Genomic DNA, 69,942 nt, shown 5'->3' with positions numbered 1-69,942 from the left:
TCAGACGTTTAAAGAAGAGAAAAAGTCCGCCATTTTGGAAAATGGCGACCAAAATTATAAAACGACTACATATTAACATAACGAGTAATAATTTAAAATGTAGTATAATTATGTCCAATATAATTTTAGGGATGTATTAGCCTTAAAATACACCATTAAGTCTATAATTATAATTACATTTTTATATTAATATAAATTTTATTAAGTTGAGTCTCTTCATTTTAATAAAATTATTTATTTTATAACATAATCACGGTTTTAATTCTTCGCAAATTTTCACAAATTGAATTTATAGTCGGCCATATGTTGCGCCCAAAAATAACAACCCGTTAACTAGCCTGAGTGAAATTTTAAAAATGATTTCGTGACGAAAAATACGAATGTCGAAAAACGGGTCTAATATGTTACACAATGTGTAGGAATTACTGTCACGGTATTTCTTGCACGAACGAGATTTCGAACTAGATGGCGATATGGACAATTCGGACATCATTTAAAAAGATCTGCTATATACAGGGTGTCCACTAAAATATGGACCAGGGCGAATATCTCTAAAACAGTTTTAGGCACGAATTTGAAATTTTTAGGTCGCATAGAGTGTATAGGGGGAAACCTATTTTGAAAATGTCCATGACCTTGAACCATGTCTTCAAGGTCATCCAAAAACTATCTCGAGAACCGTAAGTGTTAGAAAGTTGGTCCAATTAGAAAAGTGTTCCCCGTCACGTTTTAAGTCTCAATAGCGATTGGATTCGACCAATAGGAAGTGGAGAAAAAATTTACCAAAATCACAAAGGTCATAGAAGGGAAAAGTGCAAGAAAGCGCTAATAACTCCAAAACAAGTCGTGCTATACATAATCGAAATTTGCTAGACAATCTCATCATGGTGGGAGATTTTAATATTCGGAAAATTGTATGACCTTGAACCATGTCTTTAAGGTCATATTAAAATTATTAAAATTCCTATTAGAGAGTTGTTCAAGTTATTAACAACTTTCTAATTCGAAAAATTTCGACTTCCTATTGGTCGAATCCGATCGGGTACACGCTATTGAGGCCTAAAACGTAACGGGGAACATGTTTCTAATTGGAACCAACTTTCTAACACTTACGGTTCTCGATATAGTTTTTGGATGGCCTTGAAGACATGGTTCAAGGTCACCGAAATTTTCAAAGTAGGTTTCCCCCTACACACTCTATGCGACCTAAAAATGTCTAATTCGTACCTAAAACTGTTTAGGAGATATTCGCCCTGGTCCATATTTTAGTGGACACCCTGTATAATGTAAAGTAGTGAGAGCGTATGGTTACAAAAAACACCCGAATTGTTCGGAATTAGCATACAGCTCTGAAAATTGATATACACGTTCCTTGAACTATAATACTCTCGACTACCTAATTTTATTTTTCAAAAAAACCTACTGGAAAAAAGTTTATAAGCAAAAAACCCGCTTGTTGCCGATGACGCGCGCATCTTCGTTTGTTGTGTCTTTCAAATTTATATTCTACGTTGCCCCGCATCTCCGCAACTTTGCAAATAAGAAATGGTTAATCGCGTGTAGCTCGGGTGCAAAGACAATATATACGCTTCTCTTACTAGACAGGCGTTTTCAATGGCCCAACTTGCATACAATAGCAGACGCTGGTCCAAATTTTCCCCGCGCCTCAGCAGTGCAACTAGGGGCGCCTCTAACGGATGGTCAAAAGCCTTCTCCCGTGTTGCGAAAGTGTTAACAGGTTTTTTTGTATGGACACGCCTGTCTAGTAAACGAAGCGTATATATAGTCTTTGCTCGGGTGATAAAGGTGGTAAAGTTGTGTTTTTTTTTACGGTAATACGTAAAACCTTATATGGAACAATTACGCGTCATCAAAGTTGGTCGTGGTCTTGTCTATAGTTGGTGCTTGCTAACTATGGAGCCATTTTTCTCCGGCAGGAAGTGGGTAATCGCTATTGACTACTCGCGAGGCAGTTATGTAGAACCTAGGGTACGAGGTTTATATTATCTTTGGTAAAACTAGTGGGCCCACAGTCCCAAACACACAATATACCTGACACTAACTCGTAAGAGCATATGCTAAGAGTCTCACAAAGAGTTAGAATTATGGGCGAATCGCTTTTCGCAGAATGTCAATAGTTGCCGAGATCACACCGTGGAAGCCTGCGTGGATTCCCTTAAGGACGCCGACTAGACTAGACAGTGATTCCGGAAGAGCCTTTTTTTCTCGCTTTTTTTTTTGGAGAAAACTGTGTATGGCCAAAGATAATATAAATATACGTACCCTAGATTCGAAATCAAGCTTCTTGCGCGAAGACGCAGGCTCTTACTGAGTTCCCGGCCGAAGTCGGAAAAATCTGCCTCCATGGAGGTGGCAGCGCTACCGCCATCTAGTTAAAACGTGAATTTTTATTGAAAATTGTGCTGTGGTTTTTGACTTGCGGTTTTCAAGATACCAGATATTTTTTTTGTTATATTGTTTTAAAACAATAATGGATCATACCTATAGCTCTAAAAAGGTTTCTAAACGAAATAAAACTAAAGGTGAGTAATATAATCTTGTGTTATCAAAAATATATATAAAAACCATAAAGTGGACCTCTAAGGCCCTTACCGACCACATGAATAATGAGAAACCTTCTCAATCACCCCAGAGCTGCGTCCCCCATTCGGGGAGAAGAGGAGGGGATGGTAGTTTTTATATATATTTTTGAGTTATCTATTGAAATTTTACGCTTTCATCATGAATGTATCATAAACACGTTTATGCTTTTATCAAACAATTCTAAAGCACTATTTCATTTTAAATATTAATAGGAGTAATATTTGACGAAAATTCTATCAACGAATATTTAAATAAGATTTTGTAAAATGCATCGAAACTGATGTCGTTACAAAAATAGATTGAAGCACGGGACATGTGTAAGGTTTTTAAGGAAATTTACTGAATCGTGATAATTGATTGTTCACAGAAATATTCCTAGCCCTTGCTCAAAGATATTAATTCACCAAGGCGGGGGAAGATGGCGACAAAATGCGAGTCGTGGCCTTATCGTGGAATGAATTAAATCTGAGAGAGGGGGTTACTTACAGGGGGAAAGAAAAAAATAAAAAAATGAGGGGAGATTCGAATTCAGAATGGAAACCCTTTGTCGTTAATCAATCACAAAATCTTTATTTAACACTCAAATTTATAAAATAACACTAAAATACAAAACAAATTAACAAAATTGCAGGGGGAACTGAGGGGATAATCTTACTTTGCTTCAAGTGATGGTTAGGCCATCTCTACTTAGTAGACGGAGGGGACAGAAATTAATATACACTTACACTAAATAATAATAAACACTACAATTAAATACTACAATTAAAGATTCTACAATTAAACAATGACAATAATTAACTCAAAAAAATGGCAACAGCAAGGGCACAACGCGAACGGAAAAAGTAATCTGAACTGTATAAATACAAGAGGCAGAATGAACTCTCAACCTCGAGGGGACCTGTCTTAAGCTTTCTTTTCAAGACTTTTTCTCTACTTTCACTGGCTACTTCGTATTTCGACCCTGGGTAGGGGGGTTATGATGGAAATTCTACTCATCACTTGGTTTTGGTATCCTCCGCTCCGTTGTCGTCTCTCCGTTTACGGGTTTTCTCGTTCCTCGGTTTACGTAAGATGCCCGACACACGCACTTCACAGAACGGGAGGGACGTCTTTGGGGATTGCTTGTTTACGCGTTTCTTTATTCACACTTTTCTTTAATTCTCTTTATTTATTCGTCTACGGTTTGGCGGCCGGATTACGGGTTTTTTCCTATATTCTTTTACTTCACAAGCTGAGGGGGGCGTAGGTACTTCGGGTTTCAGTCTGAAATATCCGGCTAGGCTAGGGAATCGGTCTCGGTCATCTGGCTGTCTTCTCTCAGAATGGCTAGACATTGGGTGATCAACAGGTGATTCGAGGGTGTTGAGGGCATTACGCTTCTCAGACTTATTACTGCTTGGCTTATGTTCTTCCGATCGGAATATCCTGGCTGTGGGTCATCTAGGCAATCATTGAGGGTTGTTCCGATCATGTGGTTTGCATTGAGGGTTAACTAATATTTAAGCGCGACTTCATCGCACATTATTTTATATTTATTTCGACATGGTTTCTCCGGGTAATGTAGGTGGACTTCCTTCCTGGTACAAGTTGAGTTCTCTCCAGTTCTCTACCGTTCTGTATTTTTGGGGCTATGTCTCTTGGTTTTGTTCCAAGGATTGTAGGCGGAGTTGAAACAAAAGTAATTAGTGACCTCCCTTCTTACGTGGGTCATTGGTGCACCTAAGACTCGTGTCCTATGATGGTACTGATGACGTCGTCTGATCCACGAAAGGTCGCTCGGGGTTGCGGAGGGGATGCCAGGGAGTCTCGAGGTTACCTTCTTTTTGTCTCCCAGAGGAAATGTCCAGGCGCCCTCGCGACCCTATGGCGGCAACCTTGGAAAACGTCCGCTTTTCTTGGGATCTTGCTACCTGATAGTTAATATGAAGCTTGTGGACTTGAAATGACTTCATGGGATCGCTGTGAGCTGAGGGGATTTTACTGGTCTAGTTCGGAAAGTTTTTGGGAAAACCAGGGTGTGGACGGCTCGAAATGTAGTGCAACACGGTCTTGTGACCGAGAGAAAAACACTTTCATTAGCGAGGGTTTAATATTAACGTTGCTGAAGGCAGGGATTTAGTTTATAATTTATATTGAGATAATGGTTTAATTTATTATCTTAATTTTATATTTTATCGTGGGGTTTGATCGAGTTCTATAAGGCTTATAAACAATAATTAATTTGTATGTATGGTTCAAAGGTTATTTAAGTTTTTAGTTTATCATTAAATTAAATTTATATTTAACACTGGGATTAGTTTCATTAAATAGAGCTCGGAATTCTAAGATATTTGATGTAGGGGAGCTTTAAGAATACTTAACAAAAACTGTAAATTTAGAGGGTCAAGAGTGCGGGGAAAACGTAATAACAAAAGTAAATAAAACACAGAAAATATAAAAAATGTAAGTTTGCGGGGGAAAGTGAACCTGAGGGGTTACACATGCCATTAATTTTTGTGGAAGTGAATAATTGCATGATTAATATTATGCGTTTCTCAAATACTCTTGTTTATATAGACTTGCTTTGAAGAATTAAGGGAACATCATATAACTGGTCTTACGGATGCAGGGTCGGACTTAGAGATCCTGGGCCCATAGGCAGATAAGGAGTCTGGGCCACCTTTTCACGCGCTGCATTTACCGTTATCCCTGGAACTAGGCTGTACCTGAATTTCTCTGATTCAGCGTAGGAGTCTGAGCTCTACGGTTATATTACTAAGTAAAAGCTCTTAACAATCGTCGACTAAATATGCGATAATTATGCAACATTGCGATTTAAGGCTGCGTCCGTAAACTGCCAGGCAGAAATTTTTGTAACTTTAAAACAAAATCTTCTACCTAGGAATTTCTCCAACATATATTACGATTGATATTATAGATGTATGCCTTTGAATACAGTACCTACGGTCACTGGAGGGCCCCTTCCAAGGATGGGTCCTAGGCCACGGCCTAAGTTGGCCTAGGCGTAAATACGGCACTGTACGGATGAAGTTTTAAGTTATTTAAAAATATTTTAAGTTGAAGGATCTAATGTATTCGATAAAGTTAGATATAACTTTAAACAAACATAAATGTTAGTTAATGATGTACCGTAGTTTTTGCAAAACTCATATTGACATGATTTCCCCATCTTGGAAATGTCAAATGTTTATTTAATCAAAAATTCATTATTTCATCAATAGATGGCGCATGCTCCACGGCAGCCTATGGGGCCCGATTTTTCTGACTTCCGGTGCGAACTCAGTAAAAACCTCACGAGAAACGCCGTTATTTCGAATCTAGTTATATTTATCTTTGGTAGGGCGCACCGAGGCGCTGAATCGGAAGGACAGTGGCAGCTTGGAGCAACAAACACAACATCCCACACAAGGAGAACGCAACTCGTCAAAAGTCGTGGATTTTCTTGTGTACGTTTTTCATTGGCTAGACGCTTTAGCACCTGCTGCCGTCGGAAGGGGAAAATTCGGAAATTGTCTTCCCCCCGCCCGTAATACGTTCAGCGTAAAGGCTCGTGACGCTCGTCCAATGAAATTCGTACACAACCCTTCATCCAGGTAGGAGCTACTAGTATTTATCCAAGCATTACCTAAACTCGGTTCGTTCGCGAAGTTAGAACTGTGAGCGAAAATTTTTAATATTTAATACATGTATTATTATTACTAACCTAAATGAAATCTATCTACCCTGCATAGAAATCAGAGAAGTAACTCTTATCTCATTTATATGCTCCCCTCCCCTTGTCTAATCAGCTAGGCTATATAAATCACACTTAACAATTTGCGAATCACGACCGAAAACTATCGCTACGCCCCCTTTGGTTCGCCTTTCAAAGTTAGATAGGTAGCGGTTAAAGCAGACGCTATTTTGTTTTTCCTCATCGTTATTCGTAAATTTGACTTTAAATTTTTGCATCGTTTGCTTATATTTTGATAAGTTTATTTAAGAAAAAACGTTGTTATGTCTTTTTAATTTTTCTGTAGCAGACGCTAGATCATAGGAGCTAACCGCGCTTAGCCAAACTTGGACGCCACCTAGACTAGTTTCAGTCGCGAATAGCAAAAGTGGTTCTAAGCAAAGACTATATAAACAAATAATATACTTTATTTCAGGATTTAGAAAGTGGGGTACACTTATTGTGCTCCTGAGTACGCACTTAGTAACGTACAACAGGTAGTCTATAGGAAGTAGTAATACAAACAAAAATACAAATAGGGAGACTTAAGGGATAATTTACACACACACTATGGAAAGTTATTAATTGAAAAGTGACACTCAAGGGTATTTACAAAGAGTGGATGGAGGTAACCAAAAAATATATACAGAAGTATTATAAAAAGGACGGAGTAGACTAAAAAGTTTAGCCACGAAACTTGTCCAGACGGGGTTTAAAGGCACAGACCGAGGATTGAGCTTTTACAATAGAGGGAAGCTCGTTCCAGTTATTGATCACACGTTGCGTGAAAAAGACCCTCTTGGTTAGACTTTTGCATCTGGTTTTGAACAGAGTTGGAGCTTTACGGCCAGTCAACTTAATCGTAAAAAATTGGTCGGCTGCCACATCGTATAGGCCATGAACTATTTTAAAGGTCTCGATTAAGTCAGTGCGAAGTCGACATTCAGAAAGGGACAAGAGGCCCAGGCGTTTAAGTCGATCAGTGTAGGGGAGGGTACGTAAACCCGAGACAAGTTTTGTAGCTTTCCACTGTACCTGCTCGAGTCTTTCAACATCTTTAACTAGGTGAGGGGACCAAATACTTGAGCAGTAATCAAGGTGGGGACGGACGTAGGTACTATATAATATCTTAAAATATTTGGCACTGAAAAAAGAAAAGGAGCGCTTTAATAGGTACAGGGCTCTCATTCCCCGGGCAGAAGCAGCTCTGCAGTGAGTGTCCCCCAACATGCGGCCCGAGAGCATTACCCCTAAATCACGAATGATATGCTTGGACTCAATAATTCGGCCACCAAGACGATATTGGAATTGAGGATTATTGCTCCCGCAGTGCAGGACTGTTGATTTTGCCGAATTAAAGCTCATACCGTTAGAGCAGACCCAAAGGTCGAGAGCATTTACATCTGATTGAAGGAGCAAGGCGTCGGCCGTTGAGGAAACACCCCGTCCAACCTTGCTGTCATCAGCAAAAAGTTTCAAAAACGACTTCTTGATCACGAGGGGGAGATCATTAATTAAGATGACAAAAAGTGTGGGTCCTAAAGGGCTTTTCACACGAGCCAACATTTTGATCCAACTAGATGAGTCAACTTGAGTTGAGTCAACTAGTTGGTTCGTGTGAATAAAAGTTCGATGAGTTGATCCACCAAAAAAGTACGCGAGAAAAAAATGGATCACTGATCCATTTTTGCTGACTCAGCATTTTGATATGAAAAGTTGGCTCGTGTGAAAAGGTCTTTACACCGACCCCTGGGGGACACCACTAGTAACCTCGCACCAGGATGAGGCTACACCATTGAGAACAACACGCTGAGACCTATCACTCAGGAAATCCGCAATCCAGTTAACAATAATGGGGGGAACCTCGAAGAGCTCCAGTTTGCGAATGAGTAGGGAGTGGGGGACAGTGTCAAACGCTTTTCGCAGATCGAGGTATATAAGGTCAACAGAGTTTCCATTGTCAAGACAGCTCGTGCCCTCCTCCATTGTAGACATCAGGTTTGTGAAGCAGGAACGTCTGAGGAGGAAGCCATGCTGGTCATTGGAAAAGAAAGCACTTTTCACGAGGAAGGATACAAGAGCGTCACGAACGTGCGTTTCAAGCTCCTTACTGGGGAGACATGTCAAACTAATGCCACGGAAGTTGTCAACCGAACAGGAATTGGGGGACTTTTTGATGGCAGTGATATTTGCCTGTTTCCAAATAGACGGCAAACGGCCGGACTCAATAGAGTGGGTAAAAATAGACAAAAGTGGGGAGGCAAGAATGACGTGGATGAAGATCATCCGGCCCCGGGGATTTAGAAATGGACAACCGATTGAGATAACGTTTCACCGTCGCATAAGAAAGACCAAAGTCGGTGGAGCAAGAAATCTCGTAGGAGGCCGAATTGCGTTCAATAGACGAAAAAAAGTCTCCCAACAGCACTGCTTCTGTGTGAGACTCAATCAAGAAAACTGATTGAAAAAAAATGTTTAGAGCTGATACTATTTCATCTGGGTCCTGGATGACCTCGCCATCCGAATTCTCAACAACGACGAGTAGCCTTTTGGGTTTGGTAGAGCGGGAAATATGAGTATAGAGATCGACTTTAGGGTTGCTTGGGATATCGTTAACTAACTGGGCTTCATACTTATATTTGGAAGAGCGAATATGGTTGGTGAGTTTGTTACGTTTGTTCGCGAAGGCGTGCCGAGTCAGTACAGACGGGGAGACGCGAAATTCTCGGAACGCAGCGCGCTTGTCGCTAATTAATTTTTCGGTGTTAACTGTCCACCATGGTTGTTGACGGAGCCCCGAACGCTTGTGGGGGAACGATGCAACCAATGGGACACTATCGTCGCGAGGCTCAGCAACTAGGCGTATAAAGCTAGTCATCATCTCATCGAGAGAAAGGGCAGTATAAACTATAGACTAATCCCTCATTAAGAGGGAGGCTCGAAAGAGGTCATAATTCCCACGGTTGTAGGCAAAACGCGCGGGTGGAATGTGGGGCCCAGGAAGCTCAGTTTTTACGCACAGGGAGAAGGACAAGATCGCTTTTTCCAAGCGGGGGAAGGTGGGTAAAATTATTAATGCAGTCCCAATCGAAGGAGAAGATTAAATCGAGTGTAGAGGGAAGGTTATCTCCCCGTTGCCTGGTGGGAGACAACACAAATTGTCGCAATTTACAGGAAAAAGCAGTGTCAAGGAGTCGTTTTTCGACTGACCGCACCCCTTTCGAGGTGGAGACAGAGGTCCAGTCAATACAGGGGGCATTAAAGTCGCCCAAAATAACAATACGCCGGGAGTAGTGGCTCAGTCCTGTAATCCCAGGCGTCCGGGAGGCAGAGTTTGTGGAAGGCCGTGTGAGGACGACCACTAATCCCCCAACGGGTGGTTGTCATACTTCCGCCACGGGTGTCCCAACCCTATCCCCAATTATCCCCCGTTGGCGTGGCCGTAACACATATCTCGCACCTGATTAATCAAGTGGACGAGCGGACTGTATTGTCCCACCCGTCACAATGGCTCATAACGAGCAAAAAATAAAAAAATAAAAAATAGTCCGCTGTAGAGTTTTGAGGAAGTCTAGTGACGCTGATGGGCTACGGTAGCAGCAGAGAAAAAGGAATAATTGAGCGTTTCGTTTAAGTTGACAGACAAGGATATTAGGGGATGTTAGGGAGAGATTGAGAGAGGCAGCAAGAGGCGAACGAAAGTAAAATGCACAGCCCCCACGTTGGGTATTATCACAGTCCGAGCGGAGAAGGTCGTAACCCTCAATGTTAGTGAGCTCAGTAGGAGCATAGCCAACTAAATACATATGTATTTAGTTGGCTATGGTAGGAGTGTCTTTTTTCATGATAAAATACGCGAAAAAGTAGATAAGTCCATAATTAAAAGGGATAATATAGCTAAATCCTAAACAAATTTGAAGAAAATTAAAAACTTACTAATAACTCGTACCGATAGGTCTTCGAGCAACGCGAAACTCGGATCAAATAGATCTTCGAGTAATAAACTAAATTAAAAATAAATAAAATAGCCAGAAATTCCAACGGCAGACCGGTTTCGTTCTATTTGGAACTCATCAGTACCGTGCGGGAAATCTGGCTGGCGACTATCAAATCGAAACGAGAAACCATAGACAGTATATATCCCTAAGGGGACGAGAAATCGGCTACCTTCCACTGCATTAACGTCGCTGTTTCTCTCACTGACGCTCTGTTATTGAAAGAGGGGGGGAAACACGTAAGCTTCTAAGCGCTTCAAATGACCTTGAAAGTTCCCGTTTTTAAAGTACGGCCGTCTTTATTCGGTTGGGGCCCTAGCATCGACACGAACTCTTGCAGCTGGCCGCAAAGCGACTGTGGTGGGGGTCTAAAAATCAGAGCGTATTCTCGTCCCCTTAGGGATATATACTGTCTATGGAGAAACTAAGCCTAAACATTAAAAATTTCAAAACGCGTTGCGTATAGCAACGGAAAGCCGAAAAGGGGGGAGTGTGGTTTCCGTGAGCGCGATAATGTCAGCGTATGTATAGTCTTTGCTAATATAGTCTTTGGTTATGACGAGACGAGAGAGCGGCGCAATTCCTTTAATCGTTATATTTTGAAAGTGGACAATGATTTGGGGAAATGTTTTTAAAATGAATTTATTTAGTTCAAAATAATTTTTCGGTAATTTGCCTTCTGGTAAGTTAGTTGTTGATATTTTAACTAGGAAACGAAAAATTTCATTGGAAAAATGCTTCAGAAATGAGAAAAATAATAATATTGTTCATAAGCAAAGGCTTAAGGGTTTGTTATAATATTAGGGTTAAAAATTGGCGGGAAAGATGTTGTGCGAACTTGTGCCACTGTAGGCTTGTGGGAGTGTTCTAGGATTGTTGATTGTGTCTTATCAGTGTTTAATCGTGAACTATGTTTTCCAGGCGATGACAGAAATAGATGCTTCTGATAGTGGATTAGAGTTGAGGAAAGTGGAAAGCGTGTCTTTTAGAAAAGTTGATGCCCATAGGCCTAGTGCAAGTGATGTTCATGTTACTCCTTGTGTGAAAGATGCAAGACATCCAAAGTCCCTGTTTGAAGAAGGTTTGGATGTTTTAGCACATTGGTCTGATGGTTTATTTTATTTGGGGACTGTTGTTCAAGTGAGTATTATGCGTAATATTGGTTTCCCGACTGCTTAATGTAGTTTATTAAAGTTAGTTTTATTAAGGTAAATGAGACTAGGCAGAAGTGTCTTGTTAAATTTGAGGATTCGTCTCATTATTGGTGTTCTTTTCAACATTTAAAAAAAGGTAGTAGAAATTTTCTTTTTCCAGTTGTTTTATCCTATTGTAAAATGTTTCATGGAGGTTTTGAATTGGTCTTTTAAAAACATATCCTGGTTAAGGATTCTTTGCATTGCGTAAAGGTTCTTTAATTAGAAACCCTTTGCTCGGTTATTTTGTCTTGAGAAGCTCAGTATCCTCGTGGAATCAGTCTCCCCCTTCTTTTAAATTTGTTAGCTAGCTTAATCAATAAGTATGAAAAACCACTGAGTTTCAGCAGTTGAGAGCCTTCAAGATTGTGTGTGGGTCTCCATTCAGCTGCCATGCCAGGAGCCGATATTGTTTGCACTTTGTGCGAAGGAGGAGCGTCAGAGAGTCCTAATGAAATTGTTCTATGTGACAATTGCAATCATGGTTAGAAAAATGATTAAATATAAAATGCAGCTTGTCCTAAAACATTTAGCTCGACCATATTTTGTTAAATAGGCTATCACCAAAAGTGCCATAAACCAAAGATTCCAAACAAAGTGCTTAGACCAGATGTTCCTTGGCTTTGTAGGAAATGTGTATTTGCAACTACAACTCGGGTAAGTATATTTGACTTCAATTTTTTTTGACTGGATTAAGTTATTTTTTACCTTTCTATTGACAATAGCCGGGTGGGGCAGCTAGAAAGGGGGTAGGAGGTAAGGACAAATCTAGCATATTATCACCAAGTGCTTGTAATACCTTAACACTGTTGAATATTGTGTTCATTGACGTAGCCCAAGCATTGTTGGCAGTCAAGAAAGTTTTGCCATATCAGTTGAAGTCTTTAATATGGGATACATTTCATCAGCGCAACAGACAGGATTGTTATTGCTATTGCGGTGGACCTGGAGAGTAAGTTCTAAAGCAATGTTTTAAGTTATTCCATTTATTCAATTAACATTTACAATTTTCATTTAATAGGTGGTACGTTAAAATGCTCCAGTGCCGAAGATGTTTGCAGTGGTTCCATGAAGGTAAATGCTTAATTTGCGTCTCGCATTTATTCCAAGACTCTAACATGTCTGTGTATTTTTCTCAGCATGTCTTCAGTGCTTAGACTATCCCCTTTTAATGGGTGATCATTTTTATGTATTTGTTTGTGCCATTTGTAATAGTGGCAAAGAGTTTTTACAACGACTCGAACTATCTTGGTAAGCTTGTATATGGTTTTCCTTTAGTTATTTGTAGTAGTTTTATCTCTATAATTTAATTTTTTATTTTTCTAATTAAAGGGCTGATGTGGCCCATCTAGTCTTATTTGGCCTAACTTTGCAACAGAGAAAAAGGTTTTTCGATTTAGATTCTGAAGTTATTCCTTGTGTCAATTCTAGTTGGGTGCCAATGCAGCTACCCGAACCTGTAAGCTTTTTGAGCCAACTATTTCAAACCTTCAAATGAAACCAATTTACATATCACAATTTCTTTAGATTAAAAGCACACCGGAAAATATCAGGAGGAGTATTTTAGTTAAAGCGTTAAATAGGAATACTTCCCGGTAAGATATTGGAATTTTATGGAATAAAATGTAAAATTTTAACTAGTTTTTTCTCTATGATTAGGTTTAAATCTGGCAGTGAAATTAAGAAGAAAATGTTATGGTATTCCTTACGAGTCAGCCATCCTCCTACTCCACCTTTCATTGATATTCCTCGTTGCGGTTCCCTGACTGATGACATAGTTTTGAAAGCAAAAGCCAACTGCGAGTCTATGAATGAGTCACTTTTACCATGGTTAGTATGTCTGTGTAACTTCAAAGAAATGTAGTAAAAACTACTTTTAAATGACTGAATAGCCTTTCTGATCAAAGCGAATGGTCTTCAGAGCAGGCTAAAATATCAAAAGGGAAAAGAAATTCAAAGGTTTTAAAAGTGGGTGTCTAAATTTTTATCATTTTTCGTCCAAAATTTTGGTGTTTGTCTTTTTAACAAGGGATATTTCCTTGCTATAACTGCAGGTTGAGGGTTCATCTTCCAGCAGTGCGCGGGACACGACCTATTCTGGTTCAAGTAGCGCTTCCACGTCTAGCAATACACGCATATACAACGTCAAACGCAAATGTGACGAATTGGGGGAGGTTGCAGATTCTGATTCTGAAGATACCTCCTCCATTGGAACACTCGACTCTTTTATTCCGAAACCAACCAATTTCGAAGGGAAAAACAATCCTTTTCGTGTTCAAAAGCACAGAGGTGAAAGTGGCAAATGCAAAGTGGTAAATCAAGCCAAACGCGCGAGGCCATCTGCGGAACCAATGCCAGCGCCCTCTTCCACCAATAAAATATCCTCGGAGAGTGAAACTGATAGCTTAATTGAAAAGCGCATTGTTAGCCCAGTCACCGCCACAAAAATCCCTATTAATGATTTAAAATCATCAGTTACCTCTTATTTTGGGGCTGAGAATAGAATTGCCAGAGGTGAAAAGTGTAAAATATTAGCACTGAGGTCTGATTCGAAGGGCCAAATGCAGTATTTGATTGAGTGGGAAGGCATATCCTGACTAGAAACTAAATAATCGGCAGAAATATTTGCTTTTTTAATTATGTATTGTGATAATTTTTTTGCGTTATACAAGTTTAAAAATTTTTTGCACTCTTTTCTTAATCATTTGCAAAAAAAGCAGTCCCAAAACAAATTCCTCTACGCGCACGTGGCTCCCTTTAACTAAAAATAAATTAATCGGAACATTTTTAGAAGCTCTCTTTTTATTGAAAATGGAGGCGTTACTGTGTATATAAAGTATTTTTGAATGATTGGCATTAGGTACAAAGTACTTGGTACAAACAATTTTTTATCATGTAATTAATACATAATTACTGGTGTAGTTTGTTTTTCGATATTATTACTGGCACAGTGATGTCGAGTTACTGCTGGCAGTTATGGATGATATAATTTGAATTCATCTTCCCCTTTTTGTCCATATTGAATAATATAAACATCACTACATTGTAGTTATTGCGTGTAGCAGTTTGTGAACATATGAAATATTGTATATGCAAAATTTACAGTTATAATTTTAAAGAACGTTGACAATGCTAAAGATTGTTTGACTTTAAGCCATACTGTTAATGCATAAGAAAAAGGTCATGTTATATATATTTTTCAAGATGTTCCATCGTCAATAAAGTAATATCATAAAGTATTTTCACCAACATTATTTTACTTCCGTATTTACAAAATATTAATTAAAACTAAAGGCTTTAACATATTACTTTTAAACGAAATTCGAGAAACGCTAGTTTAATTTCGAAATGTCGCAGTCGCAGTCCCAAAAAGATAATAAAGTGGAATCCGATTTTATTGTGAAATAAAATTCTTTCGTAGGTCGTACTTTGATTCCCGGAGAATGTAACCCTAGACACTAATAAAGTAGTTTGGCGAATGAGCGCTGCACAAATATTCGAATTTCGTCGAGATGCGAAAGGCAGGTTTTTATTTTCTTCGGTCCGTCGGGTATCTCCGGTTACCGGCGAAAGAGGCTGAAGAATTCGCCGTCGCCGGCTGAAAGAGCGGAGCGCCACTTTTAAAAAGCGTTTCCCGAGTAACGGATCAGCGTCGTGTCGGGCTGGCTTGAGTTGACTTAGGAACCTCCTAGCCCTGATGTCCCTACACAGTTCTTGCCAAAAATCTAAATCAAGAATTGCGTTTGGACAATCAGGGCTCGGACGTTCCGCTTGCTTGCTTTATCCCAAAAGACGGCCTTTTCGTTCTCTCGCCGACCAAAAGCGTTTATCTGCAATAGAAAATTCCAAATTAACTTTTTCCACGAACAGAGCGGTTGAACTTTATTCTAATTACGAATGCGCGTAATTACGTTTTAATTAAAACGTTTTTAACCTCCCTTTTAGTTCATCGGTTGTCTTGATAAATTAAACGCCTTACAATCATTTGAAAAAATTAGGACCGAATTGCAGCTAGCTCCTTCCCTTCCGTGATTATGTAGCCCCCCTTAAAATTCAAACGATTATGTGGCCCTCGGAAGCAACCTTTCGATTTTTTGTTTAAAAACAACGACGTTTTTGGGCAATACTTTCCATAAAATCATGTCTCGCCCCCCTGTCAAACATTGCTGCCAAAACTTTTATAACATATTTGTCAGTATAAAGAAATAAACGGTTTTAAGTTCCGTCCTGGCAGCACTAACTCTATATTTGACTTTGTTGAGGATTTTATTGATTTAAAATGAGCGTTGCGGAAGCGTATTCCAAAGAGAAAGTGTTCCAACCCAAAATTACATTGGTTGGGTTATTACAGGAGGTTGAGAAGATGCGTAAATTAAACATAAAAACTCATTAAGTGGCTGAAGTTATAAGCTTTGGTCTCTTAAATCACTTTACGGGGTCCTCCACTTAATGAAAAGGATAGTTAACAAATAACGGTATTTTGTCAAAATACAATTGCGGTCGCTTCTTTTATTACCCCTCTTATACGAAGACTTTTCTTTTACCCTTTAATTTTAAATAAGACTAACCTTTATTATATTCAGCTTTTATAAAAACTTTAGATACCTTTCCACTACGAGATTTTCAAAGAGACAAAACAAAAAGTTAAATTGACGAGATAACTAATTTATTTTCAACATTTGACCCCTCCACGGCGCAAAATGTTTCAATAAATTGAGTCAGTGCCTTTAGCCGTCTTCTTATTACCCCCCCCCCCCCCCCCAAGTTAAATAAATAACAGATATAATCGGAAGCCGTTCCTTTGATATTTTCTAAATATAATTAAAGCTATCCGATTGCAAATAAAAAACTTGGATTAAACTTACGGTATCCTTTTGACAAAATCGGCGAGAGCCAGGGACTCAATGATGATCATATTTAGCGAAAGAATACCGATTAAAGAGAGCTCCCGTTTTCACCTCGGTACCGTCGACGCGGTAAAAATTTAATTAATTTGGCGCGCCTGGCGGACAAAAACGAGGCTTGTTGTAATATAGTCTATTATTTTAAGGCGCGCTGGGAGGCTGAGAGCCGGGGAAAAGAAGGTGCGCTAATAATAAGGCCGTTAACGGTTGCGCTTCCGCGTGCGGAGAATGAAGTGAGAGAGGATCATTGTTGTCCGAGCCAGTTCCTTATTGAAGCGGCGCCTCTTGAAAAAGCAGCGTCCGAGTATCTGGCGATCCTTTTTCTCCGAGCTATCCGGCCTATCTGGCGGGGAAAGGTTCGGGAACGGGGAGAAAACTCAAAAATTGGCGCCTCGCGAACAGAGGCGTTTATTGCATATGGATGATTAATTATCGCTATCTCTCTCTTTCGGGGACAGCTTTCTTCAAAAACTGCGGCTCTCCCCCCCCCCCCGCTACCAAACACCCCCTTTCTACTTTCCCTCTTTTTTTCGGCGGCGTTCTTCGTCCCTTTGCGGTAGACAATATAATAAGGAGAGCGGATGGGAAGAAGAAGAGGAACGGCTGGAGAGAAGCCGGTATCGTCGCTTCACGTATTTCGCGAAATGAATTTTCGGGTGCCTTCTCTCTTGGCTGCAGCTGCGTTTATGACATACCATTGTGAAGCGCCGTTTGATGATATACGCGTCCCCCGCTCGCCCGAAGCCGCCCGCGAGCTGAAATTGGAAAATTCCTTTGACTTCTTCGCCAAGAAGACGGCGGTGGAAGATAGCCCAGAGAGAGAGGGAGTGCTTGTAGATTCAACCAAGAGTGTAAATGGAGTAGAATGGGACGGACACGGACGGAGGAGAGCTACCTTCGAGGCAACGGCCACACCGAGCACTAAAGAGGTGCTGCTTCACAGAAAGAGAGTGCGTCCTTAAACGAAGGGAGAGAGAGAAGACGTGAGCCTGTCCGCTCGTATTGTGCTTTACACTTCCTTTCATTTTCTTCCTTTTTCAGTTTACCAAAGACTCTGGACGCGCTTACTCTCACTCTCTCTCTCTCTCTCTCTCTCTCTCTCTCTCTCACTCTCTCTCTCTCTCTCTCTCTCTCTCTCTCTCTCTCTCTCTCTCTCTCTCTCTCTCTCTCTCGTGCTTAAAGGGGCCATACCCCTTCCCTTCCTAACGATATTTATCCCTCCCTTGGCTTTCAAACGCGTATCACTCCCTTCTATAATAATAGGAAGTGGACGAGGATCATCTACACGCGATATATATTTATCTTGCCTAAGAAAGTGCTATGTATGGGTATATTTATATATTTCCACGTTTAAAAACAAACCCGAGAGAATATTGGACGGGAGAGTCTTCGGGTCTGGGACGTGCCTGGATTCTCATTCCAACGCGGATTTTAATTAAGATCTCTCCTAAACAGGCTCCTCTCTCTCTCTCTCTCTCTCTCTCTCTCTTCCTGCTCCTCAACTCTTAATTCGCGAAGACTTTCCTCCCATTTTTGGCAGCAACCCCCCGCCGTGGCAGAAATTCAAAAGCACCCTCTTTCCGATCGTCGAAATATATTTACAACGTTTTTCAATAAAACGACGTTCATTCAAATCAATTTTTAGAACTCGATTTAAAAATAAGACGGTAAGAAATAAATATAGTAAATATTTATCGGGTATATCGGTATCGAACTATTGGTTTCAACCATTAACCTATATTTTAAGCAAAATTTTATCTCGACTCTGATACAAAAATTCGATTTTAACCTACAAAAAGATTCGGGTATCCGTTATCCGTATTATAAATATACCATTAGTTGATTAACGCCTAGTTATATACGAGTAAATGTAATTGGAAAATGGATACTATTATTTTCCATATCCAATTGTCATCTAGAGGAAAACGCTTTTACTACACTCTGCCGTCGGCCAACCGTTATTCCGCGAAAACGATAATTAATTATTCAATAATATCATTGGTAAATATTTATTCTTTAGCCGGTTTTGGCCGTATCCCAAATTTTACGAGAGTTTAAACCTTCCTGGACATAATTATGAAAACGTGCCCCGTTAAATTTTCCCGACGATGTACCGAGCGTGGTGGGAGAGGAGATAATGGCTTGAAAATTAGCGACGGAAAAAGAGGAGAAGCCATTTTTTTGGGCTTTTATTATTTCTCGTCCTTTTCAAAAAAAAATCCCGGTTTATTAGAAGTTAGGCAAATAACGCGATTAAAGGATTATAATTATACGGGCGGCGGACTCATAATTCTGGCACTGCAGTCGCTATTTTCTGTTCCCGTAAAACCTTCGCTATCAGATGTCAGTGACGTTAGGCCTCGCCACGTTCTCGGACTGCTCCTCATTAACAAAAAAAGAGAGAGGAGCGGTGACAAAATGAGCCGGGCCTCCGACCAACACCCCTATTCTTTTACCGCGTGCAGTTCTACATCCTCTCTAATGACATCATTATACTGATACCGAGTGTATGTATACATTCGTTTTGTGGCTGCCTATAAATTATAAGAAAAGGACATTCATCGTGCGGTGCGAAACTTTTCGACGTCAACGGCGCCGAACGCCTTTACCTACTCACCAGTCAGACTCTGAGCTGGATATATATATTAGTTTTAGATGTACGGCGTTATTTTTTGTAATATATTTTTAGGGGGAGGGGGGAGATGGAACTTTTTCTGTTCGGCTTTTTTTTATGTGCCGCCATTTTTTACGCGCTATGGCGGACTCCAATTACCGAATTCTACCGGTTTAGTGAGTGAGTTTAATATAATGGTGGTCGCGACAACTTTTCCCGGCGCCCCCTCCAACATCACCACCACCACCGCACTTGTCCCTTCAAAATTTCGTTTCCATAGCAACGGAGAAGGCTGAAAGAGATGGGAGAGCGGCAATGGAGACGGATACGACCAAAAAAAGTTCGGAAGGAAGAAGAAGTGAAATCAATAACTGCGGGTGTCTTATTACGGGAAATAAAAAAGGGGTATTTTAGTTTAAAAAAAAGGAAGGCGAATTGGGGGGGGGGAGGTCCAGTAAAGACGCGATTCTGTGAGACATAAACAATTAAACGATTTTTTTTTTAAACTAGAGATCTCACGCGCGAAGGTTTTTTTCCAAAAAGTGTTCAGAAATAAGAGTTCAGTGTAAAGGCACACCCTTAAAAAGTACTTCGTAGTTAGCGAAGTCTTTCTCCCTTTTTAAAGTTTTTCGCTCTCGTGGCGACCTCTAACGATTCAACCGGACAATAGGTTCCCCTCTTCCCGATTATTCCTTCTCGTCCAGATCCGAATTTCCGCGGCCGCTATCGTGTTTTTTTTTTTGGAGGAAACGTGAAAATTTTATTTTTTTTTAAATAAGACACGAAAAAGCAATCAAAATATTCTGGGGCTGCGTTTCCACCGCGCGCCTCGTTTTACACCCTTTTCGAATCTCTCGTATTTTACTATAGTTCGGTCGCTGTTAAAGCTAGAGCCAAAGGGTGTTTAACAGCGAAAGGGTGATGCTCGAGTAATAGGAAGCGCGGAGCCCGCCCTTATAGACCGCGCTGAGGCTACTGTTACGAGTTTATATTTTTCTCTCGTCACTCTCTCACTCTCTCTCCTTGTTATTATTTTTATTTTTTTTTTATTGGACTGGGCATGGCCAATAAAAATGACTTAGGCTCGAAAAGAAAGTTTTTTACGAGAATTTTCGTACATGTTTTACGACTGTTTAAAGTACCGTTGGGTTGAATGTTTACGCCCTTATTATCGCTCGCCCCTTATTTTAGTGCAGAAATTAGATTTCTACACGGAACACCTTTTCTATCGCCATTTAGAATAAGTCGTTTACGTGTATTTTAAATATCACCGTTTAAATGTAAAGGTTGTTCTTTATTATTTTTTTTTTACTTTTTAAATACAAGAGCCTCTTCCAAAATGTTGGTGTATTCTCGCCTAAATGAACTATTTCTCTTCAAGTGCTCTAAGCACTCCTAAAAATCTAAATCCATAAATATCCTATCATTAATAATTATCCGTAAAGCAGTCAGGGGCGTCTTTACAGCAATAGAGATCCGTGGGCAAAACGATTCACGCACCCATCCTTGGGCTTGGGCCCTGGCAGCATCCCTGTATAAGGACCCTAGGCAAGGCCCCATTTGGCCATATGTAAAGACGGCTCTGAAATTACCATCGCCTTTGCTTGTAATATTTCTGTACTAAGGGCATTTTACAAAATGGTCAAAGTTGAGGCGTATCGATACGCAATATTAGTTTCAACTTACAAGTTAGTACACAAACCACTTTATGGGATAATTTAATTTAGTACAAATTAACGTTTAATTTTGTTTACAAGTGGTTCCTAATTTACCTCATTTCAAAAAGGGGTTAATTATTTAACCTGTTTTATAATTTTCCTTCCTTATTTACCCCATTTTCAAAAATGTGGTTCGTAGTTTACTCCGTTTTCAATGAATTGTATCCTATTTTACCCTACTCTTATCGCGAAAATCCCTGTTACCTAATTAATTTTCACATTTCTGTGAGGTTAATAGAAAACACCCCTACCGATTACGAAGGGTACAACGATAAAGGTTTCTATATTCCGTTTAGATTTCCGTCGCGTACATCAAAGATGTTGCGGAAAGCCTAGTTCCCACTTAGAGGTCGGCGTTTGGATAAGAATTAATCACTTCATCTTTTTTTTTTATCCACAACCGACGATTATCCGAAAAATGAAATTATTTTTTGCATGTTAAATCCCTTTCTATCCGTGGATAATATCTATAAATAAACAGTTAATCGCATTATATAGGGTTAATTGATATTTTAGCAGTTAATTTATCTGTTTTGCCGACCTCTATGGAATCCCACTTGACGAAATATATCGACGAATTAATTTTTCGTGTAGCGAAAAAAGGCGCGATTTTTTTAATCGCTAGGGGGTAGGTTCTCATTTGTCGCGAGTAGGTGGTTTTTTTTCGCCTGTTCTGGGTTTTTTGAGCAGGTTAAAAAGTGTAGCCATATGACGTCATTTTACTACAATTCTGTCTTGACGAAAAAAACGAGTTGGAGTAGAAAGGGAGTATTTAAAGGTTAAAGGTTATTTAAAAAAGTTTCCCCATCATATTTTCGTGAAACGAAATTTAAGCAGACGACAAAACTAGATTACTCCCTCTACACCTCCTTTCGAGGAGGAGTAAAAAGTGTAACCCTAATACTCCGGAACAAGCGAACAAAATTCGGGACAGGGTAAATCTTACCCCGAGAACAGGCGAATCTTAATTGATTTATACAATATATGAAAAAAAATTCTCCAAAAATCAAAGACGTTTTTGGATTAGAGATATATTTGTAAAAAGACACGAACGAGGCTATTTCGATAACCTTATCCAAGAAATGAGGAATTGTGACCTAGAACGTTTTTTCAAGTGAGTAATTTGAAATAAACAATGTTTGACAGATTAAGAAATTAAAAATTTTTTTTGCTTTGTTGGTTCTTGCGATTGAGTCCAGAACAATACGATGTATTACTAAATCTAGTGACAAATAGGATTGAGAAGAAATATAGCAGACTTCAAAAAGCTATTTCTGCAAACGAAGCGGCTCTTACATTTCGGGATGTGCCGTCAGAGACCTTCTCTGATTGGCTGAAATGTTATTTCCCTTCAAATCTCAGAGGCGCGATTTTGGTGGCGAATGTGAAAATTTTCGCAAATTTTATTCGTGCGCGTCAATTTACAGCGCGAAAACGGTTTTTTTCGTCAAGTGGGAACTAGGCTTAAAGCCTTGTAAAGGAACGCAAATTTTCTGGCCGTTGCGCCACGTTGACTCTTACTTTCGATCCGAGGCTCGGCAATGGCCTAGAAATCAGCAAGCTGGCTAACGTCTGCACGGAGTTGTGCCGATGGGAGTGGGCTCACTCCTTATCAGCCGCATCTGAAACGCGAGTAACTGTTTTCGTTTTTCCGCTGTCACGTGTTTACCTAATTAGATTGCGGCTAAAAAAGGGAACCCTAAAATTTTGACCTTTTCAATTGATCCGTTTGGTTAATTGGAAAATCTCGTTCCTCCATTTAAAAGGCGGAGCGCTCGCGGAGACGCGGTGAGGGAGGAAACGAAAATTCGCTGGCGATTAATCAAGTTAGTGCCATCCACAACCCCCTGCTTCGGAAAAGCGTACGTACGAAGTGCTTTAAATCTCGGATGTATAATGCTAAGGGTCGGCCACGTAGCCTCTCGAATCAGCGGCATTTTAGTCGCCCGTTCCGTCACACTGGGAATTTTGCGAAAGGTGTAGCGGAAAACCATCGAAAGGTCTTCCAAAGAGGCGCGGCTCAACGTAGCAACGCTTCCCTATTTTCATTGCTTTAAAAATCATCTCGCGACCGCGAAAGCATTTGATAATTTGGGCCCAATTTTTAGGCAGCTCCTCCACTTCCGTATCTCGTGATACAGGATCTCGCGAGTCATAATTTGGTATTTTTCAAGCCCTATTTACGATATTCAAACGATTCTGTGGCCCTTTAAGAGTTTGCATTTACGCCGATAGTACACTAAGTACACACCGATAACGGGAAGGGTGTACACTGAAGACACCTCTCGATCGCAACTCGTAGTAATTTTTCAAGGGAAATACAACGTAACGATATTAGCTAAGTATTATAATAACCTAATTTAACCAAATAACTTTGTACAAAGTTGATAGTGCTGCAACTCCGGGTAGCTTAGGGCAGTCTAATAGTTTAGGAAAGAGATGGACTCAAGAGTTAGAGCTCTTCATGCCACGCGAGCCAACAGCCCCCTACACTAACTATTACCGTTAACCTCAATAAGTTTCTCTGGGAAGGGGAAACTGAAGATCTCGGGTGAAAACCCCTTAAACCAGTGGGGAGAGATGATCTAGGGGTGTGCAAAATATTTGGTACTACCAAATTATTTGGACCAAATACCAAATCAAATAACCGGTTTGCCAAATCAAATAGTGTTTAAAACTATTTGACAAATATTTTATTTTTTGACCAAATAATTTGATATTTGAAAATAGCTATAAAAAGTATTTGATAATATCAAATAGTTTGGTATTTGGTCAAATAGTTCCAAAATCAAATAATTTGGTGTCTTCAAATAGAATTTGTTGATTTCAATATTAGATAAATTAGTCAAATAATCAATTAACCGCTAGAAGTTGTCTGGATTTTCCCGCCAAAATTATTAAAGCTCGCGCGCTTTGGCCATTGGCTGAACAATGGAAATATGAAAGCGAAACTAAAACACAAAGCAAGAAGCATTATAAGCTGGACCAGTGTAAAAGAAACTTGGTTCTTTACTACTAGTTAGTCTATTGTTTTAGTTAGATTTATTATTATTTAAATTTATTTATGTTAAAACGGCATTATTAAATGCTTTTATTTAAATAGTTTGAGACTTAAGTTAATTAGAAAAGTTCAAGATTAAGACTTGAACAACTTACACTAATGGTAAGAAACAATTTAAAATTCCATTTCTATTAGACTTAATTGTCACTTAATACTTATAAATCTAGATAAAGGCACGGTTAACATATTTGGTTGGAGGAAATTAAACCTATAAAAGTAGTAAGTACAATGGAATCACTTTATAATTAACAAACTATAAATAGGTTGTATAGAAAAGGGATGATATTATTTTTTATTGTCAGCGATGTAATTGTAAATATTGTAAGTGCTAGTATTGTTTACATTTGGGCCGAAAGCTACCTTTTTTATGACTTGGTAATAAAGTATCTGTCTTTTTAATTTCTATTACTTAAATTTTAAAACCATGGATCGTAATTTTAATATCTATAATTATAAATAGTTAAACTGAATAGTTTGATGATTAATTGATTAATGATAATTAAGATAGTTTCATTGAGTAATTGACGTATTGTGAAATATAAATGAAACGGAGGTTAAGTTATTTTACTTATTTAAATTGAAACTGGTTGTAGACAACTCTTTGACACTATTTGAAAACCAAATTATTTGATATTTTATCTAGTATTTGATATTTGAATACTATTTGGTATTTGATCAAATATTTTTAACCAAATACTATTTGACCAAATTATTTGACTTTTCAAATATTTGATTTGGTATTTGATGATCTTAAAAAAAATATTTGATATTTGATCCCCAAAATAAAAGTATTTGCACACCCCTAGAGATCTTATAAACTCTACGCGGAAGAAGTGGTTCCGGATTTTCACCCAGTGCCACTAGCTGGGATCGAACCTAATCTTAAGCTAAATTTACCAAATCACTGCGACATAGTACGCGTAGCCTTAGACATCGATTCGCTAATGTAATAGCCGTAGATTTGAGAAAAGAACAAGATGGCGTAATTTGTAACCAAGGAAAATGAGAACCGTTGCAGCTACCTTAGAAAATCCCCAAAAGATTTCCTTTCTTTATCGAATTACCCTTCTAGGAATCCTCCATATGTATTAAGTTTGGAAGGAGTGGATAACTGGATACCCCGATGTTTCCGAGTATAGGTGACGGCTATTTTGGTCGGTGTTGCGTTACGAAGAAAATTGATATTATCAAAATACCGTTCGGAAGTGAAAATAGTATACTTGGTGGAATAAATCATATACTATTATATCTGGAAACTGCCTCGTACATGATTCATTTTAATGACTTAGATGGATAGTTCTCTCGTACGACGTATTCAGCTTCTGATATTATTTAAATTAGTGTAAATAAGTGAAAAGAATGCTGTTTTGCCGCGAAGGAAATTGATCACGACGGAATTCGTTCACCGTCTACCCGTCTATTTCGACTATCGATTTTGCGTCCACGCGTTGTGGACGAATGAAAAAGATGTTTCTACAATAATAGGTGGTTTTTTTCGCCCGTTCTGGGTTTTTTGAGCAGGTTCAAAAGTGTAGCCCTATGACGTCATTTTACTCCAATTCTATCTTGACGAAAAAAACGAGTTGGAGTAAGAAGGGAGTAGTTAGAGGTTAAAGGTTATATATTTGTTTTGTTATTAAAATGGCGACCGGTGATGAGATCATCAATATAGAACTCATTTTTCTTATTTCCTTAATAATAATAATAATCAGCTAGGCTAATACCCAAGGCACCATCTTAGGTCTAAGTCATCAAGCAACTTTTAAAGCCATTAAATAGCATTTAACAATTGGATATTCGTTATTAAAAGCTTGCCACATGTGAAGATGTTCAAAACCCGTTATGTTTTCGTGAAACGAAATTTAAGCAGACAAATTTTCTATATAAGCTAGATTACTCCCTCTACAACTCCTTTCGAGGAGGAGTAAAAAGTGTAACGTTTGAGCTCTGGAACAAGCGAACAAAATTCGGGACAGGGTAAACCTTACCCCGAGAATAGGCGAATAAAACGTTTTAGGGTAAAAAGTTTACACTTTTTGTCCTCGGACAGGCGAAAAAAAACCACCTATTGGCTTAAAATCGATTGAAATCGCGTTGTACTCTCGCCTTGATTGTATCGGACGAAAACGGATGACGAAAATACGATACTAAAGGTTTTCTAGTCAGCCTAAATTGTAAACATCGCAATTTAAAGGACTCCAACGCGGAATGAACCCTCTACCATTACTCGAATTCGGAACAAAGCGTTCGGCAAACGGCCGAGGGAGAGAGAACGAACCCATTTCCTCTAATAGTTTCATTGTAACCTTTGTTTTTGTAAAGCGCGGAACGGCGAGGCTGCCGTGAGTGCAGTTTAGAAAGAGTTAAAAGTCTCTAAAATTCTAAATTCTTTTTTTTTGTGGCAGAGAGGGAGAGAAAGGCTGAAAAGAGGAAGTTCGGAAAAGTTGGAAATCGCGTCTAAATTTATCCGGAAAGAAAGAACGCTTCTATTCCCCGACTGATTTCCTCCTTATTACCAAACCGGTTCGTAGTTTGGGGCGTTAATAAGGACGGGTATCATTTCGGTTCGTATTTAGTAATAAGGAGTTGCCGTCTTCGACAGGGAAACGACGAATGAGATTAATCGCTCCATTTTCTAGCGGTGGCCGAGGCCCGGAGACAGGGCCTCGGCTTTTAGGCTTCCGCGAGAAAGACTATTAAGAGTAATTGTAAGTAGACGAGACGGGTTCTTCTCTCGCTTCGGATTCGGGGTCCGCTCCAGTTAGGCCGCGGCTACCGCGTTTCCTCGATAATTGAGCGGGAAATCTCTCACCCTAACGTCCGATATCTCGGAAGAAAGAGACCATCTTTTCCCCACTTCTTCTATTCTGGCGTCTTTCTTTACTTCTCTCGTATATATCTCGTTACCTCATCTTCCTCGTTCGGCCCCGTATAAAAGAGGACGCGAAAGGGAAAGTCTAAAATACTAAATTCCCCAATACGGAAAACTGAAGGCTGGTGAGGGGAGGGGGCTATTAATTAAAGCGAAGAATCTTAGCTCACCAGCGTCCCTTCGTCCCCGCTCCTTTTTATAATTTTAAAGGGGGGGGGGCGGAAGGGCAGGTTGGGCTGAGGGCCGTTTCAATCTCGGCGAATGATTAAATATTTATAAATACCAAAAAAAGCGGACGCTCGAGGTTGACACTTTATTCGGTGGCGGCAGTGGAGAGTCCCTCTTATCTTTGGCTCGCGAAAGAAGAAAGAAAAAGGTTGCCGCCGTAATTTTCATAGTGTATAATGCTATAAAATATGAAAGATATATATATATATATACGCTAAGCTAGGCTTCTGTCCCTTATGGTTCGTCCTATCTCGCGACTCTCCACTACCCAGAAAATATGAAGGATTTTTTTTTCTTTGGAGTCTGTTGAGAGGAGTTTTTTCCACTATAGTTTTCTTTTTTATCACATTGAGTGATTATTACGCGCTCTGTGAAATATCCCGCGGTTTTTAGAATAGGGTCAAACTATCTAGGTTTTAGCTCCAAAAAAATGACGATAAAGTTTAAAGAGGTTCTGCCATCGTGGAAACTATAAGACCCGAAATAACAACTTTGGAAAATGTTTTGGAGAAATTTAAGCCCCTGGTTTTAAGTTAAATGTATAAATAATCTAGGCGAAGATTCGAACTGTCACTGAAATATGACTTAACTAGCTGCTGAATAATTTGCTAAAAAGAGAAACGTTATGTGTGGTTCTTATTTTGAACCTCGCACTTCGCGTTACAATTTGCCCACGATATTTTTTCATACCGGATTGATCGACTTTAGTTTTAGATTCGCTAAATCTTTAGTTGAATATACAGTGTATAACGTTTAAATGTTTTAAAGTTAATGGTATTTGTAAGGTGATACCAAATAATTCGATCGAATAGAGCTTGGAAATATTCGCGAATAGTCGTTTCCTCTGTTAAAAATATAATATTTTAAAATGAGGTTTGAAAGTATTTGGCATTTTCAAATGGTTTTTTCAAAACTGATCAAACAACCGCGAACGTTTTTTCAATTGCGGAATTTCAAACCCGTTTGGTTTTACATTTTTGTGGTTTTATTTCAAATTTCGAATTATTGTTTAGTACGTGATCATTTAACAGGTTCAACGTTTTAAACATTTGATTTGGTTTTTGACATGCCTAGAAAAACACTTTATTATTAAATTCAAACACCGAAAAAATTGTATTTGCACACCCCAAGGTATTTGACACTCTTGTAGGTCATTCACCATATTAAACAAGATATACTGTACCGTACGTGTATGGTGATAGCACCTAGGATTATAGGCAGCAAGATATGAAATAGGGGCCCAAAAATAGTTTTACACTGAAAGCGGGGCCCCCGGAAAGCACTGTGAATCGCGGGGCCCTAGGCAGTCGCCTCGCTCGCCTTGCCTTGCGCGTAAACTCTCTCTCTCCCCACTGGGTAATATACATACCGTTATACGTAAGAGTTTCGCGGTGGGATATTTCTACAGGCGCCTGGCCTATTTTTGATCTAATCCCCCCCTGTAGATCAAAATAATTTTTTTATAATTAAAAAAAGGGCCGCCACCCTCCTACGCATTGTAACCCGGCCACCTGGATTAATGGCTTTAAAAGTCGCTTGATGAATTAGCCTATTATTATTATTATTAAAGCTTAGTATTAATCAGCATTCTAAAAGCTTTCGAAAAATATGGATACCATGGAATTTGGATAATTCAATATTGAAATACGTATGGATTAAATATCCATTTCTTCCACCCTGGTAGATTACTTCTCCCAGAACACGGAAGTTGGACGTGTGGAACACTTCTACAGGCGTATGATCTATTTATGTCCTATTTATTTTGAAGTTCAAGCTCTACTTGAATATTTACCAATTATATGTTGCGGAAGCTGAATAATAATATACATCGTTTGAATTAGTTTTGTAAATTTAACGCGATAAGCGTCAAATTATGAAGCTTTTAAAGACACATTGTATTGAAGGACAAAATATTCTAGAAATTAGTTAGTGTTAGTACCATCGTCTACGGATTCCGTGCAAAGCCGGCAAGATTTTTCTCCTTGAATTGGCCTTCCCAAAATCGAGCGGTGGCGAAAGTTGTCTATAGATGAGAGTAAAGGCACCGACCGATATAGTCGGGGGGGGGGGGGGGCTGTACGCGTCCCCCCCCCCCGTATCGCTCTTCTTATAATAGCGCACTCGTAGTCTCTCGAGCAGAGGGAAATCTCGTTGACAGCTTAGACAAGTTTTTCCCATACCTCCCTTAGTTTTGGTCAGTAGTCCGAAAGTTTCTTCGGCCGGTCAGCTCAATCAGTACCGGTCGCGGATTAAGGAAGCGTCTCGGCTAAGTAGTTCTACTTCCGGCGCAAAAAGTTATCCCCCGGAAGTGGAACGTCCTTAATCCGTTAATACTCGACCTTTTTCCAATACTGCGCGGCCCGTACTCGATACTTTTCAAGAGCGGGAGATGATAGGGACCTACCATTTCGTAAAACTAACTATTAAGGGGCCAATTTTTTTCATTTTCACTCGAGGTCAAAGTGGACGGACTTTATTACAGGGCGTATTTATCCAAATTCGCTAGTACGTAGCCCATTCTGAATTGTAATTATTTATGAAGGAAAATGGAGAGCTCCCAGTTAAAATGGGAAGGGCGTTGCTGTAGTGGCGTTAACCAACTAATCGCGGCTGTTCGGCCCGGCCAAAAAAAAACGAAAATTAAGTATGTAGGAAATGAAGCGTAACCCGAACGTGGTCCTCGGCCAAACGGACACCCCCGCGGTTAGGACGCGTCTACGTGGGGTTTTGACCTATTATTGGTCTACCGCGCCCTTATCTCTTTAGCCGTAGCGTAACGTTGTAAGCCGTTATATATATAGCGGGTGAAATAGTGGATTTGAAAGATTCGTAGTGGCCGGGGTCGCTGATTTTTCGCGTATTCCCTCTCGGTAGGCCTTGGTCGTGTTTTTGCGTGGAAGCCGCGCTATCGCTCGTATAACAGAAAGTCGAGGCTTTATTCGCTCTCAATCGCGGATCCGCGGAAGAATATTGGGAAGGGATCGAGGGCTAGGACGCCAAAAAAGAGAGCGGTCCGCGCCCGTAGACCGATTACGAGTCAGGCGAGAATAATTCTCTCTTTCCGCCGTTGGAGGGCGGAAAAGAAGAGCGAGTGAAAGAAGGGCTCGCTGAAAGCGATTGTAAGCGTTTAATCTTAAGCCGGGCTAATATTCCTGCGAGTGCTTTTCCAGGCGAAACGCGCTCTCGGAACGCAAACAATCGGAGTGTATATAGCCTCTGGAGAATTTCCATTTTTGGCCCAGTGGCCGCGACTTTCTTTTCTCTATATGGGATGGACCGTTTCGACAAATCCTCGCAACGGGGCTATATAACCACCGCCAGTTAGAAAGATGATGACACTTTATTCGTTCGAAGTACCGACGCTCTTTCTCTTTCTACTATATTCGCCAAATTATAACGAGGGAAGAAACGCCAAATTTTGTAGCCTGCCAGATTGTCTTTTAAAGAAGAGTGACATCAATAGGACGGGGTTTCCTCGTAAAATCTCTCCCTCCTCCGCTCTCCCCTCTTCTCTATTTTTTCGCTTTCTTTTTGGCGGAGGAGCGAGTGTCCCTTACCCGGGCAAATTTATCTCTGGAGTCGGGGTGGCTTTAGGCGGCGTTAGGCAAAAAGCATCTCTCAGTGGCTCAGCTAGGCTGACTGCCGCTGCGAGGACTCGATCGATGTATCGATTGGGTATAGCTCACTCGCGATGAAACTTTTCCCGATTAAGCGAGCGCATCGCAATCAAATGACAAGTCCGGCAGTTGGAGCCGGTTGGCCGTCAGCCCGCTGTCCCTTCTACAAGGCGCGCACACCTATAGGGCTCTACGCGGGCTGCCAGCGACCTTACTTCCCCTCTAACTCACTCCGTAACTTAGCTCGGAAACGTACAGCCGCGACCTTACTAGAAACCTTACGTTGCGGGATTCTGCGGGAACGAAGAAGAGGAGAAGAAGAAGGGGGAGGGGGGGGATCGTGGTGCCGTATCCTTTTCCTTGATACGAATTGTTCCCGGAGGAATTGGAAAATGCGCAATAAAGCCTCGGTTTCCTACTACCGACGGTCTAGGCCTAACGTTTTGCTACAATTACGTTTCCGGCTCCGAAATTTCGGGGCTCTTTTGGAATTTGACGCGATTAACCGCGGCGAAGGTAACGCCGCCGAAACAGACGTCTTTATCTTCGACGCACCTCGGACTATGAATATTTTACCATATAAAAGGTGCATTTATGGTTTTCCCCCCCTTTTTTGAGGAAAGATTATTTTCTTCCTCTCTCCGCCGCGCGCTTTATTCGCGAACGCCAGTTTGGTGTGTGTTGTGGCCCCCTATCGCGTGCTTCCGCGCCTACGAATTTCGACCGCCCTCCTTTTAAGCTAAGCATTTTTCTCTCTTAAATATCGGTACGCGGCTTAAGTTTCTCTCTAGGTAGGAGGGCGGAAAGGGGTTTTCCTTCTCGGATAAGACTTTAATACCAATTTACATTAAATCTCGACGAATCGATGTTCCGAACGCTAGAAGGATCTATCGAGTACCAAGTGAGCCGGCGACAAGATCCCCAACTTCCCCCGAAAGAAAGATAGCGAAAGGGGGGAGGGGAGGTATTTATACGGTTGCCAATTACATTATTAGCGGAGAGTGATCGAAAATCTATAACTCCCGATAATAATAGCGCGAGTGTTATTCGAAGGTCGGCTGGGAAGGCGCGGTTTTGGCCTTTGCCGATCCCGTCGTCGGCATCTCCCTTTTCTTTTCTCTGGACGGCGAAAACTCTTTGGCTCGCTCTCTTTCTCCGCTCGACGCCGAAAATTCCAGTCAATAATAGCTGTATGGCACGCGAAAGGTCAGATTTGCTAAAAGTCGGAATTTCTTTCGGTTCTACTCTTTATCGTTTAAAATGGCGTTAAAAATTCCGCTTTTAAATGTCGGGGATAGCCGGCGTGATTCGCTATATCGTCCAAATGGAGAGTTCTGTCGAAGAGCGACGCGGCTTTAGGCCTATTCCCGTCGAAGGGTGGCTGCCGTGTCTCTACGTAAAAGTGGAGCGCCCTATGTTGGCTGCGATAGCCGCGATAGAATGGTAAATCGATAAAATAGCAGAGAGGGGGTGGCTGAAAACTAGCTCAATTCGTCGAGAAGTAGTTGTTCGTTCGGCCGAACTTCCCCGCGTAACAGGGCGCCCTTTTTCGCCAGCGACCGCTTTAATTGAACGTTATTATTGCCGACTGAAAAATGGTTATCGTCGAAAACATACTCACTTCTCCTCTCTCTATCTTTCTCCCTCTCGGTTGAAGCGTGAAAGGAAGACGCTCTCTCTATCGCTCCACTGGAAGTCGTCGGGATATCGGCGGATCGACGACGAGGAAGTGGGCGTGGGCCCCCGCTCTCGGTGGCCTGCCGACAATTCGCACGCCGCGCTACGCTGCAGCAATATGCGGGATTTTTGGAGAGGACTTTGAATTCGGAGTCGGGGAAAGACGTCTTCCCTGCTTCTCTTCTCTTCTCTTTTACTCTGCGAGACGACGGCGTGCGCTTGCCGCCTTTCTACCATCTCTTTCCGCCCCTCCCACCCCCTCTTTAGTCTATTTTGGCCTATCCGGAATGGCTCTGCCCGTATTACGGTCTTCTCTTTTTAAGCGGCCGATCAATAATGAAAAGGGCCGGCACGATCCGGGCCGCGTGTAGGGCGCAAGCGCCCCCCCCCCCCCTGCCCCTCCCTACCATTTTCCTCTCTCGCACGTCGAGATGCTACGTACGCCAGTCTATACCCCGAGCCATACCAGGAATCCCTACTAGCAGTCGGAGACGCTACCAACGTCTCCTGTTTTCCTCTTTCAGGATCGCTGGGGGAGACTAGGGAAGCCTAGACTGACCAACATCCGCCACTGAAAGGCCGCGGGCTAAAAGTATATTACCGGATTCGCGCGCCTGTCAATCGGGATTCTATCGTATGTAAAGACAAGTACGATTAATAATAACTCTTTTTTTTTCTCTTTCTCTTCGTTCCCTCCCCCCCCCCCCACCCACTTTTAATAACTTTCGTCGTTCTGAAGTGGAAAAACCTTTTCATTCCGCCCATTTTCCACTTTAAATATTTAGTCGACGTCTTTTGGAATGATAATTATGTGTTTATTCTCGTTTGCCAATCCAATTTTTTTTATCTGGTTTCCTCAACTTTAATTGAATGCTTCCGTAATTCTTCCTCTTCCAGAATAAAAACAAAAAATTTTAATAACTTTTAACACTTCATTTCCATACCTTAATCGCTTCTTAAGTTCAGGGAAATGGTAACAATTTCCAGGTTTTAATTTTAGTTCTTATGAAAGCGCTTGTTAAAAGTTTTACTTTGTTTTATAAGATATATAGAGAGGAAAATGTTGATAAAAGCATGTTATAATTCTTTATGTAGGAGGACTTGATCTAAAAAATTTGAAACTACGCTATTTAACAGTCATTTTCCAAATATCCCGCCGAAAGTTTGGTTTTGTTGACCCACGCTAGATGGCACTGTTTTGGGACAGGCAATACGTCGTCTGCAGAAACCTTTGCAATTAGTGATTCTTCGTGGAACGCGTAATCTTATTTCTGTGCTAATTTTATTTAAAATTTAATATAAAAAATTATTCGTATCTTCTTATCACCGCTGTTTCAAGTATGTTTAATAATTGTAATAATTAAAAAATATAAAATTGGAACTATGTTCATCAAGGATTTTTAAAAGGATAGGGCCACCTAAGGCTTACGTGTACTTCTTATTTTTAATTATTAAGTAAATTTTATCAATTAATTTTGTTTATCTTTAAAGTTACTTAAAATGTCTGGTGAAGATTATTCCAACAATCCATTTTCGGCGCTATTTGCTTCAGTGTCCGATGTTGAAAAGTTTAGAACTCCGGAAAATGAAATTGCACCTGTGCAGACAGTTCAGCTTACCAAAACCCCAGTGGAAGATCATGAAAATATTAAACAAGACCAAATTGATACCAATGAGATTTTAGAAAATATTTTACAAGTTACAATTGATGCGGGATTTGGTGGAAGAAACAAATCATGTGCGTTTTTGGAAGATTTGAATAGTTCTACTAAAGGCTTCAAACTGTTAAATTTACAAAATGTGGATCAGGTAAATTGAGATTTTAAATATTTTATTTGAAACTCTTATGAATTATGGAAATTAAATTTTTTAGGCAATATTTGAGCGAATAATGTTGGAAGAACCCTCAGTATATTTAGCTTGCGACTGTAAAAATTGTGAAGTTGGTGAGAAACGAATTTTATTTTACCTTTATAGGTGCTTTTATAGGGCTAAGAAATCGAAGACCAAAATAAAGGTAATAAATCTGAAAAATTTGGTTTTCGTTTAATTTACTTGAATTTTTTTCTTTAGCTCGATTTTGTATACCAGGCTTTAGCATCTCAAGCTGCAACGTTTTTAGGCCATTCCGATATTTTTCCAATTGGTCAGGGCCATGAACAGTTAATAGACCTTCTTCAAACCTATCATAGTGAAGGGGGTAACGTTGTCTCTAGCATTTCCAATGGTTTCAATAGATTTATATAGTGAAATTATTTATTTAGGTCATATGGAAATCCTAGAACAATTTATACTGACCATTACAATCAGTATAGAGGAGAAATTAAATACCAATCAAGACGATGTTACTATACTTCAATCTTTTTCCAATTCCTTTGACACATTCCGTAAAAAAATACTGAAAATGAACTTAGTTGACCGCAATCTCTTTGTACATTTGGATTTGTTGCAATATTTCTTCGTATCACCATCTTTATCTTTAGTGAGATTTAACTCCTACACTTTCGTCTGCGATGTTTTACAAATTTTAAATTATATTTCTTATAGGCTGTGATCGAATTTAGTACGCCTGCTAATAAGGAAAATGGTCGCGTATACCAGGAGAGTCTACTAGGTGCTTTTCTTAGTGCTTCGTGCCTTCCCAAAAAAGTATCAGGACCTTATGAATTTTTTGAGAACCCATCTCATTTCACTGCGCAAGAGCACAATATAACCACAGAAAATTTATGGACGGTAAATTATGACTACTTGTATTTTTCTTTAGGGATTGTTGAATAAAATGAGTATTTCTAATTCAACCCTACTTTAGCCACTAAAGTCTCTTTCAATACAAATGAGCCAGTACTTTTACAAGTTACTCAAACAGTCATCAACTGTAAAAGATAAATTATTAGACTGGATTGCTAGTTGTTTAGATGCTAATTCTGGTTAAGTATTATATATTTTAATTGGTGAATAGAAATCATTTTTGTGAATGACATTTTTTTATAACAGGAAGAAGTAAAATTTGGAATAACCAGTTCCAAGACATTATGTCCGAATCCCTTTATGCAACTGATGGGTTCATTTTGAACTTGCAAGCTGTGCTTCTTCAATTATGCAAACCATTTGCCATACCTCATTCCACGAAACTTCTAAATATTCAACCTTCTTACACCCGAATTATAGACGGGAATCAATCAAATAGCTCTATACGTTTGAAATGTATGGTTTTCACGTATTTTTTCTCAAGCCTCTTCATATCTAAAATTTACTAAATGTCTTTCAGCTCTCACCAAAGAAACCTGTCTAATCACTAAAGAAGATGAACCCTTAAATTTACCTCATTCGGATAGTTATAATTTTGTTACTGAATTATTCTTCTTCACCCATTATGCGCTTCATATAGGGTTCAAAGTGGTGCAAGAACATTTAATGAAACTGAGCCAAGATTTGAATCGCACTCAAAGACTTTACGATGAAACTGTGGCTCAAGGGGGTCCTCCAGAAGTTGTAGAGCAAGTCAAGGAAAATATGGAAAAAGGAATGACTAAATTTCTCTCAATAAAGACTGCTTTACTTGAATCCGAGTCTTTAGAACTTATGGTGAATTTTCATGTTGCGACAGCCACCTTGCTCATTCATTTGGCGATTTCTGATAATAATCAAAAGTTTGCACACCTCTCTTTTCCATTACCAAGCCAAGTGCCTATTTCATTCTACTGCATTCCAGAGTTGGTTGTTGAAAACATTAAAGAATGCGTGATCTTTATTAAGCATTTTAACAATAAAACCTTTCAAGTAATATCAAGAGTTACTGAGTTTTCAAATCAAATCATTAATTTTTTTCATTGTAGATTCCCAATGAGTACTTTGAACACTTAATGTCACTGATACTGGTGTTCATGGGAAGCCCAGAGAGAATGAAGAATCCCCATTTAAGAGCCAATTTGGCAGAAATGTTGGAAGCCCTAATGCCTCCGAAGGATACTGATGGATCAAGTTCCATTTTTTCAAAGTATACTTTAATTTTGTGAAGATAATTTGTGTGCGAAAGTAAAATATTTGCTAATTATTTAAATTTCAGCTATGCTGCGAGAGAAAAGTCTTTCATAAATCACCCATATGCGTTAGAACTTGTTCCAACTTTATTGCACGTTTTTGTTTCTATAGAAATGACAGGACAAAGTGTGGCTTTTGAACAAAAGTTTCAGTAAGTGGTATAAATTTCTTAATTTTTATTAGGCTACTCGGCTTGAAGCTCGAAAAGCCTTAGTTGAAAAGCTCGAAAATGATTCGAGCCTCAAATCGAGGCCTAGGCTTAACTTTCGAGTACAATTTATTATTCTTACTAAGGCACTACTCGCGAGATTTTAAAAATGGCGGGAAAAGCTACTAAATAATTCCCTTTGGTCCCGCCTTAAGATCTGTTATTGGCTGAGGTAAAAGTCCTAGTGGTTTCTGAGTGGTCACTGATTTTAAATGTAGAAAACGAAACCAAAACCTTAAGTAGGGACAGGGTGCCCTAGCTGTTTATTGTCAGTTGTTTTGCGGTTCATCAATCCTTTATTTTCTTGTAGTGATCCCTTGTATGGCCAGTTATTAATTTAGACTTCACAAATATGGCGAAACGTAAAAGCTCGGCTATTTTTAACAATAGGTACTTTTGTTTTTTTTGGGTTTTGTTTATATTTTAAGATGTATTATTTGTCAAGGATTACAATAATGCAAAAAGTTTTAACCGCAATTTATTATTTAGAAAGATATGATAAATTTAAAATTGTTACTTGAAAGCAATTTTGGGTTTCTAAAAAAATAAACAAAACCCAAAAAAAACAAAAGTACCTATTGTTAAAAATAGCCGCTAATTATTCCAATACTTGAAACCCCCCTTTTTAAGCTAAGCCTAAATATTGAGTACTCCAAACCACTTTTTAAGCTAAGCCTAAAAGCTTGATAAAATTTTAAAGCTCTGCTCGAAACACAACAATCCAGGTTCGCACATGCCTAACTTTTATTATTAAGACACTAAACATTTTTTTAAGGTACCGACGACCAATGTATATAGTCCTAGAATTTCTTTGGAATATTGAAATACATAGAAAAAAAATGGAGGTATGTATTCTTAGACCTTTTAGCTAATGTTTATCTCAACTATAATAAAACCATGTCTATGTTTTACAGAAACTTGCAAAGGAAGCTGAATTAAACATTGAAGCTACAATCCCACCTTTATTTCTAAGATTCATCAATTTGTTAATGAATGACGCCATATTTCTTCTAGATGAAGCTTTATCTGTAAACTAGTAACTGAAATTTATTATATCAAGTTATGAATTTATATATATTTCCATAGTATATGAGCCAGTTACGAGAACTGCAACAACAGAGGGACAGAAGAGAGTGGGCTGCTTTGCCTCCTCAACAGAGGCATCAAAATGAACATAATTTTCAACATATGGGCCTTTTGGCCAGGTTCCATAATGTTATGGGAAATGAAACCATAAGAACGCTTCGCTGGCTAACCTCAAGCATCAAATCAATTTTTTGTCACCCAACTCTTGTTGAAAGAATAGCTGGGATGCTAAATTACTTCTTTTTACATTTGGTAGGCATATCTTTGACAGTGTGTTTTGCAATGAAATTATTAATTTAATTCATGACTTCTTCAGGTTGGGCCAAAGAAGAAGAATTTTCGAGTTAAAGATTTAGGAGTGTACGATTTTAAACCGCAAGAACTAGTTGTTGATATTTGCCAAATTTATTTGCATTTGGGTGGCTCTGATAATGATAAAATGTCTGACAGAGATAAAGCATTCTGCTCAGCTGTTTCCCGAGATGGGCGATCTTACAGTCCAGGTTTATTTCCCCAAGCTGAGGCAGTACTTTTAAAAATTGGTCGTACCAAAGAAGCGAATCAGCTCCTCATTGTTGCCAAGAATGTTGCTGTATGTTTCCATTGCTTATTACAAGCTGCTTTTTAAAATGTGAATAAATGTTTCACTTCCTTATTCAGAAACTAGCAGAAGAACAAGAAAAAGATGAGGCTGCTTTGGGAGAAATACCAGAGGAATTTTTAGATCCTATAATGAATACTTTAATGTCAGAACCCGTAATTTTACCATCTTCTGGAATGTGTATTGACAGGGCAACGATTGCTAGACATTTGCTAAGGTAAATTTAACATTGTAAATGTGTTAAAATCTGGGAATACAATTTTATCTCCCTTATTTTAGTGATCAGACAGATCCGTTCAATAGAACCCCTCTTAGTATGGAAATGGTTACACCCAATGATGCCCTACGTCAGAAGATGGAAGAGTGGCTCAAACAACAGCGGTCTTGATTAAGTTTAGATGCTAGCAAGTAATGAATTAAGAATTTATTCAATGTTTGGAAAATTTGATTAAACTATGGTAGATTTTTATATAGCTTTTTAGAAGAAAAGTTTTATGTGTACAGAAAGTTTATTATGAAATTTGTAACAATGCTTGTTACAATTTGTACAAAATCTAAATTAAAGGAGAGCTAATGGTATGCTGAATATTATTTCGCAAAAATGAGTTTTCCACTTGTTAACACCAGTGCTGAACTTTAGAACCTGCTGGAGTAGCTAGCCAATGGGGATTTTCATCAGTGGCTGCTAGGCTGCAGTAGCTCCGCCTTCCTACGTTAACCTTTTTCCTCCCACTTTTCGGAAACGCACTATCAACCAATTTTGACATTTTGAGTTTGAATATGCATTATTAAAAGTCAATGGCAGTTATTTGAAAAATGAAATCCGTTTAATTCTAGCCCCTATTATTATTATTAGTAGTGGTTGGGTCAGTCCAACCTAGCACTTAGACCAGAGGTCCATCGTGCAGCCCCAGCCTTTTAAACATGGAAAAGCCCAGTCTCTGAAACGAAGCGCAAGATTTGCTTCTCCAGGATGTTGGAAAGATCGCTCGTTTTCAGCCTATGCATACCAAGATGCTCAAACCTTTGAACCCCATAAGAATCACAGACACTAAGGACATGAGAGGAAGTTTCCTCCTCTGCAAGGCATGCCCTACACATAGGACTCTCACTGATACCAATCAAATGTAGATGTCTGTTAAGCTGGCAGTGACCTAAAAGTAGGCCAACCACCCTGATACTACTGTTAGAGAGCGTGAGCAACTCAGCTTCTCTTTTCTTAGAAGGCCGCGGAATTAACTCCTTGGCCTGCCTCTGACCATCTGTCTCAAGCCAAAGCCTGATCTGTCTCTCAGCCATAGCGCCATGCACATGTCTGCGAACCAGGCCATTGGGTATCGGAATAGCTGGTTCAGCACCTAAGAACCTAGCCTCCGCACCCTCCTTAGCCAGAGTGTCGGCCATCTCATTGCCATGATGCCCCTTATGACCAGGCACCCAATATAGTTGAACCCTATTATGGGTGGCCAGGTCTGAAAGGAAATCCAGACAGCTAAGAACGAGCTTAGAAGTAATAATAAACTGAGTTAGAGCCTTATGGGCAGCCTGACTCCGAGAAAATCTGAACAGTTTTGCCCCGATACTTCTTCTTTAGACAGAAGTCTAAGGTTTAAAGGTTTTTTTTATTTGCCGTCTAAAAGACACCCCTTTGTAACAGGACGAAGAGTCTACACAGAAGCAGATAGCCGAAATCTCAGCCTGAAAAACCGTAGCAAAAACGCAAAGGCTCTCAGAGAAGCCAAACTTATTAGTCTGACAATAAACTCCAGCACCCGCCCCTGAGTGAGTCTTGGAGCCATCTGTGAACCAAACAATTTCACCCTTGTCGCTAGACCAGTTTAGACGACTTGGAAAGTAAACACTAAACTTCTTTTCAAAGTGATAACTTTGCAGCTATGTTGTCAGAACCCGTCAATAAGATCGGTAAATGACCAGAATATTGCCGAAACAATTTGGTGTGGCTGCACTCCAAATTAGCAGACCTCCACCAACCATTATTATTAACCGATAGGCACTCATAATTGTAACCTCCTCTATATAAAGATGAAGCGGTAGAATATTCAGGAGTACCTCCAGAGAGACGCTTGGGGCTGTTCTCATAGCTCCTGTAATGCTGACACAGGCCAGCCGTTGCACAGTGTGTAGATCAGCCTGAACTGACTTAAGAACTACCCTCGGCCACCAGACCACTGCTGCATATGTCAGCATAGGCTTGATTGTCATAGTATAGATCCAATAAACAACCTTTGGGCTAAGACCCCAAGACTTACTCTCCAGAATAACATTTTAGCCTTCTGATACTGAGATCAAGATGTGGCTTCCATGTTAGTTTACTGTCGAGAATGACACCGAGGTATTTTACCTCAGTCGATTTGACCAAGATGGTCCCAAAGACAGAAATATCATTAAACAAGTCCTGTACCTTCCTCCGAGTGAAAGGAACCAGGCTCGTCTTATCAGGATTGACGGTGAGGCCAACATCCCTACACCAGAATTCCACAGAGATGAGAGCTTTTCTCATCATAGCCGGATCAATCAACATAGAATCGATCCAAAGACACAACGTGTCATTGATACCAAAACGTTTAGCAGCCTTAAGAATGACAGCCTTAAAGACTTTATCAAAAGACCGCTCGATGTCCAGAAAAACAGTTAACGCTATTTCTTTGAACTCAATTGCATCACGTTCGAGGCAGTTATTTATGAAGCGTAGTCATGGGTAATCTCAGTATTAGTAGTAGTCCTGGGATGCGTTTCTCGCCGTACTTAACACAGGTAACACCTCCTTTGTCCCATTGCGTAGGCCCCCTTCTGCTCCTAGGCCTGACCTTCGTTTGTCCCGGAGTCGAAAATTTAAGGCTGCTGCCTGGTCCCGTTTTCTTCGAGGCAAAAAACGTACTGCCTCCCCACTTGTTCTGGACGCTTTGCATGCCCAGTACCGAGCGGCTCGTAATGCCTTTACCAACCATGTTCGTAATGCCCGTCGGAGAAATGAGGCGGACCTAACTGCTCAGATCCGTGACAACCATAAATCGTTTTGGGGTCACATTAACAGGTTCCGTTTGGCCGGTGCGCCTATTTCTGTGCTTATTAAACCTGATGGTTCTCTTACTGGCACCTTATCTGAGGCGGCAACTGTTTTAAATGACTTCTTTGCCTCCACTGTTAGTGCCAGCGGGGCTCCCTTAGTTTCTACAGTTCCCTTAGTTTCTCTTACTCCCTTGGCGTCTCCAGTTCCCTTAGTAGCTCCCGTTCCATTAGTAGCTCCCGTTCCCTTAGTTGCTCCCGTTCCCTCTGTGCTTGTGAAGCGCACTCTTACGTCCTTCTCCTGCGAGCCTTTAGATATTTACCGATTATTACGTCAGCTTATAGCTTCTAAATCCCCAGGGCCGGACGGTCTCCACCCTTTTCTGCTTCGGTCCCTTGCTAATGAGCTGTTTTTACCCTTGTACATTTGCTCTTTGTGAACTCCCACTACCTTGGAAAGAGGCCCCCATCCATAAAAAAGGTTCTAGATCTGACCCCACAACTTACCGCCCAATTAGCAATCTCAATCAGGTTCCTAAATTTTCTGAACACCTAGTCCATGACCAAATTACTTCTTTTCTGGACAATACAAATTTTTTCTCCCCCTCCCAGCACGGTTTTCTTTCCAAGCGGTCTTGCCTGACGAACCTGTTACTTGCCACTAATACCTGGTCTCGTTGGCTTGGTGTAGACATTATTTTCCTAGATTTTTCCAAGGCCTTCGATTCGATTCCGCACAACATTCTACTCGAGGCACTTCAGGTGGCTGGTATTGAGGGGCCCGCTTTGGGTTGGTTAAAGAATTACCTCGTGGACCGTAAGTAAAGGGTCGTCCTGCAAGGTCAGGCTTCAGCTTGGAGTACTGTGAACCAGGGTGTCCCACAAGGGTCGGTCTTGGGTCCCCTGCTCTTTAACATTTTAATTAATTATCTGCCTGCTGTTGTGTGTGTTGCCTTGGTTGTACTATTCGCTGATGACACAAAACTGTCTCACAAAATAAAACTACACTCCGACAATTCGGCACGCCAGGCTGACCTCGACGCGGTAGTTGCCTGGGCTAACTCTCATGGCTTATCATTCAACACAGCGAAGTGTTCGGTGCTACATCTCGGTCGTAAAAACCCAAACTATGTTTACACTATCATGGTCTCCGCTATTTCATCGACTCTTTCTGAACGTGACCTCGGTATCACATTGGATCCCAGTCTTAAATTTTCGACTCATACCCACAAAATTACTAAGCGCATATGCTCCATTGCTGGTCTTATTCGCCGCAACTTATATTTTCGATCCCCACCCCTTATTAAACAATTATATAACTCTCTGGCTGTTCCCCAATTTGGACCCCACGCCTAGTTACTGATCTCTCTTCTTTGCAGAAAGCTCAAAATAAATTTTCAAAGTTAGTCACTTGTTTGGACAAAAACCCTGCCCCTTCCAGGTTGAAAACCCTAGGATTTCAACCCATCTCCACTAGGCACAAATTCAATAATTTGTGCCTACTCCATAAGTTTTTCTATAACGGTCTCGATCTACATTTCTCTGACTTTTTCACCCTCAATTCTAAATCCACTACTCGAGGTCATACCCTAAAGCTGACCAAACCTAGGGCCAGTGTAGCAACCCGGCAAAACCATTTTTCCCACAGCGTCATTAATGACTGGAATAGCCTGTCGGATGCTATGGTCACGCAAAATTCTTACCCTGTTTTTAAAAATTTGTCACGGACCTACCTAACTGAGAAAACCTAGTGTCTCCCTATCTGTATTAGTGTATTTCGTAGTGTTTTTATTTTTTCTGTATTCCGATGCTTGGGCATAAGCCCCTGAGGCTTTCCAAGTACTTAATTAATTAAATAAATATACCCTTTTGATAGGTATACTGAGCATCAGAGAGGGCTGTAAAACTAAGAACCTCCTCTCTAATATATCTATCAACTAATTTCTCCAAGACTTTAAGGAGAAATGAAGTTAGACTGATTGGTCTAAATGCCTTAGCCTCGAGATAACTGGTTTTTCTGTGTCAGTGACTTTAGAATCTGGAAAGTGAACATCCAGCATATGTGTCAGTGTCTCCTTTCCAGAACTGAAGTAACTACCATCCTTCAACTTAATAGTATCAAGATGTTTTGTATTGGCATGTGCCATAATTTTCATTAGTTTGGTTGTAGTGGGAATATCAGAGATACTTTAACAAAAATCCCTTCAGGAAGCCTGTTTGGCTTCTCGGATGGCCTTATGATAGGAAGTGAGGGCCTGCTTACAGGCTAACAAATCACCCGACCTCTTAGCTCTATTAAAAAGCTTGCGAGTAGTTTTGCGAAGTCTAACAATCTCATTGTTCCACCAAGGAACTAACCTTGGCTGGTTGGTAGATTTTGCAGGACAGTTTTGGTGGTAGGAGTCGATTATGGACTGTTGCCTGTGATCAACAGCCATTTCGAGCTCCAGCACCAAGGGGAGCCTAGAGCCACATCCCCGTAAATGAAGATCAAGGTCTTCTCTATACCTAGGATAATTGGTTGATCTAGGATTGCGGATTTCGGTAACTAACTGGGTAGGTTTGATCAAAACAGAAAAACATATTTGCCTATGATGGTTCATTAGACACATGCCATTGTGTCACAGAGGGAAATACATTTTCTGTGCACAGAGTTAAGTCAATAACCTCACTCCTGTTACTTGTAACAAAAGTTGGTATATTGTGTTTATTAAAAATATGTAGTTTAGTCCTAACCAGATATTCCATTAAGTCATCACCGCGTTGGTTGCAGTCACTGCTGCCCCATGCAACGTGGCGAGCATTGGCATCGCACCCTATCATCCCAATGACAAGCTTCTTGCCCAGTCTCTCACAGTGGTTCACCAGATTGGCAACCTCCTGTGATGGAGGGGACAAGGCATCATAAGGAAAATAGCCAGAAGCCATCGTTAATTCGCCTTCTCCATCAGCTGACGAAGAGAAGATTTTTATGGTGGCAGTATCCCTAGATTGGTATAGTGAAAGAGGAAGAGCGTGAATGCCCCTTCGTATCAAAATACATGCCCTAGGTTTAGCAGACTTGTAGTCATAATAAACAGTACCTGCATTTTTGAGACCTAGGATTCTTCCATTATAGATCCAAGGCTACTGTATGTGGGCCACGTCTAAACCTTTCACAACAAACCTACGACAGAGGACTGCCGAGGCTGCCTTACAGTGATGCAGGTTGATCTCTATCACCTTCATGTCCAATCACAGTTGTCGGTGTTGGTGCTGGGCTACTTGCCGGCTAAAGGGGTGGATACAGGACTGACCCTACCCCATCACCAGCTGAACCATATGCATCTTCACCTAATGCCTCTGTGGGTTGGACAGACCCTTCTTTGTCGGTGGAGGTGTTTTCCACCACCGTGATGTCGGAAATGCCCGACATGGAGCCCAGGGTGATATCACCCAGTTCTCCTGCCAGATCAAAGTCCAACATCTCAATAGCAGAGTCATCTTCCACCGCTTCAGGCTGGTCTGGGGTGTTAAGATTTTTGAGGACTTTAAAAGTGCCCCTATCCACCCCTGTGTAGGCAGAAAATCCTGCCTCCTTTAAAACTGCGACTGAATCTTCATCCATCTGGAAAATTCATCGAATGAAGTTCTTGTCGCAGATAGAGGTGACCACTTTCCAACGGATCGTAATGAGTTTGGTGTTATAGAGGTGCAGCCTCTTTAGAAGGACTTATGGATTCTTCATCCAGACATCTTTAGTCCTGAAGGCGACCTTGACCGGTTTCGGTAGTTCACTAGCCTTTATTACTAAAAGTTTCGTTCCCTCCAAAACACAGTCATTCTGGTCAAAGGCCTTCCTTAACCACTCCCCGGTTGGGGCATCCCCACAGAGGTATGTGATGGCACCTCCGGCAAAGTGGAAATTCCTGATGAGAGGAAGAGGTTCACCCGAAGGTGTCCCATTAACTTTCTCCAGAATCCCACACTGGACGGCGCCCATCTCCTCCTCTGTGATAAGGTTGTTCGGAAGCCATCTTAAGCAACCCTACTGCGTCACTATAGGACATAGGAGTTGGAAGCTCCTTAGCCTTTGGGCCGCAGATTGAGAAGACCCAGGCAAGGGATTGGTATCCTCCGACCTGAGTCTCTTGAGTGAAGGGGTTTCTTTGTCACCCGAGGATGACTGAACCTCCTTCTTAGTGAGCCTTGCAGTCTTGCGGCGTACATTGCGTATCGACGTTTTTGTGGGTTGGGTAACATCCGAAGATAACCCAGACTCTCGATCAAGCCGGGTACTGCTGGAAGCAGACCCTTGCTCATTCTCTCCACCGAGCCGGGTACTCATTTGTTTGGTTTTGTTTTTGTTTTTTAGAATTCATAAATGATCCCACGAGTATGGAGGAAAGTAAGAGGTCACTACCCGGTAGTCCTCCCGGGTGGAAGGCTAATTACAACGGGGTTTCACCTGGTTCCCCGAGGGGATCGTTAGTGATACCGCATTTTTGCCTCCCCGGTACCATTCAGCCCTCAGCACGTTACCTTACACCTTGGCTTAAGGAAGAAGCAGAGCCTTAGTTGGCCAGCATGAAGGGTTAATCCTCCACCTGTTATTCCTTTCCACCACGAAGAGGTACAAGGTTGCAGTTTATGGAAGGGAACCAAGCACTTAGACCAGAGGTCCATTGTGCAGCCCCAGCCTTTTAAACCTTGAAAAGCCTAGTCTCAGAAATGAAGCACAAGATCTGCTTCGCCGAGATATCAGAACTATCTGTCGTTTCCAACTTGGTCATACCAAGATGCTCAAACCATTGGGCCGCATAAAAATAGTAGTAGTATATTTAGACTTTAACCTTATGTAAATTCCTATTGTATTTGTTTTTTTTATCGCGACGACGTTAACAGATAAGCGAACTACACATACAGGGTGTCCACTAAAAAATGAACCAGTGTGAGTATCTCAAAATCTGTTTTAGGTACGATTTTGAAATTTGAAGATGTAGGGGGAAACTTACTGTGAAAATGTCGATGTTTTTCAAGTTTGGAAAATTGGATGACCTTGAAGACGTGGCTTAAGCTGATTCAGTTTCAAGTTATTTATCATGGTCATTTTTGAATGTCTTTGAAGACATGGTTCAAAACTACTTTGACGAGAAAGTGGTGATTAGCAAATTTCCTATTGAAACCTAGTTTCTAAACCCAATGGATCGTAAGATAATGTTTTCACACCTTAAACCACGTCTTCAAGGTCATCCAATTTTACATACTTGAAAAACTCCCACCATAATGAGTTTGTCTAGCAAATTTCGATCTAACACGAATTGGTTTCGAGTTATGTGCGTTTTCTTTCAATTTTCATTTTAACGACCTTTGTGATTTTGAAAAACAGTTCCTCGACTTCCTATTGGTCAAATTCGATCAAATCAAAGCTAATTAGACCTACAATGTCTACACTTTTCTAATTGGAACCAACTTTCTAACACTTACGGTTCTCGCGTTAGTTTTTGGATGACCTTGAGGACATGATTCAAAGTCATTGAAATTCTCGAACTAAAGACCCTCCTTCCTGATGAGGATGTGTAGCAAATTTCAGTACTCTAACACGAGTATCTTTAGAGTTATCAGCTCCCGAACCTCGCGTTCGACACGTTATCAACTTAACGACCTTCTTGTTTTTCATCTAGCATTTCTCGGCTTCCTATTGGTCAAATCTGATCAGGTCAAACCTACTTGTACTTAAAACGTCACGTGGAACACTTATCTAATTGGAACCAACTTTCTAACACTTACGGTTCTCGAGTTAGTTTTTGGATAACCTTGAAGACCTGGTTCAAGGTCATCGACATTTTCGCAGGAGGTTTCCCCCTACATCTTGTATACGACTTGAAAATTTCAAAATCTTACCTAAAACAGATTTTGAGATATTCGCCTTGGTTCATTTTTTAGTATACACCCTGTATATAAGGCGATGTAAGAGTTAGAAACTCACCTTTAAAGAGTTGACGTTGACTAAATAAATAAATAATTAATCCTAGTCTGTACTTATTTCATGGTGTCAGAAGTGGGGTACGGTTAAGTCAGTCGCTACTCTATTTTTACTAAAGCTTTAAACTTTCAAGATGTCGAATTTAAATTTATATTACGTCGTTATCGTGTTAAACTGTTCCAATTCAAATTTCAAGATGTCGAATTTCCAAGGCCCAGATCATTTTGATCGGGAACTGATAATAATGCCGCGGCATGGAAATCATAGAAGAACAACTTAAAAATATTGCTGCTGCTTCAAAGATTTTTAAAAGCAAGAAGCTCAGTTTTTATGTACAGGGTGTTAATTCAAAAAAGGATACAGGGCCAATAACTCAAAATGTGTATTGACTAGGAATTTAAAATTTTCATGTTATATAGAACGTGCAGGGGGTCACTTGACAAAGTAAATTTCCATAACCTTGAACCATGTCTTCAAGGTCATTCAAAGTTTATCTCGAGAACAATTAGTGATATAAAGTTGGTTTCAATTAGTTCTTAATAGATTTGGGCCCAGATAATTTGACCAATAACTAAAACCCGTAGGTCGTGATGAAAATAATGCACCAGAGACCAAGTGAAGGGCTAATCACTCGAAATACAAATCTACCGATCTGGCATCCAAAGATAATATTTCGGGCAATTCCGACGAAGACAAAATAAAACGAATACGATGGGAACTTTTGGAAATCTGCCGATGTTCAACGAAAATAACGCCACGTGGACGAAATATTCCTCTCGATTAGACGCTTATTTTATCGCTAACGATATTACCGAGAATAAGAAGAAAGCTGGCATCTTGAGAACAGCACTTTCCGCACAAACTCATGACCTTTTGGTAGAACTATTCCAACCAGACAACATTGCAGAAAAGAAATATGAAGATATGAAGGTCAAACTAGAGAAACACTATGATCCGAAGCGATCACGCATCATCGAAAGATTCCATTTCAACAGCCGAGTTCGCAAGCAAGGTGAAACAGTCCAAGAATATATTGACGAAACACAGTGAATTCTAGGGCGAACTGCTAGACGAATTAATTCTAGACAGACTTATCTGTGGTATTAACCACGAAGGAATGCAACAGCCCCTTTTCGCTGAAGAAGAAACGAAAGAGAAAAAGTTAACATTGGAAAGCGCAACAAAAACCCTCATTTATATTAAACTTATTATTTACCATGGTGAATATTAGTAGAAATTATGTTTAATTCAGAGAAAACGGCATGGTATTAGAAGATAAAACTTATTTTATACAAGACGTTTCGAGCCGAGGCTCTTCTTCAGTCGTTCGTTAGTTTTAATTAAAAATTAAAACTAACGAACGACTGAAGAAGAGCCTCGGCTCGAAACGTCTTGTATAAAATAAGTTTTATCTTCTAATACCATGCCGTTTTCTCTGAATTAAACATAATTTCTACAAAAACCCTCATTGCTATGGAAAATGCAACACGAAATACACAGATTCTTCTGAAACAGAACCACAAGGGAGAAAACAACTCTCCAGGGGTTAACAAAATATTCCAACAAAACAAACAGCAAAAAGGTACGAGACCTCAAAACTACTCCAAACACAAGCCCGAGGGCAACATCAACTCTAGCATCACCGAACCAAGACCTCAGGGGAGGATGGTCAATGGAAGATTCCGAATCAATCCTGATGCCTGTTATAGATGTGCAGCGACGGTACATAAGGGAGCAAAGCAACCTGTGCACACTGTAAGGAAATCGGCCATGTTCAGGGCCGTGCAGAGGTATCCTGGGGCCCAGGGACAAACTTACTCGCGGGCCCCTTCGATTTGCACCCCACCCCCCTTGAGCCCTGAAACCTTTTCCCAAGTTATCTTGATTTGCACTCCCCCCCCCTTGAGCTTCTCCGATGGGCCCTACAGCTACGGGCCCTCCTCGTGGGCCCTTTTCGCCCGGGACCCGGGGATTTTGCCCCCCTGCCCCCCCCCTCTGCACGGCCCTGGCCATATTGTTAGAGGGTGCTTAAAGAAAGGATCAGAAGAGGATGGCCGCAAAGGCACACCACATCCAGGAAGAAGAACGCCTGGAAAAGGATTACCCGGTATATCATATATCCGATTCTGCATCCAACGATCATTCACCAGAAGAAGAGAAAGTTTGTCAATAGAAGAAGATCTACAGATTCCAGCACCGCAAACACTCGCCTGCAAAGTAAATTAATTTCATATGGATTTCAAAATTGACACAGGCTCCGGAAACACCTTGATAAGAAAGGACTCCTATCAGCGAATCCCCTACGAAAACGCAATAGAACTTACGATCCTACTCAGGAAACAAGCTAGGCATACTGGGAAAATTGACTGTACGAGTGGAACATGAAGGAAGAACAACATCGCTCCCAATCTTAATCGTTGATAAAACTGGCCCTAATTTATATGTGGCCGAAAATGGATTTAGTCAGACCTCAACATTGCTCCTCGACTGAACCACGTGACTGATCAACGCTATTCAACAATGGCTGCAACAGAACCAACACATCAAGGTAACGTGACTCTTGCAACAATACTTGAGAAAAATAAAGATGTTTTCGCTCCGGGAGTGGGAAAACTAAAAGGATTCAAGTTCGCCTACACATAAAAGAAGATGCGATTCCAGTTTTCTGCAAGGCATGGAGCATTCCCTATTCAAGAGCCGAAGCAGTGGAAGATGAAATAGGACGTATGCATCACACAGGGGGTAGCCTCATCGTCTGCCATTTTCCAACGTACCATGGAATCTCTTTTACGACCACTCAAGAACGTCCTGCCTTTTCAGGATGACATTCTCATTGGCGGAAAAACAACAAGAGAACATTTGCTACAGCTGGATAGAACACTGACGACTTTAAGAGACAACAATTTGAAATTAAACAAGTGGGCCCGGCAGTCCCAAATAATAGTTTCACACGAGCCAAGCTTTACGAACACAACGAATATAGTAGTATAAACTGATTAAAGTATGTAGGATAATTTTATTTAGCGAAGGAGGTGTCCCCCGTAGGCATAATCCTCCTTAACCGGTAACGGAATCCCGGAGGCACCACAGACACCGTGCGGAGACCGCGGGGTTTACGAAACCACTGAGAGGCCACCGCGGAAAGAGGCGCAAGGGCACCTCCGTGGCGGTAAACGACATAGTTTACCAGAACTAGGCGCCTAAAACGGTGGCGCGAAGCGAGCGTGTTCCATTTGAAATTAGTTAGAAAGTTTGTCATACAAGTGTGCCACGAAAAGCCAACGCTCGCCGCGAAACGAAGAGCACGACGCTGGATAGACTCAATAGAATGGATCCCGCTTGCCGAGATGGGGGCCCAGACCGCCGAGCAGTACTCCAGGATAGGAAGGACATAAGTTTTTATACCCAGAGTCTTAGTGGCAAAAGAGCAATGGGCCACATGGCGCTTAACGAAGCCCAGCGCGCGAGCGGCTTGGGAGGTGACCCGTGCAACGTTGGTAGCCCACTCCAATGAAAAGGCTGAGGCCACCTACTACCAACTTGTTATTTTTTATGACCTAATATCTCAGAGAAATTGACCTATTCCGACCAAACCAATTTCGTTTGGTTTAAAGGGAATATCCTCAGGTATTTGGTGTGGAACACCAACGTTTGCAGCTCTGATCACTCTGGCCTTTGGCTTTAAAAATGTTTGGCTCCACTCAGCCCCACTGTACAGGGAAATTTGAAAAATTGAAGGGGTCTTCCATAAAGATAGTTTTGCAGGTTATATGCCCTTTAAGCTAGTTTTCGAGCATGCTCTACAACTTGTTGATTGACAGTTTTAGTCTACCACCTAGCGTTAAACAAAAAATCCAAAATCATGAAAAAGGTCACGATTTTGCACAAATTTACAAATAACAACGACCTTCCCCGATAGTGTCATAGAAATCAGATAACAAACTAGAACGATTTTTGAAATTTTGTCGTGGGTTCCGACATGGAGGAAGAGAGAGGAGGCTTTATGAGTGGGGGCTGACAAAAAGGGGATCAGCATCCGTCGGTTTTCGTGTCGTCTCACGCGTTCCCTATTTGGCGCCCTCTTTTAGTGTTTAGGCGTACTCGGTGTAATTTCACAACGGGCAACAATTTCAACAAAAAAAAGGGAGCCAACTAGAGAACGCGCAGCCAGGCCGTGAGAGTTGACGGATGCTGATCCCCTTTTTTGTCAGCCCCAACTCTCCTACCCTGTGGGAGTTGGCATCAAGCTCCCGGGGTAAAAATGTTATTCATAAAGCCTCCTCTCTCTTCCTCCATGGTTCCGATTAGAACTTTTAAAAAACCCTGCCTTTGGTCCATGCTTTTCGTTTGGCTGGCAACGAAAGTTACGCCATCGGTGCCAAACGGTTGAACTAACACTCCATTTCGCCTAAGATTAAATGGCTAACGCGGTTTTTTTTTAAATCTTTAAAGTAACTTATGTTTAATTAAAGTTGAAGAATGGCTCAAAACTGCGTAATCAAATCGGGTAAGAGTACATACTCAAAAGAAAACATATCTTTTCACAGGTTAATGTTAGATATAGTTTTCTTTTTACCATAATTTCCAATCGCTAAGAACGCACTAGAAAACGCGTTTCTTTCAAATCATAGAAAGCTAGTTTTTTTTAATAAAAAATGAAGAATGGTTCAAAATCCCGTAATTAAATATTTTAGGAGTAATTACTCAAACAAAAACATATCTTTTCACAGGTTACATACGAGCAATCGTTGTGTCGTATTCGCGGTTTTAACGTTGTACCCGAAACGCGTTTTACAATTTTGCGCCTTCGTTGACTTAAAACGCATCCGCCGCTCTTCATGTAACCGCGTTTAAAATTTACCACCCAGCTAACTCTTGTTATTTTTGCAATAAATCGCTTCAAAATGAAGCTATTGTGACGGTTGTGTGAGACAAAATGATAGGAAAGTCGGAATAATGGGTCACTTCAATTTAAGTTTATTGCCGTAAAGAATAAATCCAAAAGACCAGTATCAATGCTTTGAAAAGAAAACACGACACCGATGAGACTGTTCGACATGTAGAACGCGAGCGAATCAACCTACCAAATGATATAAGAAATATTCAACATACAAATTTTCCCGTTTATATGAACTTAAATGTAATATAAAATCGTCTTGAAAAACCGTTTATTGCTTTATAACATTCAAAAATAATATTTTTAATGCGCCATGTAGATAATCGAACATCTGTTCGTCTAGGTAAAGTTTGCGTTGTCAACCCGCGTATTAGAAAGCAAAATGAGATTTTAGAAAGTAGGTTGTAATTCGGAACGATATTAATACTTTTCGCGAATTTGGTCATCAGTGAATTATAAATATAACTTTAAATAAGTTTCAAGGTTTATTTAAAAGCTAGTTTTATAACTTTTCATCCATTGGTTCGTTCAGAATATATCTTTAAAGTAGACGAAAATTTTAAGGGGCTGAATCTTGCCCAGTCTAAGCCTCGGTTTAATCTACTGCGTAGTTTGAAACGGAAAAACCCAATTATCGTTAAATTTTGGTTAAATGATGGCGAACGCTCCTTGTAATAAGAAACAAATAACGAAATATGTTCTAAGCTTATTTAACGCCAAAAATTCCACGTATTTCGATATTTGTTTCGTATTAAAAATATCATATTATTCATAGTTTGCACCATAGATATAAGAAATGTATATAAAGGTCTAGATAAATTTCGGGGCGTCTAAGCCTAACATATATACGGAATTGACACCTAGCAGACACCGAGGAAGGCACGTGACCAAGAGCGCGAGCTCTCTTAGCATTTTAGTACTAAGTGCTTGACCTTTCCGCAGGCGGAAGTCTTTAGACACCATCTGTTGGTGACTTTTAGTATAATTTTTAAGCAGGAGACAATGGCTCTCGCGACGATAGCACGAGCTTTCTTACCGATAGATAGCGCGTTATAATTATAGCCTGCAGAAATTACGCGTTTCTGCTAGCTGTCACCTCCGTATTCACTCCCTTTGAAATATTTTATCTAGACCTTTATATACGTTTCCTATATCTATGGTTCGCACCGAAGGGAGGGGCCTATGGTCTCCAAGGAAACTGGGAGGGCGATCAAAAATTCAAACCATTTCGCGCGTAGCTACTAAATAGGTAGCCATTTTGTTGGTAATCTCGTCAAAGCTACAAAACGTATTAGATTTATGCTCTAAAATTTTAAATGGGCCCTAAAGAAAGCCAGATAAGATTCTAAGGCCGGGTTATTTAAATAAAATACCAAATTACGACAGAAATATCTACGAAAAGAAGTTAACAAAGCTTATCAAAGTTAGGCCTTTGCGGTCATCCTTTTTACAATTACCTTCACTATCGAATAAAATAAACAATTTTCGCTCTCCATTGGTAATTGAACTATTTGAACAATTTTTAACCAGGCAGATAACCATTTTTAACGTGAAAATAATTCCTTAATCATTTGAAAATAATTAAAATCCGCAAACAGACAATTGAAACTGTTAACCCTCCCGTTTTACTAAGAAATCTACACCTTCAAAATGGCGGCAAAGAACCGTTCATTCTTGCTCAAATTAAATATTTATTCTTGGTTCTTATATCTATACTTGGAACTGCGTCATTGATGACGTAGGGATGCAAACTATGTATTAATCCAAGATTTAACGATAGTAATCGGGTTTTTCCATTTCAAAATAAGCAGTAGATTAAACCGAGGCTTAAGACTGGGCACGGCCAACTTTGATTTCTCGCGCATCTCTCGCGCTACAGCGGCCATCTCATTCGTTGACGTTTCTGTGTTAACCTATGAGCAAAAGATGTGTATGACGTCAGCGCCCCTAGCGGATTATTATTTTTAGTATAGTTTTTACATTGGGGACAATATAACCACCGAGCGTGGCGCTGAACTCCTACACATTATAGTACAGTTTATAGGGGGGAAATCCTTGCTCGCGGAATTTCGACGAATGTGTTGGCCGTAGTAGCGCGAACAGCGCGTGATCAAAGTTGGCCGTGGACTGGGCAAGATTCAGCGCCTTAAAATTTTCGTCTACTTTAAAGATACATTCTGAACGAACCAATGGATGAAAAGTTGTGAAACAAAATTCGCGAAAAGTATTAGTATCGTTCCGAATTACAACCTACTTTCTAAAATCTCATTTTGCTTTCTAATAATGTTCGGTTATCTACATGGTGCGGGAAAAATATTATTTTTGAATGTTGTAAAGCGATGAACGATTTTTCAAGACGATTTTATAATACATTTAAGTTCATATAAACGGGAAAAATTGTCAGTGGAATATTTCTTATATCATTTGGTAAGTTAATTAACGTTTAATTATCGCCAACTTTTCATTAATTTCAATGGGGTGGGGGAAAACTTTTAACCAATTTACGCGCGAGCGCGCCTCTAGAGGCAGCGCAGACGGCGTTACTGTCGTTTTAGCAAAGAATCTAATCGGTACCTTGTCAGCCATTCGATTAAGTGTTCTAGTTTGTTATCCGATTTCTATGGATAGTGTACATCCTGAAAATTTTCCATTAGTAGGTAATCTAGTTGTTCAGCAAAATGCCTGGGGCGATCAAATTAAGACATCCTGTATAGTCTTTGATAAAAATCGTTCTAGTTATTTCTCCATTATTTTAACAAAGACTTTATAAAAAGTGACATGCAGATCCTGGCTCTCGGAAACATTACTTCTTGGCGATTTCTTTGAAGGTGTTTTATTGAAGCGTCTATTTATCAACTGTAGCTTAAGTTAGTAAAAAATTTTCTTTTTAGTTGTTACACGCGAAATCAATTTGTTAAACTAATGTACTAGAGGAAGTTGATATTAAAATGGAAGCTTTAACTAGAATTGTAACTAGAATTTCCAGTAGAAATTTTAGGAAAATCGTAAGTTTTTCGAATACTAATTATTGGAAGGTAATAGAGATAAAGGAGTATTTTTCTATCATAGGTATTTCATGGAATGAGAATGAAAAGGGGGACCAAAATGGTTAACTTTTTGGCAGCTGCTAGGAATATACGATTTCTTTATATATCCCCATTTATTTTTCAAATTGCTAGTTTGAAATTTAGTAAGAGCTCAGGTAAACTAATAGAAAATAATACTTATCATTGCCAAGTGGTATTGATGTATTTGAAATTAAAATAGGAAACAAAAAGCTATTGTCAAAAGCGGATGAACTCTATGATCAGGGAAAGTATGAAGATTTGAAAGAATTTTTGATCGCCAACCAAGCGGAAGAGGATGAAATTCTTTGGAGATTAGCTAGAGCCTTTTACAAAGTAGCAAAATCCAAAACTAACAAAGAGGAGATTTTAAAAGATTTAGAGAAAGCCTATGCCCTTGTCTCTAAATCTCTGGAATTAAATGAATTGAATGGATATGCTCACAAGGTAATTGTTTGAACAGCTGGCATTATTTAAAATATATAATTATCCATTTTTATTTGTAGTGGTACGCTATTCTTTTAAACTCTATTTTGGAACATTGTGGAACGAAAGAGAAAATCACTAAAGCCCTCGATATCAAACATCATCTCAAAGTAAGGGAATTGACAAAGTACAAAATTGTATTTACATCATGTAACACTACTTCTTTCAATTTGCTTGATTTCTCATGTCATTTCATGATAGGATTTTTATAATGATTTTTTGTGTGTTTTTTCGCAGAGAGCTATAGAGTTAATTCCCGATGATGCAACAACATATCACATTTTAGGTGTTTGGTGCTACTCTGTAGCAGATTTAACGTGGTATGAAAGAAAAATTGCTTCTGTGATTTATGCCACACCTCCGACTACTAGTTTTGATGAGGTAAAATTTAAAATCCTTTATATTTTCATATATATGTCAAATTTGATTTCTTTTTAAACTAGGCATTAAAATATTTTGAACAAGCCGAAAATAGTATGTTGATGTAGACATAGCCTTATAAAATTTCAAATAGTAACCTTAATAAATTTTTCAGTAAGCCCACTGTTCTATAACTGGAACTTACTGTATCTGGGAAAATGCTATATTAAGTTAAACCAGCTGGATAAAGCCAAAGAAATTCTACTTAAAGCCAAAGATTATCGCTCTGAAGACCCTGAAGATCAAAATGTGAGTTAATTTTTTTTGCTAAGGTATAAACATGGGCCAAGAAATGATAAATAGTTTCTTGGCCCATGGTATAAATTTGCTCCAAAATTATAATGATTTGATTATAAGGTTCACAAAGAAGCTATCAGTCTCCTTAAGAAGTTGGAATTCAATTAACTACAGTGCAGTTTTTCAACAGGGTTGCCACAAGTCAGGGAATTTAAAAATTGGCCTAGAAAAACAGGGAACTTTAAGAATTTGTAAAAAAGTTGGGGAATTCAATTTTATCTGGACACTTTTTGAAAATAATTTTACTCTCGTTATCTGACAAATTCTATGATTATTATTTAGTTCCTTTAAAGTTTTTCTAATTTTTTTTTAACGTTGCAATAATAACTTTTGTACTGAAATGTAGGTTGATTTCAATTTATAAACTTCTGAATAAAGTAAAATATAAAGCTAAAAATGGTCTAATTTTGGTTTTTAAACGTTGGAAAATCTCTTAAAATGGTCAGGGAATTTTAATCTGAAATTATTGTGGCAACCTTGTTCAAATAATCTATTATATTTTGTAATGTATTAGGCATGCCATAGTTGTACTTCTTGATTTCCATAATAAAACAACTTTATTTTTTTAAATCTTTAATCTATATAACATCTATTTTACACAACAACACCCTTTTTTAAATTTAACACATTGTTTAATGGCATTTTAAATTTGAATCCTTTGGTTGGTGCCATAATTGTTCAAATTTAAGCTTACCAACTTTACTACAATTTATGTTGGCAATTGACTAGACATCTGTCAACGTTTTATAATCCCTTATTATTCTACACCCTTTTTAAAGAAAATGTCTTGATAACCACGGACATCCATTTTTTTAAGTAAAACCTCTTGAATTTATAAAACATAACAAAAAAATGTTAAAGAAAAATAATCTTTCTGGAATGTCATTTAGTCTACTTCGTTGGATAACAATATTTGAATCTGGCAACACACATCTTTCCTTAAATTAACTTGTTCATTTAATACATGGTTGGTTTTGTTTGAAGTCATGGCGAAAGAAATAGGTGCAAATCTGTACTTAAGTAAATGGTGGAAACTTATTGCTTGAGGATAACCCATTCAAAAATACATTTATACTTCTTAAAATTTTAAGAGATTCTCACCAGTTACAGTTGATATTGTCCAATTACGAAACTCTCTTGTTATATATAATTATATATAAAGGCTTTTTTTTAATTCTGTATTATAATTCTAGGGAACTTTAATCTTCCAAATTGCGGAACGCTTGCTGCATGTTTTCATGAATCTCTTCAAAGTCTTGTCTTATCTTTGCTTCACCTTCTTTGATTGGATCCTACAATGCAACAAATAAAATCCGGTTAAAAAAATTTAAATTATAAGAACAGATGAATGACTACAAACCTTAAATTTCATGCTGCTCAGGGTATACAGAATATCTCCCATGGCGTCCCTGATTTTAGCCCAAGTTATTCGATTATCACTTTGCGCTGTTGATTCTACAGAGTGTTGGGCAAGATCATAGAAAGCGATCATGTTCTTCATCATGCCCACTGTTTTATAAAAGGGACAAAAACGATCGTAAGGGGTGTAGCCATTTTGTTGCAAAAAGTCATCTTTTATTAGTTTAGCCACTTCCAGGGTGATTTTGTCTGTTTCTGCTAGTGATGCCTGAAGCGATACAAACACTATTAATACTTGAAAAATTGTTACAACAACAAATCAGTTGGTTATACCTTTCCTACTAATTGTACAATTTCAGAGAGTTCTTCCTCTTCTTGAAGAATTTGCTGACACTAAAGATAGTACATAAATAAATAGGTTTCGGGTATTATAACCTAGAAAAGAATTCTAACCTTAGTTCTGATGGCAACAAATTCAGGGTGGTTTTTGTCATAATACTCATCTAGGGCACGAGTATATTTACTGTAGGAAATCAACCAATTTATGGAAGGAAAATGTTTTCTTTGCGCTAGTTTTTTATCCAATCCCCAAAACACCTGCACAATACCCAAAGTAGCCGATGTTACAGGATCAGAGAAATCTCCACCAGGGGGAGAAACACTGTAAAAATTCAATCATTAGGCTTTGCTAAACACTAGAGAAAGAAAGGATTAATAGTTGCACATACGCTCCCACAATAGTTACACTGCCTTCTCTTTCAGGGTTACCTAAGCATTTCACTCTACCAGCACGCTCGTAAAAGGAGGCTAAGCGGGCACCCAAATAAGCGGGATAGCCAGAATCTGCCAAAGAAAATATAAATTTACAGTGGTTTCAAATGGAAATACGCAAGAAAAGAACTGACCAGCTGGCATCTCGGCCAAACGACCAGAAATTTCTCTGAGAGCTTCAGCCCATCGAGAGGTGGAGTCAGCCATCATAGACACATTGTAGCCCATGTCACGGAAATACTCGGACAAAGTGATACCAGTGTAAATGGAAGCTTCTCGAGCAGCTACAGGCATGTTGGAAGTGTTTGCCACTAGGGCAGTACGTCTCATGATGGATTCAACATGGCCATCAATTTCAACTGTTAGTTCAGGGAAATCTCTCAGTACTTCAGACATTTCATTTCCTCTTTCACCGCAACCAACGTAGATGATAACGTCACTGTTGGAATACTTGGATAATGATTGGGAAATTACAGTTTTTCCACATCCAAAAGCTCCAGGAATGGCTGTTGTACCTCCTTGAACGCACCTTTAGAGGACAAATTTATAGAATGTTAAATATTAAGTTGAACCAAAAATTCCTGAATATAATTTTTTTACGGGAATAGAGCGTCCAATACACGTTGTCCTGTCATTAGAGGATGGTTGGCCGCAAGTTTTTCTGTTACTGGTCTCAACTGCCTAACAGGCCATACTTGCAACATTGTGAACTGTGATTTTTCACCATCAAATTCAGTCTCCAAGATGACATCCTAAGATATTTAAATGTTAAATTTTGTTTTTGCTTTTGGTTAGAAAAATAGGAAAACGTACAGTAACATCGTAGCTTCCTCCTTCAGCAATATGGGTAACGGTTCCTTTGGCTTTGGGCGGTAACATGATTTTGTGCTTTACTAAAGTGTTTTCATGTACAATGCCATAAATATCCCCACCAGTTATATGACTTCCAACCTAATGGAATAAGCTTATATAACAATGAATTTACTCATACAATACAAATGTAACTAACCCGAATATTAGATGGGACAAAATCCCATTTGTGCTCTCTGCTTAAAGCGGGAACATTAACACCTTTAGGTATATAAATACTTTGTGTTAACTCATTAATGTCTTGTAATGGACGTTGGATTCCATCAAAAATGCTGCCCATAATGCCTGGTCCTAATTCTACAGAAAGGGGTTTTCCTGTCCTTAAAACAGGATCTCCCACAGTTACACCAGCTAAAAAAAAAGTTGGTTAAGGAAATAACTAACTGAAAATAGAGTACCCAGCATTTGTTAGAGATAATAAGTAGTGTTAGATCCAGATTTTTTAAGGAAGGGCAAATAAAATTGGGGCCTCTCCAAAATTATAATTGCATACCTAGCCTAACTACTATATTAGTCACTGAAAAAGGATACAGGTTTCCTCATAAACTTGGATTGTAGCTCTATCTGCCTCTAATCGAATAATTTCTCCTACTAGTTCAGAATGGCCTACACGAACCAATTCGTACATAGCAGCTCCAGACATTTTTTCAGCTGTAACCACTGAAAATTAATGTAATTTAGTTAATCATTGAGGTAACCTATATAACAACAAAGAAATATTTATACCAGGTCCCGATACTGCGAATACATAACCATAGATGGATTCTTTGTCCACATCTCTTACTCTTGGAAGAGAATCAGAAGGAGCCATTTTACCTACGAGCATGAAAAACATGTATTATTTTTCTTGGTACCCTAGGTACTGCATACCAAGCCTAAATGAATGCTTATCCAGCCAAGCTTAAAAATTAGGTCTAGAACCCCTCCCGTGAAATTGAGATATTTTTATGAAAAACTGTTAGTTTTTTGTGTAAAAACGGTTTAAAGGAGGAGAAAATACAATATTCTTACCTTACTTAACTTTAAAACCAATAATTTATATTATAAATCTAAATTATGCGAAGTTCGAATTCTCTCAGGAAAAACGCCGACACCAACTAAAGACGGTGTAAAATCATGTGATCAGAGCAGAGTCACGAGTCCATACGATTCCTAACACAAAACTACTAGCCTGCCCTGCCTGCCCTTTTTTTTTTTGAGATACACAAACATCGGTGTCGACCCGAGGCCTTAGACACCAGCACACACACAATAACTGATTAATCAGGGTGAGATATGTGTAACGGCCACGCCAACGAGGGGATACGTGGGGACAGGGGTGGGGACACCCGTGGCGGAAGTATCCCGACCACCCGTTGGGGGTTGGTAGTCGTCCTCACACGGCCTTCCACAAATTCTGCCTCCCGGACGCCTGGGATTACAGGAGTGAGCCACTACTCCCGGCTGCCCTGCCTGCCCTAAATTTGAACGGAGCAGCACAGCTTTGTACATTCAGTCCCAGCTAAAGCGTAACTCGAAATTGGCCGTAAACTACAGAGGGAAGGCCAAAAGTATTTGCCTAAAGCACTAAAGTTAACATAGGCACGGTAAACTTTGCTCACTCGCCGTTTCCGATAACTACCAGAACAGGGTGTAATTAAAGTTGGCCGAGTCAAAAGTATTGTATGGTATTATTGTATAATTAATGCTGAGCTCCCATTTTAGCCGCCCTGTTACAAAAGGGTACGAACAAATAAAAAAACCTTTAAACCCTTACCGTGTTTATTTCATGTAATAACATCAGTTCTAGGAGGATGGATACGGGTCATTCATATTCCTAGATAACATCAGCTATTAATAGTTATGTATGTAAACTTATATTATTAATTTTCTATTTTTTTTATCAACTTGAATGTGATCCCTTAAATTTTTTTATTTTTTGGTGATGCGGGAATCGGGGTGTACGTAATAAACGATGTACGAGTTACAAAATAACCTTGACTTAAAGGGGCTCCAAAGTTCGGTGGCAAAATGTATGTAAAGTTAGTAAAGTGCGAAATTTACGGTTAACTCTGCCCGCCTCTGCCATGGCCGAGTTAGGGGTTGGGGCTAGGAATATGAAGACTAGCCGTACATCCTCCTAGGTTGGGGCCCTTGGGGGGAATGAAAAGCATGCTCAATTTTCTTTTTCTTTTTGCCACCGAACTTTGGAGCCCCTTTAACGTAGCAGCGGTTCCTTAACTTATACGACTTCTATTCTGAAATATAATTACGACAAATAAATGAATAAAAGAGTTAATTTTTTTATGCGCGCGCTCTTGATATATTAGTAGATTGTAGCTCGCGCGATTTCACGCGCATTGAAAATGAAAAAAGAAGAGCGCGCTCAAATACTTTAACCATACGACAAAAAGTAACCAAAATCATGTGACCACCCAAGGATATAGTATCCTTGGACCACCGATCTTTTTTGGAATCTGACCTAATAATAATAGCAAGGTTGAGATATGATTTTTGACGAATGAAAATTTTGAACCGTTGCTACATTAGTCACACAATTAGACTAGCTATCTCGTCGTTTGAAAGCTATTATTATAAGCATTAATTTTTGTCATTGAATTTATCTCTCTATTTTCCATAGTATGCTATTTTCTTTTGAGTTAACGTTAACAAAGAAAACCGGATCCGGAAGTTCAGATTAAGATAATCGTTCCAGTTCGACCTCTGGCCTTTTTAAAAATGGACGCTCTGTGATATTTAGTTTCACACGTGGTTTTGCTTAAAATGCCGAAAAATAATGAAGAATCGTTCTTAGGAGGTTTTCGTAAACTTTCTGTAGTTTATTCGGAAACTAGTAATGTTGAACATTTATTATACGTGAAAGAACATGTTGTCCGGGATTCAAATAACGCAAAACCTGCTGGTAAAACGTTATTCATTGTAAACGTTCCACCGTACTGCAATGAAGAAAACTTTAAGGTGTTATTTGATCAGTGTGGCCTCGTTAATAAAGTCTATTTTCATGATAGACCGACATCTGCACTTCCCCAAGAATCTTCAATGTTCTCAACCATTAAGGACTCGGCTCTTTGTGGTTTCAAAGTTGCTTATGTAGTTTTCAAGAAGGCTGGTGGTCTCAAAAATGCTATAAAATTGTGTGACAACAAAACGGTATTAAAGCTACCAGCGAGCAGTTTAAATTGCGGGATTAAGAAATGGAGCATAGAATATAATTCCTCTTTCATTGATACTGAAAAAATTCAAAAGGAAGTTGATGACTATTTGGAAGATTATGACAAAAAAGTTCAAAAAGAAATTGATATGGCAAAAGAATTGGATGGTGTTCCAGATGATGAAGGGTGGATTACAGTTACAAGGCATGGCAAAAAGCAAGTTGCATCCAGAACTGAAGCTAACAAAAGAAAGATTGAAGAAAGAGAAAAGAAGAAGAGATCTAAAAAAGAACTTATGAACTTTTACACATTTCAAATAAGAGAATCTAAAATGGAACACGTTGCGCAGTTGAGGAAAAAATTTGAAGAAGATAAAAAAAGAATTGCTCTTTTAAAATCTGCTAGAAAATTCAAACCATATTAAACATTTATTGGAATTAACCTACAAATGTTTCAAATATTTTTCTTTACTATTTGTTAAGAAAAAAGTGACTGGGGCTTAAATTGACAAAGAAAAATAAATTATGATTCATTTTCAATTTTCATATCTTCCATTTAGAATGAAACATTTTAAATCACACTTTAAAGGTGCAGTTGGCTGAGTAAACAGACTCCCAATCACAGTTTTATTTCCTTTTGCAAAACCATAAATTTTTCCTAGGACTTTTCTTTATCATTTGTTCCATTTTGGGAAATTGTAGGTAACTTTTTTGGCCTAAGTGTTTTTTGCAGAACATGAGCATCCGCTGGTTCAATCCTTTTATAATAGTGTTGTTTAGTTTCGACTACTTCAAATCCAAATCTTTTGTAGAAATCAATGGCGCCTTCATTGTTTATCTGAACATGTCTGATGGGAGAAAGTAAGAAATTAAATCAAAGACCAGCAAAGAATTTTCACCACATTTTTAGAATTACAAGAATACGCTATCAAAGTTTCCATCTTTTTCAACAAAATTGAGAACATGATCCACCATTTTAGACCCTGGAAAATTAAGTTAAACTTTTGTTTTTACTTTCCTCTAAACGTAAAGATAGTTATTTACCTATTCCTAAACGCCTATACGGTGCCAAACATCCTAAAGTCATGATGTAAAGCCTCCTACTATTTTCAGATGTGTCAATTCGACAACAAACTGCCCCAACAACAATATCATTATAATAAGCTACAATGAAAGAAGAAGAGTTACTATTTTCATGAAATGTTTAAAAATTACTATTGATGCAAAGAAAAATCGAACCAAGTTTGGCAAGTTCTCCTGCTTCCAATACATCTTTGTAAAATTTGTCATTATAACTGACGGGAAAAACCACCTGATTAAGTCGTTTTAACTGTTTTATGTTATGAGGAGTAACGTCTCCAAGTTCGGTTCTTCCACCCCTGTGCACAATAGAAAGTAATTTGGAAGTGAAAGTCAGGAAAAACAAGCGTGCAATGCAAAGGCTTATTTAAAAAAAAATTAAGATTTCATGCTTTACTAACTGAATACCTCATTTTTTAAATGTAGTACCTAATTAACCACTACGAAACTTAAAGAGTGAAATATGCACATACAATAAGAAAAAATTCAGGTATCGTTAAAATTTATCGCTTTCAAACATCACGAAGCCTTTTGTTTCCGCACGTAATGCAAGTTACGCACCGCGCTTTTAGTTATCGGACTAGAGGAGTTAGCAGGGTTGCCAGAGCCTTGAACAACCTACCTTGAAAAACAAATTATAATAGCAACTTCCAACTTTTGATTTAAAATACTATCGTATGCTAAGAAAATAAAAATAGAAATATAAAATGTTTTTAACTGCGTCACGAGCACAAGTTATTTAAGTGCTTTACTTGCACGAGGGTTTCAGATTCCGAAGGGGCTCGCGACTGCATCGTGTGCTCTCTACCTTCAAGAGCTACAGCTATAGAGTAATGGCACTCAGCAGCTTTGTCCATGGTCGCCATTTTGGTCGCGATTTTTTATCTATAGGAGAAAGCATGAGTGACGTGCCATGACGTCACACTGCCCTTACTCTATAGTGACGTAGACATAACATTATCACATGGGCCGCGTCAAAATTCTGAGAAGGAATTCTTCTCTTGAGAAGAGTTCTTCGTTAAATTAATTTTCGTCCACAAAAATATCACAATGTTTATTTTCTTCAGCATCAAGCAAATTTATTAGAATATTAGGCTATTAGCTGCCATTTTTATTTGTAATTTGACTGAGTGAGAATGCTCGGAGGCATTCTCACTCTTCTCAAGAGAACTCGTGAAAAGAGATTACGTCACTTCCTGTGAGAAGGACCGTCAAAATTTTGAGAAGTGAGAATTCTCACTATCAAGGGAATAATTCTTAGAATTTTGACGTGCCCATGGCCTCCCGTATTTTACAGAAACCCCTATTTTTGGAAGAATATTAGCGGTAAATTTGAATTGTGTTACAATATTGCGGTTAAACTTGGTCCAAGTCAATTGGGGAGCCAAACATTTTAAATAAAGTTGGACTGATAGAAAAAACGTGATTACAACCAGAAACAAATATCAAAAGTTACAAGTTTTACCAAGAATTTATCTATTTATATATAGAGATAAAGTTTATATTCCGTCAGTCGGGACGCATATGGACCAGGGGAATGTAAATAGATTCATTCTTGGTTTACAGGTTTCTCACTAATTTGAAAAATTATCGTACAATACAGTACGCTCAAAGTATCGAATATAGAGTAAGTGGCTTGAGCGAGGGGCTAACCACTCTTAGAAAGTCTGTACACCAGATTACACTTAGATTAGCACTGCCAAAGGCAGGGACTTTAAAGATTACGCGTAATCCCATTAGTACAGTCAAAGGTACGGCTCTGTACACCGGTTACGCGGAGTGATCAGCCCCTCGGGCTTGAGGGGACAGAATATTTTCTACAGATACTTAGTTTTTTTCCTTTTTGACTAAGGTTGTAGTCATCTCCGTTGCTGCCCTCCCACCAGCTTTTTACAGATTTGTCAATTTTTTAAGTTGTCGAAATGGAAATTTTGTCAACCTTTCTGCATGCAGTTTGATCCTATAGAACTCTCCCCTTCAGTTCTGAACATCGAAAATCTGCGTATGTATAGTACGACTGAAATTACGGTCGTGTTCGATAATAATTAAGTGCTTTAAAAGAAAATCCTTAAATTAAAACTTTTAAACATTTAAACCAAAAAAATTATAATCCCCTGTGTCTTAAAGTCTTATTTATCTTATAGGCTATATTTTAAAGTATCGTGGCCTCCTCGTTTTAATGGGAAAAGATACCTTCGACTATTAGCGTTTTCCATTAAGGACCTTTGAGCATAAGTACTCTGAAAGGGAGGAACGTCTTCCATTGACCCTGTTGTCCCCTCGTGGAGTGCTTAGAGTTGCCCCGAGCTGCCCCAGCACTTAATAGGAGCTTTAAAAATGGCCGCTAATGAAATGAGAGCTACGTATCCTTAAAACTGTGCTCCTTAAAAGTTTTGTATTCCATTGGTCCGACGTTGGATCCTCCGAGAAACTCCGAGCAAGAGCGACGTAAGAAGCAAAATCAGAGGATGCTCGGAGCAAAGATAATATAAGCCTCGTACCCTAGATTCAAAATAACTGCCTCGCGCGTAGTCAATAGCGTTTACCCTGCCGGAACTCCGCAAAAACTTGTTCCATAGTTACTATGGTCAACGGTGGCGCATCTCTGGAACTCGTTTTTGAAGAGAAAGTCGAAACGCGAAGAGAGAGTAAGCGGGCGATCTGACCAGTGACGTCACTGGTCAGATTTTGAAGAGAGCGATTTTAGGGGTGGCTGCGTTTGTCTCTTTCTAAGTCTGTCTTTCAAAAGTTGCCTGTTAAAGCTTCTAGCGCTTATACGCCCCATTGTATATGGCTATATAGTGCTTATACGAAACTCAACCTTTTTAATGCAATGCCACAATTTGTGTATGGAACAAAATATAAATATTAAAATCTTTAAAACAACAGGCATGCGACAGTAAGAATCAAACCAACATGCATTACCATATGTCTATATTAATTATATATCATTTGACATTTGTTTTTTACCTTAATTTAATGTACCAAATCCTATAAAAAAGATATAAATTTCCCTTCGATTATAATTATGTATTTTGATAGCCGCTGCTTTGTTTTTTTTTAGATAACAAGAACTTAAGCCGAAGCCTGGAATTCAATACATGAATATAAATTAAAACGTAGATATTATATTAAAAAAAATAAATTCATTGTTAAATTCTTTTCTTACCTTAAAATTTATTATCAATTTGAAAATCATAACAATGCCACCGTCGCCACGTGGTTTGTAGGAAATCGTAACCATTAGGCCTAACTGAGCCCGCATATATTCTTATAAATATCGCCCAATAAAATAAGATTAATATGTACCATATTTACGTTACTGACCTGCAATATTGATTAAAAGCTTGTAGAATTAAATGTATGAGCTTTAAAAAAACAATCAATTCTAAAAAACAGAGATCAATATGAAACGTTTTATAAAGTAAATCGGATATATCCATTCAGTGGAAGCTCGGCAGGTCGAAGTTGCTTTTTTAGAACCTTTTTTAACATGCATTTATTGTTATTTTTATATCTCTAAAAATATTGGTCCTAGGCGAAATCTAAAACCACCACTGGATTCCTGACGTCGGAAACATGTGCCTTTTACATGTTTCGATATAATGGGGTTTTTTTTAAGTGCTTAATCATTAGTTTAAAGAAATGCGAATTTTTTCGGCGACGCTCTTAACAAATTCCCGTTTCGCGGTACCGGCTACTTGGGGAGCGACAACGGGGGAGACAGTCGATTCACAGAGAAGGGAGAGAGAGAGAGAGAGAGAGAGAGAGAATACGAGACGGGAAAGGCGTCGGGGCATAGCGGAGTGAACAAGGAAACAAAAATAACAAGTTGGCAAGCCAAAATATACCTCTCCTTGGAAGAATTGTCCCTAGCGGTATTAATTTTTCGATATGACTTTTAAAGATATATCTCCGCAATTCCGAGTTATTTACTAAAAACGTAATCCCGGTTCAATCCCGCCCGGTATAAAATTTGAATTATAATTAAAATAATTGAGACGAAACAACCGAGTATAATTTATTCAGAATATTATAAATTAAGTAGTTACAACAGCGAGTTAGACGTACTAAAACAATGCACAATTGAATTTAACCCTATTTACGGTACAAGTTTATCAGTTAAATATAATACGAAGCCAATTTTAATGAAAGAAATATCTACAGAGGGTATTTGTATTTTTCTCGCTTACGAAATACTTGCCGCATCTTTAACGCTCATTTTATTTCAAATTAAACAGCTTAATCGGTCGAGAAAACGTTTTAAATAAATTACGAAGTAATGACGACCCAGTTAAAAACCAGACCAACATAAGTGTAAGCGCACGATGTATACAACTCGATAAAAATATACGACTGAAAAAACGAAATAAAATACAAATAAAACGAAAGATATTTAAAATTAAAAAAAACTGATCCTAATAAAACGTGAAAATACCCTCCACGTCACGCACATTCGAAATACGCAGAAGTAACGTTATACTATATCCAGTTTAAAATATTAGAGTATCAAAAAATAAAAATAACGAATAGAAAAGTACACAATAACAACCCAATCAATCAGACTTCCGAAACAAAACTCATAGAAAAATATTATAACGCAGTCAAGCAATCAGACTTCACAATCAAAATAATTCAGAGAAAAATATTATAACGCAGTCAAGCAATAAATTAGTTCAAATACTTAGAAATCAAGCAATAGAAAATATAATATCAAGAAGCGCAACACCTTACCATTCACAAATACGATTTTTCACGTTATTATAATGAAACCGGATAAGCTTTTGGGCATGACTTACGCTCTTAAAGGTTCCTCTAAAGCTTGGCTCACACGATGCGATTTTATCGTACGCGACTCCTTGTCGTACGCGATTCAGAACGCGGTCGCACTAGAATTTCGTTCACACAACGCGTCGATAACAAAGAAGAAAGCAGTGACCATAAATGAAACAAGTCGTAGCCTCCAAATAGAAAATCAATCGCATCATTCAACCATAGAAACTACAAGAGGAATAGAAAGAGTCGATGAAAAGTGTTACGGCTCAGTGCGGGCAAAAGGTTCTCCCTTCATTTCCGCTTGAATCTAATTGGCCGTCATTTTCAAAGATTTTTTTGATTGGACTAGAGATAACTGGAAATGAAGGGAGAACCTTTTGCCCGTGTCATCTTAGTAAAGCACGCACAAAGGCAGGGCCTTCTATTCCTGTGGTAGTTTCTATGATTCAACCATTTGCTTATACCAGAAACATGCTCCCAAATGAAATATAAATTCCCATTTTGACCATTTATTTTGTACATTTTATGTTTATGATAGCATAAACCCGTCGAAATAAGAGGGAAAAGCGCCGGTCCGTATTCTAAAATAGAATTTCGTCGCGTGGAAGAAACTTAGAAATTTTCCAAAGGAATGTCTCCCGTTTACTCCCACTTTTAATACTACCAAAGCTGCCCGTCGCGCGCGATAAAATAGGTTCCAACCTATTTTCGGTCGCCGTCGCATGCGACTTCATAAAACCCCTTCATACGACGCGATCTTTGAAATTTTGTCCCGCGCGACCGGTCGCGTACGACAAAATCGCATCGTGTGAACCAGGCTTAAGACTGGACGATTTTGCGGGAAAAAGGAAATAAACTTAAAAAATAGTAGATACAAATATAAGACAGAAAAAACCAACAAAACCAAAGATTAGACAAAAAAGAACGTAATCTCGATCAGTTAAAAAACACAACAAACGAGATTTGACCTTTAAAATTTCATACGTAAAAAATTTAGACTTTAAAAACCATTAATATACTCTTCTGCTAAGCTGAGTTTATAATTTTCTAAGAAACGTTATATGCATCGGTGGTTTAGTGGTAGAACATTCGCCTGTCATATAGAAGGGCTCGGGTTCGAATCCCACCCGATGCGATCGCAATATTGATACTAAGACGAATACCGTTAACAATTGGTGGAAACCCTGCCATTTGGACGTTGAGACGTTTATCGTAACCCTCTGCACTCGGTCCGTCCCAAAAGTCAGTAAGAAGAAGTTGGAGAGCAAACAACCATACATACAAAACGCATACACAACAAAATCATCACCCACAACCGCCATAACGCAAACTCAACATACCCACACTACACATAAACATTACAATAATATTTCCAATGAAACTAAGTTGAAACCGTCACGACGGTGAGCGTTAACGAAAAAAAACAACCGCGCCAGACTGCACCAACCGTTAACGCTTACCGTCAGACGGTGGTTTTGCCAACCTTTAAAGTTCTGCAAAAACGGTTTTTCGACTTTACTCCGGTAACGCGTTTTGGACTTTGCCCCGGTAACGCGTTCGCGCACACACACACAGACACACAGACACACACACAGACACGATGATTGTAAAACCCCTCCTAAGGGACATAGTCCCCTCGGAGAGGTA

General features: G+C 39.3%; 6 protein-coding genes across 9 annotated transcripts; 4 read left to right on the top strand and 2 right to left on the bottom strand.

Annotated features, from left to right (window-relative positions):
- The first annotated feature begins 10,858 nt into the window (after nt 1-10,858).
- Pcl (polycomb protein Pcl) lies at nt 10,859-14,740 on the top strand. 4 transcript variants are annotated; one of them, XM_090156178.1, is made up of 14 exons: nt 10,859-10,993; nt 11,233-11,451; nt 11,520-11,601; nt 11,893-11,988; nt 12,061-12,161; nt 12,230-12,260; nt 12,339-12,456; nt 12,526-12,578; nt 12,644-12,755; nt 12,837-12,963; nt 13,032-13,099; nt 13,164-13,334; nt 13,412-13,472; nt 13,559-14,740. In XM_090156178.1, the coding sequence occupies exons 2-14, from the start codon at nt 11,236-11,238 to the stop codon at nt 14,099-14,101; spliced, it is 1,779 nt and encodes a 592-aa protein (XP_090012304.1). In that variant the 5' UTR covers nt 10,859-10,993; nt 11,233-11,235; the 3' UTR covers nt 14,102-14,740. The 4 variants fall into 4 exon arrangements, with proteins under 4 accessions (XP_090012304.1, XP_090012303.1, XP_090012306.1 ...); XM_090156177.1 differs by having other exon boundaries at nt 13,397-13,472; nt 13,559-14,739; XM_090156180.1 differs by lacking the exon at nt 10,859-10,993 and having other exon boundaries at nt 11,392-11,451; nt 11,852-11,988; nt 13,397-13,472; nt 13,559-14,739.
- Nucleotides 14,741-33,396: 18,656 nt separating this feature from the next.
- On the top strand, nt 33,397-38,708 carry Ube4A (Ubiquitination factor E4A). Its single transcript, XM_090156019.1, has 17 exons — nt 33,397-33,533; nt 33,687-34,004; nt 34,069-34,212; nt 34,269-34,395; nt 34,460-34,677; nt 34,743-34,928; nt 35,005-35,122; nt 35,190-35,399; nt 35,464-35,975; nt 36,032-36,192; nt 36,262-36,387; nt 37,220-37,289; nt 37,359-37,472; nt 37,531-37,782; nt 37,847-38,122; nt 38,191-38,348; nt 38,411-38,708. Exons 2-17 carry the CDS (start codon nt 33,696-33,698, stop codon nt 38,517-38,519), a joined length of 3,090 nt encoding a protein of 1,029 aa, XP_090012145.1. The 5' UTR covers nt 33,397-33,533; nt 33,687-33,695; the 3' UTR covers nt 38,520-38,708.
- Nucleotides 38,709-54,788: 16,080 nt separating this feature from the next.
- Nucleotides 54,789-56,755, top strand: LOC149932396 (regulator of microtubule dynamics protein 1-like). Its single transcript, XM_090156283.1, has 9 exons — nt 54,789-54,848; nt 54,912-55,025; nt 55,090-55,222; nt 55,288-55,532; nt 55,592-55,681; nt 55,809-55,952; nt 56,015-56,045; nt 56,107-56,240; nt 56,349-56,755. Exons 2-9 carry the CDS (start codon nt 54,969-54,971, stop codon nt 56,394-56,396), a joined length of 882 nt encoding a protein of 293 aa, XP_090012409.1. The 5' UTR covers nt 54,789-54,848; nt 54,912-54,968; the 3' UTR covers nt 56,397-56,755.
- A 582-nt stretch (nt 56,756-57,337) lies between these two features.
- On the bottom strand, nt 57,338-60,447 carry LOC149932395 (V-type proton ATPase catalytic subunit A). The gene is made up of 12 exons (XM_090155272.1): nt 60,300-60,447; nt 60,015-60,104; nt 59,820-59,948; nt 59,428-59,639; nt 59,232-59,369; nt 59,019-59,170; nt 58,553-58,947; nt 58,376-58,490; nt 58,101-58,308; nt 57,981-58,040; nt 57,649-57,915; nt 57,338-57,580 (listed from the first exon to the last, which is right to left on the bottom strand). Exons 2-12 carry the CDS (start codon nt 60,097-60,099, stop codon nt 57,488-57,490), a joined length of 1,854 nt encoding a protein of 617 aa, XP_090011398.1. The 5' UTR covers nt 60,100-60,104; nt 60,300-60,447; the 3' UTR covers nt 57,338-57,487.
- Nucleotides 60,448-61,922: 1,475 nt separating this feature from the next.
- Nucleotides 61,923-62,878, top strand: LOC149932394 (ribosomal RNA-processing protein 7 homolog A). Its single transcript, XM_090156304.1, has one exon. The coding sequence runs from the start codon at nt 62,052-62,054 to the stop codon at nt 62,862-62,864; it is 813 nt and encodes a 270-aa protein (XP_090012430.1). The 5' UTR covers nt 61,923-62,051; the 3' UTR covers nt 62,865-62,878.
- Nucleotides 62,879-62,928: 50 nt separating this feature from the next.
- On the bottom strand, nt 62,929-64,119 carry san (Probable N-acetyltransferase san). The gene is made up of 5 exons (XM_090156305.1): nt 63,928-64,119; nt 63,679-63,818; nt 63,484-63,603; nt 63,356-63,422; nt 62,929-63,287 (listed from the first exon to the last, which is right to left on the bottom strand). Exons 1-5 carry the CDS (start codon nt 63,930-63,932, stop codon nt 63,098-63,100), a joined length of 522 nt encoding a protein of 173 aa, XP_090012431.1. The 5' UTR covers nt 63,933-64,119; the 3' UTR covers nt 62,929-63,097.
- Between the last annotated feature and the right edge of the window lie 5,823 nt (nt 64,120-69,942).

The sequence above is a fragment of the Leiobunum rupestre genome, chromosome 8, assembly GCF_980474605.1.
Source record: "Leiobunum rupestre chromosome 8, qqLeiRupe1.1.hap1, whole genome shotgun sequence".
Classification (NCBI taxonomy): domain Eukaryota; kingdom Metazoa; phylum Arthropoda; class Arachnida; order Opiliones; family Sclerosomatidae; genus Leiobunum; species Leiobunum rupestre.
Note: the sequence above shows the minus strand (reverse complement) of the source record. Positions and strands in the feature narration are given on the sequence as shown.

What these genes read in the sequence shown, in the direction of transcription:
- Pcl (XM_090156177.1), top strand. Translation starts at nt 11,236, where the DNA reads ATGACAGAAATAGATGCTTCTGATAGTGGATTAGAGTTGAGGAAAGTG. An exon ending in TATTGCGGTGGACCTGGAGA is followed by an intron (nt 12,457 to 12,525) that starts GTAAGTTCTAAA and finishes TTCATTTAATAG; the next exon opens with GTGGTACGTTAAAATGCTCC. An exon ending in CAATGCAGCTACCCGAACCT is followed by an intron (nt 12,964 to 13,031) that starts GTAAGCTTTTTG and finishes CAATTTCTTTAG; the next exon opens with ATTAAAAGCACACCGGAAAA.
- Ube4A (XM_090156019.1), top strand. Translation starts at nt 33,696, where the DNA reads ATGTCTGGTGAAGATTATTCCAACAATCCATTTTCGGCGCTATTTGCT. An exon ending in TATCACCATCTTTATCTTTA is followed by an intron (nt 34,678 to 34,742) that starts GTGAGATTTAAC and finishes TATTTCTTATAG; the next exon opens with GCTGTGATCGAATTTAGTAC. An exon ending in TTAACAATAAAACCTTTCAA is followed by an intron (nt 35,976 to 36,031) that starts GTAATATCAAGA and finishes TTTTCATTGTAG; the next exon opens with ATTCCCAATGAGTACTTTGA.
- LOC149932396 (XM_090156283.1), top strand. Translation starts at nt 54,969, where the DNA reads ATGGAAGCTTTAACTAGAATTGTAACTAGAATTTCCAGTAGAAATTTT. An exon ending in CGACTACTAGTTTTGATGAG is followed by an intron (nt 55,953 to 56,014) that starts GTAAAATTTAAA and finishes TTTTTAAACTAG; the next exon opens with GCATTAAAATATTTTGAACA. An exon ending in AAGACCCTGAAGATCAAAAT is followed by an intron (nt 56,241 to 56,348) that starts GTGAGTTAATTT and finishes TTTGATTATAAG; the next exon opens with GTTCACAAAGAAGCTATCAG.
- LOC149932395 (XM_090155272.1), bottom strand. Translation starts at nt 60,099, where the DNA reads ATGGCTCCTTCTGATTCTCTTCCAAGAGTAAGAGATGTGGACAAAGAA. An exon ending in ATTCGCAGTATCGGGACCTG is followed by an intron (nt 59,949 to 60,014) that starts GTATAAATATTT and finishes ATTAATTTTCAG; the next exon opens with TGGTTACAGCTGAAAAAATG. An exon ending in GAGGAAGCTACGATGTTACT is followed by an intron (nt 59,171 to 59,231) that starts GTACGTTTTCCT and finishes TAAATATCTTAG; the next exon opens with GATGTCATCTTGGAGACTGA.
- LOC149932394 (XM_090156304.1), top strand. Translation starts at nt 62,052, where the DNA reads ATGCCGAAAAATAATGAAGAATCGTTCTTAGGAGGTTTTCGTAAACTT.
- san (XM_090156305.1), bottom strand. An exon ending in GTATAGGCGTTTAGGAATAG is followed by an intron (nt 63,423 to 63,483) that starts GTAAATAACTAT and finishes TTAATTTTCCAG; the next exon opens with GGTCTAAAATGGTGGATCAT. An exon ending in AACTTTGATAGCGTATTCTT is followed by an intron (nt 63,288 to 63,355) that starts GTAATTCTAAAA and finishes TTCTCCCATCAG; the next exon opens with ACATGTTCAGATAAACAATG.